This window comes from Lissotriton vulgaris, assembly GCF_964263255.1.
Source record: "Lissotriton vulgaris chromosome 2_1 unlocalized genomic scaffold, aLisVul1.2 SUPER_2_unloc_1, whole genome shotgun sequence".
NCBI classification, from domain to species: Eukaryota; Metazoa; Chordata; class Amphibia; order Caudata; family Salamandridae; genus Lissotriton; species Lissotriton vulgaris.
The window spans coordinates 2,603,324-2,675,412 of NW_028240612.1; the positions used below are offsets into that span (position 1 = coordinate 2,603,324).

At 42.1% G+C, this 72,089-nt stretch overlaps 1 protein-coding gene across 1 annotated transcript; it reads right to left on the minus strand.

Moving 5' to 3' along the window:
• Positions 1-18,523: 18,523 nt before the first annotated feature.
• LOC147672986 (nicotinamide N-methyltransferase-like) lies at positions 18,524-51,432 on the minus strand. The gene is made up of 3 exons (XM_086947837.1): positions 51,220-51,432; positions 43,462-43,648; positions 18,524-20,820 (listed from the first exon to the last, which is right to left on the minus strand). Exons 1-3 carry the CDS (start codon positions 51,365-51,367, stop codon positions 20,382-20,384), a joined length of 774 nt encoding a protein of 257 aa, XP_086803963.1. The 5' UTR covers positions 51,368-51,432; the 3' UTR covers positions 18,524-20,381.
• Positions 51,433-72,089: the final 20,657 nt, after the last annotated feature.

Consider the following 72,089-nt stretch of genomic DNA (forward strand, 5'->3'; position numbering starts at 1 on the left):
TTAGTGTGCGTCCTGGGTCTACTATGAAACATAGTGTAGCACAGTCTACTTATAAAATGTAAGAAAAATAATTAAACATGTAAAAAAAATTCAAGAGTCTGTACTACACTATATTTCTACTTACAACCCAGAACTCATAACTCATAGTAAGCGTATTCTGAAGTGTATTTTGCACTTTCATTTTTCGGAAGGATGAAATATTGTTTACTGTAGTCTTAAAAGTTTTTTTCCTTTGGGTTATAATCATACCACATACATCAATACTCCACTGTGTGCTTTATATTTTGTTTTCTTTCCGTTTCTCTCTCTCCTATTTTCTTTCCCCATATGGTGTAGTATGTAACAAGAGTGTCTCTAGGTTGGAACGCTTGCCCTTTCTGGTGGTTGTCCTTTTCTTTTTCTTGAAGGTCTGCTTATACTGCTTATACTGTAATGCAGCTCGATCGCAATTGATTTGTTACTGTATATAAGCTTACATTTGTTTGAGTGTACTATATTAAGATGTGCTATGATTTATGACAATTGTTGGAAGAAAAGCAAAAAAAACTTTTAATCAAAATAAAAAAAATAAAAAAATAACCCAAAGGGAAAAAACTTTTAAGACTACAGTCTATTCAGTATCCTGTCCCTTTGGCAGTGTAGGACCCCTCTCTTTTGTTCTGCCCTGAAATATTTTTTACACCATATGTGTTCTGCATTTTGGGTTTTAAGGGGAAATATGGTATAGTATACTATATTTAAATTTTTTTTTTAAATCTATGTAGTATACTATATTTACCATTAAAACCCGCAATGCAGACTATAGGGTCTGATTTAGATCTTGGTGGATCTGGTACCACCCTCGCTTCTCCGACAGTCTTACCACCCACCGCATTGGCCATTCGCCCACTGTATAGATGTTAGTGGGTCTATAGAGGGGAGGTCATATGAGTCCTTCCGTCTCCCCCAGGAAGTTCCTTCCTGCATGGGTGGCATTGTAGGCAAAATCAGCTGTTGGAGAGAGGCCAGCCAACATTACCTCTGTGCCAATTCTGATGTGCCTTTTCATCGAGATAGCTGTAGTGGGGAAACCTCCAGACTCGAGTTGGAGGTAATGTGGGATATAAGGAACAAACCTACCTTATTTGCTGTTTCAGTCCCCTTTTCATCACAGAGCCAATCATTCAGGTCCCCCTTTGGTGCAGCCACTTTTCCACAAAGGAAATCCACCCCGTTGTCACCAGCATCGACGTAAGCCCCTTTTCCACTTGTTCACTATTGAAATAACAGTTGTACATTGCTTTCACAAGCAAGGTTTCCAAATATATAATGAATATGTGTTTATTTCTTGACCTGTTTAGTAGAAATACACACATATTTATTGACTCTGGAGAGAAAATATAAAAAAACAGTGAAGGGCCACCGGCAACGTGATCCCTCCACTGGGTGTTTGCTGCCAGGACACCACCAGTACAACAGTGAGATCTAAATAGAGTCGGCCCAATAACATCACCCTGATGGTGACAGAGTACTGTTAATCAGTTGAGAAGAATGCAGACGAGGAGGCAAACAATCTGCTGATGCCATATCTTAATACGGTGGATGGAGCTCCATCACCTCGATGCACTCTAAGCCACTCAACTGTACAACAAACCACTCCACTCTACTGTATGACACTCCACACCTCTCCAGTCTATGACACACCACTCCACTCTGCAAGATGCCGATCCAGTCTACCACATGTCACGTCATTCTATGCCATATCACTGCATTCTCTACTACTCAACTCTGCACCACTTCATGCAGCTTCCCTGCACGCTATTCCACTCTATGCACTCAAACATATGCTATGCCACTCCACTCAATGCCACTCCACTCTATGCCATTCAACTCCACCCTGTGCCAGTCCACTGTACACCACTCCACTCCAGTGTATGATACTCCACTGTATACCATTCTAGTGTACGACATTCCACTAAACAACATGCCCCTCCCATTCACAACACTCCACTCCACTGTATGGCAGTCCACAGCACTCCACACTATGTCATGCCACTCAAATCTACAGCATGCCACTCCTGCCTAACACATGCCACTCCACTTTACAACATGCCACTCCATTCTACACCATTCCACATTGTGCCACTCCACTCTATGCTACTCTACTTTACGGTATTGCACTCTATGCCACTCCACAGTAAGCCACTACACTCTACTCCACACAGCTGAGTCTTCGCTATTTAACTCTATGCCACTCCACTCTATGCCACTCCAATGTACAACATGCCTCCCACCCTAAGACAGCCCACTCTACTGTATGACAGTCTACACCACTCCACTGTATGACATGCCACACCACTCTGCTGCTTCACTCTACACCACCCAACTCTACGCTATTCCACTCTACACATTCCACTGTATGCTATTCCAATATATGTCACTCTACTCTAAGCCCCTCCACTCCATGCCATGCTATGCCACTCCACTCTATGCGATTCCACTATATGCCACTCCACTCAGTGCCACTCCTCTCTATCTCTATGCCACGACACTGTACACCACTCCACTCTAGTCAATACCACTCCACTCTATGTGACTTCCCTCTATGCCACTCCACTCTACACTATTGCACTCTAAGCCATCCCATTGAATGCCGCTCCACTTAATCCACTCCATTGTACGATGCTCCACTCTATGCTGATCCACTCTATACCACACCACTCTATGCCATGCCACTCTACACCACTCTATTCTATTCCACTGTAGGCCACTCCACTTCACTCTATTCCACTCAATGCTACACCACTCTACTCTGTTCTATGACATATTACTCCACTCTATGTCATTTGAGTCTCCACGAATCAACTATATCCTATTTTACTGTATACCACTGTTATATGGCGCCTGGGGGAATTGTCGACATTGCTAAGTTAGCATGAGCTTCGCTGCCATTATGCTGCTTTTGCGCACGTTACTACATGACTTTGTTTTTGCAAGACTCCGTTTGTGTCTTTCACATGAGAATGGGCTGCTTTACCGTTCTCTGCCTTTCCTGGAGTTTAGTCTGAACACTATGTGCAAGGTTGAACAACAATGCCCCTTGTTATTCTGTTCTGGTCGGTCCCTAGCACCTAGACATCACCTGCTACACACAGCTGCAGTACTGAAGACTTGTACTTTGATATTACGTTGTTGCATGTTGTTTTAACACACTTGGAGAAAGCCGTTACATGTAGAAGAGCTCTGCTGTTCCTATGATGTAAACCTTACATCCAGGCTTTAAGGTATGGGGTCTGCAGTCAAAGCCCAGAGCTCTTTCTTTATATAAAATAACTTCTTCTAGTCAGGGGGAGGGTGGTTAGGCTTCAATACCTTTATTTCCACAACCTTTATAAAATGACTTCTCCCTTTGTATTCTATGGAATTGTAACAATGCTAACTGTGCTAAGTGTATGCATTTTGCGGCTAGTAGTGGCATGTATACTGTATTGTAGAGCATGATAGTTAAAAAAATTTAACTATTTCAGTGGCTCTGCCTACTCTCATTGTGGACAAGTACTAGTGAGTGAGCAAAAGAGTATGTCTTGCTCCCACGATTCCTGAGAGTCGGGAGTGTTGTGTTCTGGGTTGTCTGATCATTTATAGCTCTGTGATATTTGGATGAGAACAAATGACAGACTATAGCTAGTCAGTTTGGGATTTCGGGTACTAATGTCTTAGGTTTGTACACCCCTATACACTGAGCTCCTGCGCATAGTTCAGTGTATGTGCAGAATCCCTGCAATACCACTTCACTCCATGTCACTGTGCACCACTCCACTCTATGGCACTTCATACTACGCCACTTGACTCTACGCTATTCCACTCTTTGCTACTCCAGTCTACAACACTCCAATCTATGCCACTCCACTGTATGCCACTACTCTCTACTCCACTCTAAATGATTCTACCCAACTCTTTACTGCACTGTATAGCCCTCAACTTTACAACAGCATACTTCAATCTATGTCACTGTTCAACACTCTATGACACTCTACGAAAATACCTCAAAGTCACTCCACCCTAGTTTATGGTAGTCTGCTCCATGACACTCTATTCCAATCTTCTCCACCGTACTCCACTCAACACCACTCCTCTCTACAATAATCTATGCCACTCATCTCTATTACAGTCTCTGCCACTCCACTCTACTCATCTCTGCTATCCTCTCCTCTCCACATCACTCACTCCACACACCATGTCACTGTACAGCAATCTATGACACTCTATGAAAACACCTGTAAGCCACTCCACCCTAGTTTACGGCAGTCTGCTCCATTCTTCAATACTCTATGTAACTCTGTGTGCCAATCTACTGTACTTTACGCCACTGTACTCTATTACACAGTACAACTCTATACTACACTATTTGACTGTATGGCACTCCACTCTATGCCTCTCTATGCCTCTCCACTTTACCACACTCTACGACAGTCAACTCTACTGTACACAACTCCACTCTACAATACTCTATGACCCGCCACTTCACTCTATGACAGTTGACGCCACTCTATGTTGTTGCTACTCCACTCTACTGCATTCCACTCTACTCCAAGCAATGACTCTTTACACAACTTTACACAACTATATGATACTCCACTCAATACCACTCACCTGTACAGCACTCTACTCCACTGTATGCAACTGTACTCTCCTACACTCCCCTACTGTCTATGTTACTCTATTAAGTAAAACAAAGTATTCCTTTTGGGGGTTAGGAATAATTACCAACTGAAGCACTCACTACATGCAGTCACTTACTCACATTCAATTTTATGTTGACAACACATTTGGGAAAGGCTCTATAATGAAAACAAAAACAATTATACACAGTATACAATTTTATTAATATAAAAGAGACATATAAATTAATCAACAATTTCATTTAAAACTATTACAGACATAATAAAAACCACCTAATGTGGAAAAGGAGAAATATGAACCGAGAAAGTAAACTTTGTCTTAGTGTTTGTTAATTCGGACACTTGGTTGGCAACAATGGGAAGATATACATTTCTTATACCCAACTATTCGTTGGCAACTCCAAATTTAAACGTTTTTGTTTGCGTCGACGCATTTCGGAGACCTTTGGTGATTATGGTCTCCTTCTTCAGGGTTATACGGAGTCCCTCTGTTTGGTTTGAGACTATGTTACTCTATGACAATCTACTCCACTATGTGCCCATTCACTCAATCCCACTCTTCTATACTGTTTGACACTGTGCCACATGCCACTCCACTCCTCTCTATGAATCGTCACTCCACTATATGAAACAGCACTGTACTCTACAACACTCTCCTCCACTGTACTCTACAATACTCCAATGGATGATACTCCACTCTACAACACTCTACTCTACCCTACTCCACTCAATGCCAGTCTTCAACACACTACTCAACGACAGTGACTAAACTCCACTCAATGACACACCACTCTGCTCTACACTACTCCATTCTATGCCATCCTGCTCTTCGCTATTTCACTCTATGCCACCCCACTCTACTCCACTTCATTTTATGCCACTCCACTGTACCCCACTTCATGATACAAGTCAACAAGTCACCTACCCTAAGACTGCCCACTTTACTGTATCTCAATCCACGCCACTCCACTCTATAACCTGCCACTCCACTCTACAACATGCCACAACGGTCTAACACACGCCTATCCACTGTACGACATGCCACTACACTCTCTGTCGCTCCACTCTATACCACTCTACTCTATGACCCTCCATGCCATGCCACTCCATGCTATTCTACCCTATACCACTCACTGCCCCATTCCATTGAACACCACTCCACTCTAGTCCATGCCACTCCACTTTATGCTACCACTATCTACGACACTCCACTCTGCGCTATTGAACTCTACGCCATTCCACTGTATGCCACTCAACTCTATGGCACTCTATTGCACACCACTCCACTCTACGCTATTCCACTTTATGCCATGCCACTCTGCACCACTCCACTCTATGCTATTCCATTGTGCACCGTTCTACATTAAGCTAGTCCACTAAATGACATTCTGCTCTACTCTGCTCTACAGCATAATATTCCTCTCTTTGCCACTCGAGTCTATGCCACTCCACTCTATGATATTCCACTGTAAGTCACGTCACTCTACGCAACCCCAGTCAACGCCACCCCTCTCTACACCACTCCAGTCTATGCCACTCTAGCCTACACTATTCTGACTCCACTTTACTACACTCCACTGTACACCACTCCACTGCATTCCATTACTCTCTACTCCACTTTACACCACTCTACTTCACTCAACTCTACTCCATGCCTCTCCACTCTACCAGACTATACTCCACTGTATAGCACTCAACTGTAGAAAAGTCTGCTCCACTCCATATAACTGTACAATACTCTACGCAACTCTCTCTACACCACTAAATTCCGGCTTACTGCACTCTACTCGATGATACACTATTCCACTCTAATACACTATACTCCACTCTTTACCACTGCACTCTATGCTACTCTAGGCCACTCAATTCTATGAAACTGTTTGCCACTCGACTCTACTCTACTCTACTTCATGTCACTCCACTCTACACTGTGCACAACACTATGGCACTCAACTCTACTTCTCTCTAAGTCACATTCCGACAATCTCTGACACTTCACTCCAGTCCAGTTTACTGTATGAAACACCACTACACCCTATGGGAGTTTACTCCACTGAATATTATGCCACTCAACCGTACTCCACTCCACTCTACTCTACTCTACAACTTGACAATCCACTCAATAGCACTTTGCTGCACTCTACATTTTGCCACTCCACTCAACTTCACTCCACTCTACTCCACTGTACCTCACTCCATACCATTGTCCGACACTCCACTCTAAGCCATTCCATTCTACAGCATTCTATGCAACCCCACTCTAAAATACTCTACTACACTTTATGCCACTCTACAACAGTCTACCACACTCTATGGCACTCCACTCCAATACAAAATACACTACTCAACTCTATGCCACTGTGCGATACTCTACTGCACTCTACTAGACTCTATGCAACTCTGTGTATGCCAATCCACCCTACTTTACTCCACTCTACGACACAGTACTTCACTGTACGCCACTGTTTCATGGTATGCCACTCTATTCTATGCCACGCCATGCCAATTAACTCTATGACCTTCTATGTCACTCCACTCTACTTCACTGTATACCACTTTACATACTCTACACTTTTCAACACTGTATGACATACCACTGCACTCTTCTAAATGACACACCACTCCAATGTATGACATTTTATTCCACTCTACGCCACTCCACTCCACTGCAGTCCACACCCCTCTCCTCTATGACACACATTCCACTCTATGACATACATTCCACTCTATGACACGTTACTCCACTCTACTCCACTCAATGACACTTTACACAACTCCACACAACTATATGATACGCCACTCTATGCCACTCCACTGTACGACACTACTCCAGTGTACGCATCTCCACTATACTATACTCTCTTACAATCTATGCCTCTCTACGACACTATACTCCACTCAATGCCCATCCACTCCATGCTACTCTACTATACTGTATGACACTTTACCACATGCCACTCCACTCCACTCCTCTCTATGACACGCCACTCCACTATATGAAACAACATTGCACTCTATGACACTCTCCCTCAATGTACTCTGACACTCCACTCTAAAACACTTTACTCCACCCTACTCCACTCCAAAACACTCTAATGCAGAACACTCTACTCCACGCCAGTCTACAACACTCTTCTCAACAACACTCCACTCCACACCACGAAACGACACTCCTCTGACTGACAAACCACTGTACGACATTACACTGTGCAACACTCCAATCTACTACAGTCCATACCACTTTAAAAGACCCTACTCTACTGTGTGCACCTTCATTTTACAACACTCGTTTGCACTCCTTGCCAGTCTACGACATTCTACTCGAAAACACTACAATCAACAACACTGTACTCAACATTTAACACTCCTCTGAAAGACACACCACTGGAGGACACTACATTGTACAACACTATAAATTATGACAGTCTACTCCTTTTTATCACACTCCCCTGTACTCTACGACATGCCACTTCACTGTACACCACTCCACTCTAGAAGACTCAATTCCACTGTATGCACCTCCAGTCTTTGCCGCTATGATCAACTGTACGAAACTCTGCTCCACTCTATGACACTCTAATGTACTCTACAACAGGCCACTTCAATCTACCCCACTCTACTTTTCATAACTCTACTTCACTGTATGCCCATCCAGTAAACACCACCCTACTCAACACTACTCGACTGTACAACATGTCACTCCACTACACTCCATTCTATGACACTACACTGTACTAGACTCTACTCCTCTGTACTCTACGACACTTGACTCGACAACACTCTACTGTACTCCAATGAAATGAAATGAAAAAAGGGATTTATAAAATGCTCTTAACCCACAGGTATCAAGGCTTTGCACCTAAGGAATTCTAAAGCGCTATGCAGGATCCCCCAGAAAAAGAAAACAAACGCCTAAGGTACAAAAAAAAAACTAAAGAGAAAAGGAAGGAACAACTAACCAAATAAATGAATAAATGAATGAAGGGAATCTTTTATTGCGCAACTTAGCCCAAGGGCATCAAGGCGCCTAAACTGGTCATGTAATGTGTAGACACCAATGAGGTTCTTTACAGATCCAAAAGGTGGAATTGAAAGATTGCTTATGTGCAAGAAGATGTGCCTTCCTGCATGTAAACAATCTTTAAATGGCTTTTTTCTTACTTCTATGTGTGCATGCTTAATGCAGCACACATAGAAGTTACAAAACATAATATTTTTAAAGATTGTTTATGTGCAGGAAAAGACACCTTTCTGCACATAAACAAGCATTAGTATGTTGCTGTTTCCATGTTGCTGAACAATGCAGAATACATGGATACAGCAAAAACAAGGAGAAATAAACCATTTTGCCTTGTTTCTCTATGTTAAGACCAGGTTTTCCTTGGTCTTGATTTTGATGCTCCTTGTAAATAAGGTAGCAGGTGAAGGTGCCTACAAGGGATTTTCTAAAGCACACATAGTTTTAACATTTAATATACAAATAATGATGACAAGCTCTATGCAGTTGCTTGCAATACATTATTTAGAAATTCAATTTAACTCATTTGTAATTGAACTAATCTGTTAGAAAAAGATCTTACACAGGTGGAAATATTTTTCAAAGACTTGAATTTGTAATGCAAAACCTTTCAAAGGGTACACAACAACCTATACAAATGTCTAAGTAAAACTACACATAGCAACTGAGGTTTTCAAATCATTTGATGTTACAAACACCTTTTTGTCACTAATGTGGACACCTCTTTACAAAAAATGCAACAGGAATAAGTGACGCGCTCAACAGTCAACAGATCCTTGAAAATAACAGTTCAACGTGAAGGTAGGTGCAATTTCTAACAAATTAGTTCAAGTACAAATAAGTTAAATCCCATATACCGAGGGTCTGAAAATTAAATGCTACGAGTGGGCCTGCAGCACTGCTTATGTCACTGACCGGAGAAGTCCTTAAAGCCTGTCTCAGGCATGCCACTGCAAAGCCTGCTGACCCAGTTAACTGCCACTTTGACTTGCCATTTGAAAGGACTTGTCAAGCCTTAAACTCCCCTTTCATTACACATAGGTCACCCCTAAGGTAGGCCCTAGGTATCCCTATGGGCAGGGTGCTGTGTACGTAAAAGGTAGGACATGTGCCTTTATATTGTGTGACATGTCCTGGTAGGGTCAAAGAGCCTATTTTGTTTTTCACTGCTGAAATGCCTACTGCTCTCATTGGCTAGCATTGGCAATTTGCTTGTATACATTTAAGTGGTAATTCCTGTTCGGGAAGGAGTGGTGTTGCCATGTTGGTATGTTTCGAATGGTAGTGATAAATCCTACTTACTGGTGTAGTTGGATTTTACAGTACTATTTTAGTAATTCTATTTAAAGAAGGAGAACATTTCTCTGTGCTTATGACTCTTGCTATGCAGCCTGACTCCAATCCACATCAGACCTAGGTGACAGCTATACCTGGTGCATGCTTTCCAGACAGCCACAACACTGGAAGGGATGAGAGTGAAAGTGGAGACATCTGCATTCATCTGCATACTGATGGTCTTCCTGTGCTGCAAGAGGGAGCGGTCTTTCATACTTAACATTTGTATAGATTGTGTCCTGCCCTCACACAAAGTGCTGATTTACCCCCTACTGATTGTCTGGAGCCAGGGTTGAAAGGGATTGTTGCACACTTCTAAGGGTTCCTTTAAAGTCACCCCTTGAACAAAGACAATTTTGAGTGTAAGTACTGGGACTCTGACCTCATTTGTTTAGACATTGTGTGGACTTGTAACCAGACACTGCTTGCTCTACATTTTGCCCAATTACAAGGGGACTGCTGTGCTGCCAGGAGGAACTGCCATTTGGACTATTTTCTTGTTGTGCTGGCCTGCTGCCTGCTGGGCTGCTGCAGGGACTGCCATACTGCAAGTTGACTATATGTGCTGACGTGCCTGCATGCTGCTCCCCATGTGCTCTCAATGCTCTCAGGCAGCCCTGGATTTCTGCAATATATAATATTATAATATCATAAATATAATCTACAATGTGTTCTGCTGGGTAATGCAATTACTTAATATAAACTGGATTTGATCAAATGGAAATGCAGTATAATAATTTATTTAAAACAATCAATGTTTGCCAATTATATTGACATTAAATATGAGTAAAACACACCATATAAAATTCTTATTCAATATATGCATTCCATTTTATATTGGCACAGGTTATCTGTGGTGTGTAAGCTACTTCCCTGACTAGAGTGGTGGGGTCTTCCTGGCTTAGGTGTATACCAGAGCCAACTAGAAAGCCAATTTCTAACTTTGGTGATCAGCAGTGAGAATAGGACTCGTGTTTGCGTAATACCACAGTAACTCACTGTTGCACTACAACTCTCTACTTTAGACCATGTCCACCATTAGACGTTTTTTCTCCTGTTCTCTCATTTTTATTGTGTACTCCAGCATCATCTCTTATGCCTGGGAATCCTTTGTTTCGCCCAGTATTGCCTTAGTAAAATGGGGTTAATCCTTGATCTTAATCTCCTGGCATATTATATTAAGAGTGAGCTGAAAGAGTTCTGCAAGCAGAAGGGGCTGACTGTGTCTAGGATGTCCACAAGGCAGCATCTTCAGAAAGCCCTGTATCCTTTTGAAGAGGCGATCTGGGAAAGGCTCAAACAGAGCAAAAGGAGGATGTTAATTATTGGGGAACACCATGAGGAGGAGAAAGACCCCTTTGGTATTCTTAAGAATCCTAAGCCAAAGAACATTAGAAAAGGTTCAGAACCAGAATCCCTAAAGGGCAGTGGCCCTGAAGAGAGTGAGGGGGAGGTAGAAAATTACTAGACAGGGATGCCAGTAGACAGAGAGGGCCCAATAGAGAGAAATTCCCCTACTGGACCAAGTACCAGGAGAAGTGTCACCTGTCACACCCTGCCCCCTAAGGAGCTCAGAGATAGCCAGGCTGAGAGGAGCATGAACTTACGGATGGCTGTAAAGGATAGCAGGGCAGAGTCTAAGAGAGCCTTAGGTGAGGAGAGGATGGGAGAGGTTGAAAGGGCCTTCACCAGAGAAAAACTTGCTCTTGAGGAAAGGAAAATAGCCCATGAACATAGTTTTAGAGTTCTGGACTTATCAGCGTTGCAGGTCAAGGCCAGTGGTAGCAGCAATATTGAGTCTAGTGTTGAGAATTCCATGTGCATACCCACAGACTTGGTGCCTAGCTACAAGGAGGGGGATGGCACACATCAGTAGTTGCAGGAGTATGAGAGAGCTCTGGCAGCATGCAGGATACCTGAGGATAAGGGAAATGGCCTGGGGAGTTGTATTCCCGATTATAGGAGAGATGCCCTACTGGCCCTAGAAGGAAGTTATAGGCAGAAGTGCACCCCCATGAAGGAGACCCTGATAGGAAAGTATAGAGTCACCCCTGAAGAGTGTGGGTTGAGGTTCAGAGCCACCAAGAAGCTGTCTCACCAGTCTTGGGAGGGATTTGTGGAGGAGTTTTGCAAAGCACTGGTTGGATGGGTGAAGGGTAGCACCGAATTTTGTTTGTGAAGGGCTGTACAATCTGATAGTGAGAGAGCACATGATCCTTTGTTGTTCTCCAGGGCTACACAAACACCTGTTGGAGTGTAAGTTCTCTGATCCCAGGGACCTTGTAAAGGAGGAAGACCTCTGGGTGATTATGAGAGGGTCTAAAAAGGCATACGGGAAGGATCCTAAAGGAAGTGGCTCAGGCTACCCCCAAATAAGGGTGGGGGGTTCATATGAACCCAGACAGTTCTCAGTGTAACAGGGTGGGAAAAGGGTCCCCTGCCCCTTCTCAGAGTAGGAGGAGAGGTGGGGGTAGGCAAAGTCCCAGGGTGCCCAATGGGCTGCCCTGAAGAGAAATCCAGTCTGTACTCGGAGACCATCCCTTGAGGGGAGTCACAGTGTCAGGAGAACTTGGGAGGGTGGCTGACACAAACATCCAACAAGTTCTGGTATCTGGCAGTACCACTAGACAGAGGAGGATACAGGAGCCTAGATGGAGGAATTTGAAAGGGACGAATGACTTTCCCTAACTCCTGCTCAACCAAAGGATACAGACCCAGGTTTAGAAGACCAATTGCAGGATAGAAACGCCTGACCTGATGGGAGAATTGTGCAGGACGGCTAACAGTTCTGAATTCTGGGTGTACCATTCCCAAAAGGAGGGTACTGAAATTCATAATGAGGGGCAGGGGGAGGAAGGGCTTACCCCTGACTCCTATCCAGCCCAAGGATACAGACCCTGGGCTGCAGGACCTGTATCAGGATACTACTCCAGGACTGGTTAAAGGATGCAATGCACCTGGGGCTACCTTGCCCCAATCTGAGAAACCTCAGAGGAAAGAGACTCCTGGATATCCTGGGACCTGGCTCTGGGCACTGACAGCTGTCAGTAGCCTCTGTTAGTTGCTTTCCTTAGGGACAGAGCTGTCCTTGAGTTGGGGACAAAAGACAGACCAAAGGGGTGGAGTGGGCCACATCACGATGTTGGGCATGGTGGTACTGTCCACCTACTGGGATGCAACTATGAACAACCTAAAGTTAGGCACTTCACAGATTAAGTCTGCAGGTGAGGAGAAGGATTACCCATAGGTTATCTTAGTAGACCGTATTAGCATAGACAGAGTGATCCAACTGGGTTCAGAGAGGTGTAGAACTAGCATGTACCCCTGCAGTAGTGACCTAGGGTCCAAGTTCTATCTCCCCAAGCAGGGAAGCCCATCAAGGGATTGTAAGTTCTCTGACCCCAAGGAACTTGCAAAATAGGCAGGCCTCTGGGTGAGTACCAGAGTGTCTGGAATATCATTTGGGGGAGATCCTAAGGAGGGTGGCTCAGGTTCTCCAGATTAGAATGAGGGAGAGGTTCACAGTGACCCGGACATGTCCCAGTGTAGTGGGGGAAAGGGCCCCATGTCCATTCCAAAAGTAGGTAAAGGAGTGGGGGTTAACAGAGGCCTAGGGTACTCTATTTTCAGCCCCACTTGGATTGCTCTGTGGGGTGCACAAGCAGGGGTACCTGGTCTTTACCAGGAGACTGTTGTCCAGATATGAATTTATATTAAAACAATGAAAAGATAAGAGGTGTTTGGTAAAACAGGAACAAGTAGTTATAATTAAACGCTGGGCTTACTGAGCCTAGGCAAAATGCGTTTGCTGAAAATCTCTTGATGTACAAAGTTTTGGCCACCAATTTATACAGTTCATACATAAAACAATTTTGTACATTTCAAAGAAGCATCTCAGTTGTAAATCAACAAATGCGGCCATCTGTTAGGGACAAAGATGGCTCTCGACCTCAAGGAGAGCATGTGTGGGACAATGTGTATGTGTGTCTAGCCATCCAGCATGAAGAGTGAGTGATCACCACCTGTGGTGTGTCTGCCCTGTCCTGATTGGTTGAGTGTGCCTATCTACATGTGATATTTAGTTTTGTGGTATTCTGAGGAATTCGAGCCTTTGGCCAAATGAGTTTTATCGGGCCAATTATCTTGGACTTGCTTGTGGTGCAACTATCTATCTGTGGAATCGATCAGGGTTTTCCCCGGGTGCATGTTTGTCTTTGGTTTATGGGTGACCCCACCTGTAACCTGTTACTCAATAGGCATGGGCCACAGAACTTGCCTGACCACATAACTCTGACTTGGGGTCGATGGAGTGGTCACCTTGACTGAATCCAACAACAATGATGTGAGTTCATTGACACGTCTAAAAATAATACAAGAGCCACTGGAATCATGTCATGTCATTTTGTAAATTGACATTGTTTGTACTGGTATTAACGAGGTTATGTTTGCTCTGGTCTGAACATATGTTGACATTTTTCTTATTTTCTTATGAGCATGGATCATGGAATACATTGCTATCATTATTGCAGATATAGGCGTTGCTGTGCTTGGACAAGTTACGGTATATATTCACATTGCATTGTGCGGGTATGAGCAGTGGCATACGTTCACATTGCATTTACTGATATTGCTATTGTTAGGCCTGCACATATCATGAGATTAATTGACATCATAATCACTGATTCTTACAAGGCCATCCACTGAAGGGAGTCCCGTAGTGCTAGGAGAACTTGGGGTGGTGGCTGCAACAAGCATCCTACCAGTCTGGTTTCTAGGGGTACCACTCCACAGTGGAGGGTACAGATGCCCAGATGAAGGGACAGGGGGTAGAAACAGTCCACAATAGGATGACCAGCGAGTCAGGGGTTGCCAGCTCTGAGATCAGAGGACCCCAAGACTGACCCTGGTGAGGCCACTTCATCCTAGAGGGGTCTTAATCCACTGTCACTTGTACAGAGGGCTGTGGACCTGCACCAGGTAGAGCTTTGCATGAAAAAACCAGAGGGTGTTTCCTTGAGGGGGGTTAGGGATACTCCCCGGGAGGTTGTGGTTCACCAGGCACAGGTTCAGCCTAAGGGTACTGACCATGAGTTGAAAGACAATTCTCAGGATACCACCCCTGAACTGGTAGGAGGTGAAGTGGAATAAGAGTGCAAAAGCCTGGGGCTACTGCCCTCCACTTTGAGGAGCTACAGCAGTCAGAGAGCCCTGCATAGCCTGGGACTGGCTCGTGTCACTGACAGTTGTCAGTGGCCCTGTGGAGTGTTGTCCTTGTGGTCAGAGTTTTTAATTGGTTCAGGACAAAAGACAGACCGAAGGGGTGGAATGGGCCACACACAATGTTGGCCATCGTGGTACTGTCTGCCTGCTGGGATGCATCTGTGAACAAAGAAAGGCTAGGTGCTACACAGATGGGATCCACAGGTGAGAAGAATGGTCCCCCATGGGACAGTTCAGTGGGCCCTGAGGGTTTAGGCCGAGGGATACAACTGGGTTCAGAGAGGTGTAGAACTGACAAGTGCCCCTGCAGAGTGGGCCATTGTCCCAGTTCTATCACCTTAAGAAGGGAAGTCCATCAAGGTACTGATTAGAATATCCTAGATTTCGGCTAAATGGGGGGTTTTGTTGAACGAGGTCCTTTCTGCAGGGTTATCCCCAAACATTTTACCTTCCTGCTCCTATTTTTCTGACCCTTTTTGTACTGATATTAGGATGCTGTGCACTTTAAGACTGCCAACCAGCATATACCCTGCACTCTAAACATGATATTATTGTCATATCCACAATTGGCATATTTAATTTACTTGTAAGTGCCTAGTAAAGAGCACTATATGTACCCAGGGGCTGTACATTAAAAGCTAATAGTGAGACAGCAGCACAGATTAGCCGCCCACTCAGTAGGTGGGCGGCTAATTCGTTAAACCACTTACCAGTCGCAAACCTTTCCTTTTATTACATGTCACCCTTAAAGTAGGCCCTGGGCAGCCCCAAGTGCAGGGTGTAGTGCATTTAAAAGATAGGACATGTACTTGTGAGTTTTACATGTACTGGTAGTGAAAAACTGCTACATTTGTTTTTCACTACTGCAAGGCCTATCTCTCCCATTGATTAACATCAGGATTGCCTTAAAACATATTTTAAGTGTAACTTCCCATTGGGAGAAGATAAAAAAATTGGAGTTTGGTGTCTCTGGACTCACAATCTAAAATAAATATTTTGATAAAGTTTGTTTTTAAATTGCAGGTTTGAGAATGCCACATTTAGAAAGTTGGCATTTACTTACTTTAACATTCTGTGCCTCTGCCTGTCTCTTAATACACGTCTTGGTTAGGGGGACAGCTGGGCTTTGTGTATTCCCTATAGACTGTCAGGCAAAGGGAGCTGGTCTGTGACAATTGCATCCTGATGGGCCATCACCAGGCTGATGGGCCTTCCTCCGGTATATTACGAGGGCGAGGCTGACACCTGCACCTGAATAGGGATGTGCCTGTCCCCACACAAAGAGCTGCATACTCCCCTGTGGTTCATCTGGAGAAAGGGAAGGAAGGGCAGGGACGTTGTGAGGATCAGAGGCCTATATTGTTGACTCCCCCATTTCATAGACATACTTTTTTTATGATTACTGGACCTCTGCCACCATAAACAGGTTAACTTGGTGTCCTGAGGAGACTCTGCAACTAATAGGAGCTACACTGCTAGGAGGGACTGCCACTTTACAGCTGATTTGCTGTGTTGGCCTACTGCATGCTGTTCGCTGTGCTGCAAGGAGAGACTGCCACTTTGCATTGTGCTCTAGTGTGTTCGCCTGCTGCCTCTGCAGTGAGGCAGGAAGGATCTTGCCCTCTATATCTGCTATTGCACCCAAGAACTCCAAAGGCTTGTTGGCTTGCCCTCGATTCTCATAGAGGCCTCAGGGACATCAAAGACCTTTTACTTCAACTGATTTTAAGCTGTGCACTCAAAGTTGCATGAGCGTGTTTGGTCACTACAAGGGACTCAAGTGCGGTGCTTCAGTTGAGCCCTTAACCACCCGACAGCGAGTACTGTCTACAATCCAGTGCGGTGCTTCTAAGAGTCCTGAACCACACTAGATGTACTGAGCCACTTCTGGTCATAGCTGTTGGCCTTGGTTATCCCGGCCTATCAAACCCCAGGTGGGAGCACCGAGGACCGTCAACTCCCAGTAGAAACCTTGCTTCACCATCATGAATAGTGGAGAAGTATCAGCTAAATACACCACGTCATCCATCCCCCAGCTGAGGAACACTTCTCCCCACATGTATCAGATTGATTGCGGGCTATAACTCAAAGGCACTCCCCTACTAGCCAGATTGCCTAATTAGTTTATCTGGACAGACTGGTGTACTTTCTCTATGGCCCCATGCGGACCCAGCGTCATACACTGTGCTCCCTCTGCATTAACAACCTACATGTCCCTAAATACTAAGCATGTTTGAACTACCATAAAGATTCTAAAAGGAGCCCGATTCAAAAGTACAATTTGGGAAATATCAAAAGGTGAATAATTTGCATACCCTTACTTGAATCATTGCTTTCTTTAAATGTCGTAGTATTCCCTTGGTGAGGAGGAGTTTGAGTGCATATCGGTTCCTTTATGGAGCATGTGCTAGCGCTACCAGCCTTGACAGAATTAATCCTAATGCATGCATCTTTTCTGTGAGGAAATCTTAGTACTAATAAATATTGTATGGTTCCACCTAAAAAGTACCAATTGGATTTTTTTTGTTCGATCATGATTATGTAACATAACATTTTATCTATTTTTGTTATTGGTGTGGAGTCTTTTGTGGTCTCATTCACTGTGTTGCTGCACAAAGAGGTTGCACAAATGAGTTACACATTGCCTCTTTGATAAGCTTGCCTGCTCTGCAGCAAGCTACTAGAGGGTGAGCACAGGTTATCTCATATATGTATCTGACTTTCCCTGAGTAAAGTGGTGGGTTATGCCTGGCTTAGGTGCAAACCATAGCCAACGAGAAAGGATCAGCATTTTTGACACAATCTTTAACCAAATCTTACTTAAACCCAAAATCTAGCTGGTAAATCTATGCTAATCCTTAGTCAAAATCTAATCCTAAATCCAAAATTTAACTTACCTTAATCATTATCTGATTTTTTGCACGCACGCATTCATGGCTGCTGTTACACTTACCTATTTAGGAATGCTTTATGGATTTAAGGAAAAAAAAGTATTCAAATGTGGGCCAGCTCTTGCTGGAATGCATTTTCAAACGTTATTCATAAAGAATTTGTGCAGGGATTATGTGTAGTCAGCCAGCTGTGTTATAACCCACGCCTGGAGCAAACAGGAGATGAAAGACAAAATAGACCATAAGATATACAGAGAAATTATTACCCAGAAATGGGATACAAAAGGGTTATATCTATGCATTGAGTTAAAATCATACTGCATATGCCATGAGGCTGTTAGAAGTTTTGCTTTCCTGTTAAAAGTCATTATAATATAAAAAAAACAGTGATATTGCAGTGTTTTCTCAAAACTTTTATTGTGCACAATAGCTATAACATTGATTTTACAGTTACACTTAGGTAATAAATGTGCATTTATTTTATTATTACACTTGCTCCAAATAATGTATGTTACTGGGCAAATTTATTATCTCTTGCATGACAAAAGCATAATTACTTTAACTAGACATCAGTGAAGATGAAATAACTTCAAAAACGATATCTGGATAGATCATTCTGCATTCTTGATATTCCACAGGCGAACTTATAATACATTTAGCCATATAAGGTAGGTGATGAGTGAGGAGAAACAAAATACAGGATAACAAATACATCAAATGTAATGCTTTCTCTCTGCTGTAGTTTGCAGCTGATGGATATCATAAATATATGAAGAGCTGGAGGAGAGAGGTGTTACCTCTCTATACAGTGCTAGATGGTTTTATGTCATTGTCCAGCGCAAAATGTTATTTATGCTGAAACATAGGGTTAAAGTTACATAAATCATGCTTTGCACTAATTTGCAGTACTTTGTGCTAGTTTGTTGAGGGGATGTCCATATTTGGTACATGGGTGTTACAACGCTACCACCCATAATTGTTGAACAAGGACACGTCTAATAATAAATGTACGTAGGGTTCTGCACATAAAATAACTCCTCATCAATGTAGGAGTTAAATTGGAGAAATCTTTTAATAACTCCAAACATTTCCCACATTTCGTAGGTGCTTCATTATACAGCATACACACAATGTAGGAAAAGTTTTGAATGTAGTCTAATTATAGTATTTTGAACCAAAAGGTTACCCTTCAGATATAGAGACTATGCTAGACTTGCACACTGTGTTGCAAAGGTCTATGCATAGCACTAGGAAATCTGTTTGAGTTCCAGAGAAGGGATTGACAGAATCAGTGCTATATCTTTGTAGCTATTACTCTGTAATGTGTGTTTCCCTCATGTACAATGCAGGACAGCACCCATGATATCTGAAATGCTTTGCCACATTTACTCAAAAACCTGCCCCAAATTCTGAACCTCCTCATTGTGTGATCTAGGGAACACGTTATTCGTATAGCTCATGACATATGAACAAAGAATATTAATACATTTTCTGTTTTAAAACAAATTACAGCCATATCAATTCATATGAGCTGCCTGTTAGGGCTTGATTATGGCGGTGGCATTCCCACTGACATACAAGCCATTGGTCAGATTGCCGCATTACAATGCAGGCAGTCGGACTGCAGAGGTTGAGAGAAAGAGTGCCACCTCTAACAGGATCCATGATCCCATTGAGGCAACGGTCCAACGCGTATCTCTACAATGGGGGCAGGGCCTGCACAGGCACCACTGTAGGGATTACGATGTCCCTTTCCGACTGCCTTTTCATGGCTGTCCAACCTCCACGAAAAGGCAGCTAGAAAAGGATTTTCGGGGCTCCAAGCAGGACCCCCATTCCCCATGGAGTCACATATAGTCCCCCCCACACATCCATGCACCCTGTGGCAGGTACCACATGGTGCCTGGCACACAGGGCAGGGATATGCACTAAGTGCCCTTTTCCACTGTGGCTTGTGCTGTGGCCCTTTTCCTTGGCCACAACACAAGCCGCTAGTGTGGCGGTCAAATCCTAATTGGGTAGTGGGGCCACTGACTGAATATAGGACGGTGTCCTGCCCGCTGTGATGGCAATCCGCAGTCCGACTGACCGCCATCATAATGATGGCATTTGTCTTTACGTTAGATAAATTACAAAAATCCTTGTGGATATTAAAAGTAGATCTCTGACACAATTCACTGAACACAACTCAACAAAACCACTAAAGAATTTGCCAGCTCGCTTCAACCTGCATTTCCATTGTAGGTCCCAATGGAACTACTCTTTGTCTTTTTCTTTAAATGCAATAAGCAACAACGTGCTAGAAAAATCAGTCATTGAATATAAAGTTTTATTAGCTCTGTGAGTGACATGTAATTCTTTAATGGTGAAGCCTGAGCTTATTACAGCCTTTCTCACACATTCCTCACTCAAGCGTATGACTGGGAACTTGAGACTGCCAAGTGTGTAAAAGGTGCAATCAAGAAAAGCATGTAATATGAGACAACCACCTGGTTTTAGCAGTGATGCCATACTTTTCAGGGCCTTGCCGTAGCACTCTATATCCTTGTTCAGAAACTCCAGACAAAATTCACTCAAAATGCAGTCAGCTTGAGCAGGAAGTCCTGGGGCTACCAAGTGAGGTTCGAAAATTTCGGCTTTGATAACTCGTTCTATGGCTTTTCTTATCTTTCCTTCTTTCTCAATCCACATTTTCCTGCAAAAAAACAAATACATGCTATCAAAATAGTCATGCCATTTTGTATTCATAATTTACACCAGAGTTATTATTTTTTTCATTAAGGCCACTGAGGAGAGTCGCCATGTACGGACTACGGCCTTATCCCACTATAATGTTACCAGATGGGGCTTTTGGAGCCTGGGCCTCCATTGAAGACAATTAATTGCTCCAGGTTTCTAATAGCCGGTAAAAGCCCAGAGCTCCCAGTATTCTAATTTTTGTCATTCACAGCTGTTGCTGTGAACAACGGTCTCGTGGAGCCCAGGAGGATTTAAATCCCCTCGGGCTCAATGAGGCCTTTCTTTTATTTGTTAGAACATTCTGCCCTCTAGTGATAGAATTTTCTAACAGCCATATAGCCCGCCGTAGATGGGCTATACTGTCCAGTTAAGGCCTTCCCCCTTGCTAAAGGCCCCGCCTTTTGCTTTATAATGCTGGAGCGGGCCTTTAATGGCCGGTATAGCCTGCTACGGCAGGCTGTAAGGCTATATTCACAGGGTGTCCTTTAAAACCCTGGCTGCTTTCATGGTACAAAGCACTGGTTAACAATGTACCTTTAAAAGAAGAAATTTGTCTTTAGTAATGCACAATTCTGAAGCAAACAATGTATCCTACTAAATGCTTGCATTCATACACAAGCTTCCAAACATTGTTGTGAAAGAAGCACCATCGTCGCATCTTGGAATTGTATTTATCTTGATCATGAAGTCTCTTTGATGCAAAGTAGTCATCTGTAGGGAAATCTATCTATCTATCTATCTATCTATCTATCTATCTATCTATCTATCTATCTATCTATCTATCTATCTATCTATCTATCTATCTATCTGTCTGTCTGTCTGTCTGTCTGTCTGTCTGTCTGTCTGTCTGTCTGTCTGTCTGTCTGTCTGTCTGTCTGTCTGTCTATCTATCTATCTATCTGTCTGTCTGTCTGTCTGTCTGTCTGTCTGTCTGTCTGTCTGTCTGTCTGTCTGTCTGTCTGTCTGTCTGTCTGTCTGTCTGTCTATCTATCTATCTATCTATCTATCTATCTATCTATCTATCTATCTATCTATCTATCTATCTATCTATCTATCTATCTATCTGTCTGTCTGTCTGTCTGTCTGTCTGTCTGTCTGTCTGTCTGTCTATCTATCTATCTATCTATCTATCTATCTGTCTGTCTATCTGAATTCTTTTGGTATGAGGATACACAGGGCTGAAGACCAAGTGGTCCATTAAGGTCAACAGAAAACTAAGATGGCAATACAGGACCATAATACATAAAACTCTAAATAATTCATAAAATAGCTATAAACAAGAACCAAAAAAACGATAAATATAAACAATATATAAGCATATACCTTTAACCTGTATAATGCATTAAACTGCGATGACAATACTTGACCATAATATCTGTTAACACATATTTTTTCAAAGTACAGCTAAAAAGAGACACTGATTCGAATTAGAAACGTTATATATTGGTTATCTTTCTTTATTATTATTTTTTTATGGTTAATGGTGAAGGCTAGTGGATTTCAAAAACTATAACTCGCGACCCCACCATGCTCAATATTGTTGTTAATAATAACAGTTAAGTTGCGATCAGTAATGTTATCAATGATGTCACAAAACATGTCTTTTTTAACCATAGTTTTATTTTCTTCAAGACATGAATGGTGCATGAGAATAGCAGTAAAAAATAATATTCAGTTAATACAGTTAAGAACACTGTGCCACACAGAAAATAGCAAAAAGGAAAGTAAGGTGAACCCAAAGTCAAACTTTAATATTCATATTTGACCCCAATAAGCCAATACAGCAACCTTTCAAAAACATAAGGCCCTATCCTACTAAACTGGAGTCCACGCTTGTCACAAATATATCTTTTTTCCAGATTTCCCATAAGCAGATATAGCCCTAACGTACTAATATCAATAAACTGTTCCTAACACTTACCTGCCCATGGAGGATTTGGTGCAAGCCAGAACCGTGCTGCCTGTATCCTAGCATTGATCATCATGAAAAACACTATACCCCTAAACTCTATGGTACCTGGCCCTTAAGTGCCAAAAAAATTATCTGTGGATTAGGATATATTGACCCTTGGATTACAATGGACATTTCCCCAAATACCATTTTCCAGAAAAGAGCGATCTCACTACGTCTTGAAAAAATATGCACTGCATCGGCCATTGACTCACCCCACCGGAAGCATTCCGAGCTTGCCCAGCAGCCCTATTTAAAAAAGTCAAATTAGTGTATTGTAAATGTCTTGTAAGACCTTAAAATTGTGAACTTTTAACCTGGATATATCCGCGCACAGGTTGTTAAGTCGAATGGCTTCAAAACCGTATTGAAATCAATCCATGTGGACAAATTACTACAATATTTGATAGGGCAGCTAAATTAGCTGGCTGTGCTCGTATTTAATCAATACTGTACAAGGCTGTGTTTGGATTGAACAACATACTGTTAACATATTTATCTTGTTCATGTGAAAACACACTGGACGTGGCTAAGATGATATATGTACTGCCATTCTTATAGTCATTTATGTCTAATGAAATAGTGTTTCAATCGGCATTTTGATGACAGAAAGTGATATTACACAATTCAAATTTGTTTGGTGCTCCAGACTGGTTTTGGATGTTGTGTATGGCATTGTCTTTGGGTAATGTCCATATCTGCACTTCTTTGCAGCAGGAGTGTTGTCTAGTGTAGCACATGAGAAGTTCACTTATTGACCACAATTTTTTAGGTGGTTTAGTGCTGGCTGTTCTGTCCCACTGCTGCAGTAATAGGCATAATGCCAACCAGCAGGTGTGGTCAGGACCTATGTCCAAGCCCCAGGCAGGCAGCCACCCACCCCCCCGTGGGCAGCCTATCCCCCATCATACACGGTTTGTCCGCAGAGCTGATTAACTGCCAGGCCTTACATCCAACCACCTATGGGCAGCCAACTCCCCCCGCCAGGAATGGCCTTCAGGTGTGGACAGGTGTGGCTGTTCTGTTGTTCTCTCTGGTTTTTTTCTGCATTTCTCCCTGCTTTTATGACTGTGTTGTGTTATTTTGGTGTAGGTCTCCTTATTTAAAGCGCCGGGACACTCTTTTTGAGTAGCCGTGCGCTATACAAAAATAAATATAACATAACATAACATAACATAACAGTGTGGGGATTGGCTGCAGACACCAAATGCTTTGCTGTGCAAGGCTAAAGACCATGCAGAAACCCATTTGTTTGAGAAAATTTTTTGCAGACACTCAGATCCAGATATTCAAAGTTTTTAAACCTTAATTTCTCAAAAACATCTTAACATATTCTAATCAAATCATGCTTTCTGGACGAAGATCTAGCTTTCTGACAATTTAGGTGTAATTTCATTTAGACGCTTTCCTTGAACAGCTGTTTCCTATGGAAAAAATGAATAGGTAAATTACATTTTAGGACCCCTCTTTTTTTCAGTGCCTGCTTGATGGATGACATAAATATGTTCCAGTAAGGAGCTGATGTAGAGAGAGAATTTGAGGAAAGAGAGAGAGAGAGAGAGAGGGAGAGACTCCTAGTTGCCCCATCAGTTTTATGTTAATTATAGCCCTCCTGCACTGCCACAAACATACATTCTATAGATGATCCTACTTCTGGAGCATTTTAGTGAACCACCAGTTGTAGCTCTTCAGAAGATCAATTCATTGAAAACATTAAATTGCATGCTTCTAAATTTCTTAAATACATGCATCTTGCCTGCTGACGTACGCGGTTTAGGTGCAAGAAATTAACTTTTTATTTTAATCTGTAATACAAAATTAACCATTTAGAATTTCTCCATATTATAAGAATCCAATACAGAAATGTTTGCCTTATCTGCGATAGTAGAGAACAAGTTTGCCATTTGGACATTATATCAAAATATTTATAAAATTACTGTGCACAATCATGCTCATTGTGCAAGCCTTCTGCTTACTCGCTGATTGTACCCTCTAGTGAAGTGAAGTGAAGTAGTGTGGCTCACTGGTTAGAGGCGGCAGACCCGAGAGCAGAGGACGGCCCGGGACCAGGGTTCGATTCCCGGCGCGGCAGGTTTCTGGACCAGGGTCAGCGGACTCGATAATTCTCCCGCCTCGGTGCCCACTCTGATCAGCGATCACACTCGGCAACTCTGGGCATTAGCTTGCCTCATCTTCACTAATGGCCCCACCAGACCGCCGGGGATGCCTGGTCTCACCCTGGAGATACCCATTAAGGGACCATCCCTCAGGGAAGCCAGGAAGGGTTTCGCAGCGGTCGAAGCGCCTTGGGACCCTACGGGTAAGTAGTGCGCTATATAAATGCCAATACATTTACATACATTTACATTAGTGTATTGCTTCAGAAAATCTGCGAGCAAAGTAGTGTTCTTCCACATTTAAGTCTGATTGAGGAGGCATCAAACTTCTATCAAGGGCATGAGAGGAATTCAGGTAACAGCTGCAAAAATGTGCCAATAATCATTACCATTAACTCTGGCTGGTACATTCTTCTTCCCTAATACAGGGCATTTTGCAACTCTCCTTAAATTTCAAAATGTACCATCCACTTTGAGGACAATTCCCTAATTAAAACCCATCACCTTTTTGTAACTAATGAAGTTAAAGCCATACTTGTCGGCAAATCCTGCAACTTTGATCCTGAAGCTGACCCAATCACCTACCCCAAAGTGAGAAGTTCTTACCTTTTCAATAGCATGGTACTTTCTCCTAGCCTTTTCTTGTTTTTCAATGCAGAAACTCTCATGAACATAGTGAATAAAGCTTTGCCAGTGCATTACTTTGGGGATCATAAAGAGACAAGATAATATCTCTAAACTCACTTAGCTATTATATATAGAAATTAAATAAAGCAAGTAGCCAGTAAACCAAAAAGGAACTCTGATCAGGCACATGGCCCCTGATGTAAAACCATAGCCACTAGATGCCATCACCAACCTTCCAATCTGGATGATTAACACACAAGGTTCTAAGCATGAGTTCAGAGAAGTTCCCCATAAAAGGATGTGTACTGTAAATTATATAATGTAAGAAAATGGGGTTACCTCAAATAATAACCAACATCTTTGTCCTGGTAAACCCTTAAAGACACTACATTAATCTGGAGCTCAATCCCCAGGTAGCTATGGCACAGACCATACAGGTATAACTTAGAGGTAACGTATTTATGCAGTACTAAAAAAAATAATGTTGAAATGCAAAACAATAAAAATCTGTAAATGAATTAGAAATGTAGCATAACATTGAATTAACAAAAGACACACAAATGACAAAAATACAATAGGAGGAGCTAGCATTATGATTTTTTAAATTGTTAAGTAGGAATAGCACCAAGAAGCACAAAGTGCCAATGATAGCTGATAGTCGCTGTAGAAAAAGGTCTAGTCCAATTTGACAATGACTGTGATGCAGTGTGGGATGGATACACTAACCAGATACATCCTGCTCAAAGATTTTATCATCTGACTTTAGGCCTTTAAAACCCAATCCACAACAGAAGTAGACTTTTAAAGCCTCCCAGTACTTTAGGGATGCACTCACTCATAGGTCCTTGTCCACTTGCCAATGATCAGTTGGACAGTTGCATAAAAAGCCTTTTGTAGCTTGGTGTGTCCTTGTACCTTAAACAGTAGGTCAGCCGTATGGCCCTTTCAATTCACCTTTTTGTCCTAGGAACAAGCTAGAGAGCATGTCCAATTTCAATTATGTTCTCAGATCTCAGACAGCAGGTTCAGTCCTCTTCTGATCTTCCACTGGCCCAGGAGTCTTATAAAGTTGGTGTCTGGAGATACCACATTATGCCTGGCAAGAGCTAGTGAGTGTGTCATATGATTTCTACAAATTAAGGAGGGCTGGGTATCTGTACAACATAACTATCAGGATTTGGGGTTTGAGGCCACACATACTATCAAAGTATGTTGGCCTGATTCCTAGCTAGTTCAAAGTGCCCTATCTGAACCCCTAACCTTACCAGAGCACCAGATGGTATCTGCAACCTCACAATACGACCATTCCAATTCCCCAAGGATATCGTCGAAATAGATCTGACCTTTTGTTGTCTACTTTTGCATGCCCAAGAAACACAAGAAAGATATGAATTGGCTTTTCAAACATGTATTTGAACAATAGTATTCTTGTAGAGAAAAAGTGTTAGCTGCAATTATGAGTAGGATGAAACAGTATCATAGCCAGCATTACAAGAATGATGACCAGGATAAACAGTTCCTGTTGTGTGATTATGATTATACTAATACTCCTATCTAATACTACCTAAACTGAGTGCATAGTGGGAGTACCGTCTGCCAGATACTTTTGGACAGACCAACCCCCATACCTGTGTATGCTATGTCAAGAAGACAATCTTCTGTAGAGTAGGCTTGCAGGATGAAGGTTAGAGTCAGCAGGGCTGCATCTCCGTCACAGTGCACAACGTTCTAGGACAATCCCAGCAAACTGATCCTCTTCTGCTTTTGGCTCGTAGGCAGTTTATAGATTAAAAGCACTGTTCCAATTACACTGTGTCAAAGGTAAAGAGCTTGTATGATTGTTAGCCTGGAGCCTTAGAGCTCTCTCCAACTAGACAACCAAATGCAAGGGCATCAAGTACAATGTTCCTAGCCTTGGACTGAGCGTTCAAGCAACGTGATAATAATGCATACCTTGCAGTCCCAGTGTGTGGAGGGGACCCTAGGATGAAGCAAGTCACCCTAGGGTGAGTGAAGGTTATCATCCAAACACATGCAGTGCCCCACCTGTCCCTTTCTCCTTTTCCCTGCCGTTCTTTGTTACCCTGTATAAGGTGTGAGTATAGATATTTCATAAGTGGCACAGTACAGATTGGGTAGTGCATGCTGCCCCTGGACCCTTAGTGTGAGATATACTCCAAAGCACTGTATCATACATTCACAACACAGTAGGACATGTGGCGATTCCATCACCATTCGGCCTTGAGGTGGAACATCCATTGCGGAGTAGCAAAAATAGTACCAACATTCTTTCAATCAGGAATATTACTAGCGGTATGCCTCAGAATACATTGGAAACCAAATTATATAAAAAGGATGTAATCACTCCAAATACAGTCTACAACATGCTATCAAAGTCAAACCTAATTGCCTTAAAAAGTGTTCCACTCCTGCGGTATTTGAAGAATTAAATACTCAGCTCACAAGTTCACCAAAATTCTGCAGCAGGTTTGAGCACAGGAGTGATTGTATTTCAGAACAAGACCTTGCAACTTGTAGATCAAAAGTTTCATGGGCATATGTTAATGCTGCGTCCTTTTGAAGCAATAAGGCTTTTAGTCAGCTTAGCTTATTAAAGTTGATGTTAAAAATTGGAATTGAAGGCCAGAAGGTAATGTTCCTAGTCGTGTGTGTGTGTGTGTGGATAAAAATAACATGTTATTAAAACAGGTAATGACCCTGGAAACTGTCACCACATATGGCACTCCTGGTATAATTCCACAACTACCTCGGTCATTCAGGATCAAATAACTTCCATTTGAAAGCAATCTGTACATTGGCCGAACCAAGGCAGCTTTGACACCCTTCAGATAACATGCCAAATTGGCCATGAATGCATTGCAAGCTCGTGAAGTGTCACCTCTTTTCAGACTAATAAATGGCCAATTGAAGCTTCACATTCATTTCAGCTTCAAAAGGCTTTGGTTTCCCTACTCAGACACCTCTAATCGAAAGTCAAAAATCATCTCTTATGTGAACACTCTCCCCAAAGCTTCATATCTGCATAGTTTTTATTTTTATTTTTATTTTTAGAGTTTTATATAGTGTGAATTAGACCCAAAGATCTCAGTTATCAGAGCGCGTACATAGCACCAGTTTCGTTACACAAGGACATATTCATTTTTGTTAGGCACAGGGAGTTTAAGTGATTTGCCCAGAATCACAGGATGTTAACCGTCGTTACCAAGACTCGAACATGGTTCCCCAGCTTCGACGTCGACTGCTCTAACCGTAAGGCTACATCTTTTGAAAAGTTAAAAGTGTTTCAAACAAGATGTAAAATGAAACTTTGATATGGACAAAGAAACAAACCCATGGATCCACCATACAGCTGATGGTGTTTCTGCTACTATAAAGGGTATTTCTTCTAAATGTTCTATGTTTAACATTATGTAAATCGCATGTTTCTTTGCCATTAGTCTTTGTGTTAAATTATAATGCAAAAACAACTCAGTTGCACTTACATATCTCCATGACTCATTGTTTGATTTCAATACCTGCAATGTCCAGCTCAATTGCATATTCAATCTCAGCTGACTTTGCCCATGCTGGAAGTTGAATGCAGATGATAAATATTATTTAATGAATACATTTCTGTTAACAATGTAGTGTTATCTACAACAGCCATGATTTTCCCTAATTTGCCCTGTCATTTTCTCTCATGAGTTCAGCAGCTTCCTGCTGAGAAGATTTTCAAAGTTCCTTGTATACAGCGTATGTGAATAGTTTCGAACATGCTGCCCCAGGACCCAGCAAGAAATATTGTAAATACATGTTGTCAGAAATGAGAGACAGATTTTCCTTAACTACAGATAAAGGTGAAGGCTGTAACCATTGACAGCATTACTTTCCTATGCTGTATGTAGCAACCACTCCTGATTGTTTTGTCTGCACATGTCGGGGATCTGATCTGCTGGCTTTAAAACCCAATGAGGTGTGTAAAAAAAGTGTATGAAAGCCATTAGTGTCAACTGGCCACACTAAGCACCCGAATGACCCTGAAAGTGGAGAAATATATGTTCCATTCTGAACCATATTATTTAGCTGTTTTTCTATAAACTTTGAAAGGTATTGCCAATTTGAAAATCGTTCAAAATAGGGAACATTAGGTGTATTCATGTTTTTGATTTTAGCTAAACCCAAGCATGTAGTTTGCTTTACTGTCTTGTTCAGAAAAATCATTTGTCTAGGGATTACACAAGCTCTATATAAAGCATCATTGCACTGGACTTGCCAGTGTCTGGTTCCCCAAATTGATTTTGACTCAATGTTTTACTTCCAATATTCATTGCAGTGCATGAACATCTGGGAAATAAATTACTTTGAATAGAGTAATTTTGTTGTGTCACATATTTATTTTTCACTGGGAAAGGGGTAAGCTTATAGTAATGTGAAACTAGCTCCAAAGGTTCATTACCAGAAAAATATGCAAACTTTTTCAAGAATGTTTTTTGAACTACCCACTGGTGGCTTTGGGCAATGTTCCCACTGTGTGCAATTGAAAACTGCACATGGAGCACTACCTCTGTGTAACTAATGGTGTGCATAGAGAAAATAACAAAAAATGTCACCATATTTTGCAGAATTTAACTACAAATCTTCAGTTTTGCAATACTGTGTAAGAAAGCATGATTTTGACAGTGGTCCTATCCCAGCCATCAGAAACACTACAAGGATGGATGATGTCATCCACAGATACTTTTAGCACACAAAGAATCTGTAATGTTTCTGGGGGGCCAAAAATATAAACTCGGACCTTATCCCAAACAACTACATTAGGGACAAGAAATGCAGAAATGTTCAAAAGGGACAGGTCTCTTCACACTTTCGGGCCTATTAGGATGGCCGGCAGACTTATGTCTGTCCACCACCCTAGGGGTGCTGGGACCGGCCGCTAGTGGTGTGTCGGTCCTGTACCGGCAATTATGATGCCACCGCAACAGTGGCAGTGGCATCCCCTATCCACATCATTGTAGCTGGTGGTGCACACAGCACCACCCGCCGCATTGCTGTGGCTGCACACTGCGCATTTGCATGCACAACGTGGCAGGCACCGCGCGGTGCCTACCAGGTTGTGCATGCAAATGCAGTGGGGGTACCATAGGTCCCCCCATGTGCCACCCACCTACCCAACATCCCGGATCCCAACTGCAAAATCTGCATGCCTTTCTGTGGTGGCGTTGAGGCAGAATCCCGCATGCATAGTAATATGGATTGCGGTGTCTACAAGACACGCCACCATATTCAACCCTTTTCCACCAGGTCGACTTATCAACCGGGCAGAAAAGTGGTGGATGTTTTTCCGTCTGCCACAATACCCCCTGCCATCATAATATCGTGGGGGAAATGGGAGGCGGGTGGGGGTTATTGTAGGGTAGATCGCCACTGCGATGCAGGCAGTGGCCATCCGCCCGACATTGTAATAGACCCCATAATGTGTAGAAGAACGAGGCTTCAGTACCTCAGCTACCAGTTCAATAGCAGATTGTTCTGTAAAATATTGTCCATTTAGGAGTGAAAAAAATACTGTAACCAATCTAAATAATAGGAAAAGCAGTGAAAGATAAATCCAAATATAGGACCATGGTGAAATCAGATACGTCTGTTTCCGCCAAAAAAGAAATGCACTAATCCCGGTGAGTGAAGCATGTGACAAATCTGAAGAAAAATCATAAATGTCTGCAAAGTAGCTAGAGGCACTCTGTGCAATAAAAGAAACCTCACATGGCGACAATCTTGCCAACTTTTTTGTAAATAAAGTGGAACAAACACATTCGTCACTTTGCAAAACCCAGTTAACGGTCCCTTTTCCACTGACTTCTGTCAGAGCATTAACCTGCACGGTTGAACCGATCACTATGTTAGAATCCTGGGTGCCTCTTGATATTAATTCTTTAAAAAAGATCCTAGGCAGTATTAAAACAGGCTCCCTTTGTGATCTTCTTCCTGTTCCAATACTACAGCAGCTTGATTTACCATCAATGATATTAGTCATAAAACTACTCAATGCTTCCTTACAAGAGGCTACGGTTGCATCCGTCTGGAAGCATGCCATGGCTCTTCCCCTCTTGAGGAAGGCTAATGCCAATTCTGCCAGCCATCAAATTTTAGGCCAATTTCTTTGCTCCCTATTTACTTTAAAATTCTGGAAAAGCACATAAACCTACAACTAACTCAGTTTATTGATGCCTCCAACTATTTCCATCCCTCTCAATCCGGATTAAGAGCCAGTTTTTCGACCGAGACAACTCTCCTTGGAGTTAAAGACATGGTACAACAACGTCTGGACCCTGGGGACAGGGTGTCTCTTATATTGCTCGATTTGAGCACAGTGTTTGACACGGGAACTCACACCATGCTAATTAAATCCCTTCAGTCCCTTGGCATGTCTGGCCCGACACTTGGTTTGTTTTCACGTTTTCTCGCCAAGCAGTCATTTCATGTCTTCTCATCAAAGGCGACTTCTAAAATCTATTTCTCTCCGCACGGGGTACCCCAGGACTCCATTTTAAGCCCCCTTCTGTTTAATATATATTTATTAAACCTCTGGCAATGATCGCAGAAGAGGCTGGGCTGTCTCTTTTTTCTTACGCGGACAATACCCAAATTATCTTTTTCCTTTCATCTGAAACGTCCATCAATTCTTCAGGCCGGTTTGAGTAGCATTGCATCTTGGATGTAGGCTAATTTACTCACACCTAAGGGCAAAAAGACTGAGGTCTTTAACTTGGGTAAAAATAAACATCTCTGGGGCCCCCGCCCTGGCCTATAGAAATGGGTACCCTAGCCTAGCCCACCCATCAAGTTCACAATTTGGGTTTAATATCGATGACAAATTAGCAGCCACGTGCTGCACCATCCTGGTCTAACACCAACATTGTCCAAAACCAGTTACCAAGGCAAAAAACTTTGGGGTGATTTTTGATAATAGACTGACTTTTGACAGACAAATCAATAATCTCTCAGCTAACTTTTGGGGCTTTTTTAAAATGATTAGGAAGATTCGGTTTGTTATTCCCCCGGAACACTAGTAAGTACCCTTGCGATATCCAGATTGGATTATTGCAATGCCCTTTACGTGGAGATTCAGATCCAATATCTACAAAAACTACAACGCTTGCAGAACACAGCAGCCAGACTGATATTGGACATTCCCAAATAGGAATCAGTCTCACACCAATTAGGAGCGCTTCACTGGCTGCCAGTAAGAAAAATATTAATTTTCAAATCGCAATGTATTGCATTCAAAGCGGTCCAGGGCACAGGCTCTTTGTATTGGAAACCACCTCTGAAATACTATGTGCCTTCTAGAAACTTGAGATCCGCTCACTTAAAACTGCTTCAAATTCACCAGATACAGAAGTTTTTTGCTAGGAACTGCGAAAATCTGGTACCTCCTGCCACTGATGATCAAAAACAGCATGCCACTTAGTCTCTTTAGAAAATCATTAAAAACATGGCTTTTTTCAAACTGACCGATAAGACCTGCTAGTGAAAGCGTATCATTTTTACAGACGTCCGGCCAAGTCCTCAGTGCCAAGATGCCCTCGGGTAATCCCTGCGCTTTATGAATCTAAAATCAAATCAAATCCTGAAATGGTTAAAAAAATCATCTGGATGCTCCCCAGCCATACCCAAAAAAATGTTGTCCAGGCACTTGTGACCTCCAGACTGGATTACGGGAATGTCCTTCATCTGGGGGCTAATAAGGAAGTAATACAGAAGCTACAGATTGTTCAAAATTCAGCCGCAAGATTGCTTTGCCATATTCCTAAAACATCTTCCACCTCTAGAGCCCTGAGAGATCTGCATTGGCTTAGGGGTGAAAGCCGTACCAAGTTTAAATCTTTGATATATATGTTAAAGATCAAGGATGGCACTGCTCCTCAATATCTACAAAATCTGGTTCATCCCTATCTACCCTCCCGTTTGTTACGCACCACTACCCAAGAAAAATTCACGGTTCCCGGAGTCAAACTTACTAAAATGGGAGGTCCCTTGTTTGATACGTGGGTCCTTCCCTATGGAACTCACTCTCCTTTGAGCTTCACAGTGAAACAATATATGCACACCTTCGTAAACTTTTTAAAAATTGGTTGTTTAACAAATATTTTCCCTTTTCTGTTCCTTTCTGTCCTTTCAGGCAGGCGCTGGGAAACCCTTGTTGGGTAGCTGTGCGCCTTATAAAACCAACCTAACATAACATAACATGGTAAAGTAGCAATTGTAGACACCTCCAAAAGTGGTAAGTAATAAAAGACGTATTTGCTAGGAGTAGCAGTAAAAGACTGTAAACTCGCAGTCGGTGTGAATTCTGTGTTTCTAGTAGTAACATGAAGTGGAAAAACATCAGCATCAAACTCCTGAGCCCGGGAGTAGCAATTTTTGTACAATTTAATGCTTGCAAAGGAATTTCCTGTACTGTAGTGAGAAGAGACAGGTAACTACCCAGGAGTCCTTTTGGGCAGCTGTGTAGGACTGGCCACAGTGGTTTGATGAGATCTATGGAAACAAACAGTTTGTTTCTACAACTAGCAAGCAGTGGAAAAATCCCAGTTCTGGTTCTTGAATGCCAAGGACTGGCACTGGTGCTCTGTATGATTGGCCAAACTCCTTCTCTTCAGTAATCTTCTCTCAAACTAAATCCTCAACTTAAGGAATCCAGCCAGAAGTTGCTGGTTGTACCTTCACTTCATCAGTGGTGGAACGTTTAGTAAATCCATTTGAGTGCACATTTTGGAGGTCTTGTAGTTCTGGTAAGACAGCAAAGCATTCATTGGTGTCAAAAAGAGTATCTGCAACCTCAGTGCTAGGATTAACAAGATCAGGAATGCACATCTAAATGCAAAACAGGACATGGTAGGGGGGTACAGCCGCCCAATGATCATACAGACAGATTATATAAAGCTCTCTGGAATCCATATAAGTGATGGGCCCAACTACAACCTGTACTTAATATTCTAGCTGTAAAGGGCCACTTTAGGTCACAGTTTTCCCGTTCCACTGTAGAATTTCACTGAGGATGATAGGGGGAGGAATAATGCACAGCAATACCCAAGGTTCCTATGGTATCCCAGTAAGCATTAGTGGCAAATCCTGGGCCCTGGTCTACGTGGAATGTAGCTACTGCATATGTCTCGATAAAGACTTGCACATTTTTTATCAGTTCAAGATCAGCTGAGTGCTATGGCCACACCCATAGAAATCTAGAACATGAATCAACTGCCAATAATATTATTTAAATGAACCATCTGCATTTAAAGGTTGGCAGTGATCCAAATAGATACAATTTAGAGATTTATTTGAGACTAAGAGTGTTGTCAGCGGGACGCGAGCTGTGGCTGAACTTTAAATTTTCTGACAATTGTCACAGCTTAGGATGTATTCTTTGGTCTGCTTATAAAGGCCAGGTCACAAATTGCGTTTTGGTAGCAATAAAACTGTAGCCGCCACACCTGCATGAGCGAACACTGAACCCTCATGAACTGGTGTGATTAATTCTAGCCTGTGGTCTTGATCTGGTATCATTCAATGCCCCACTCTGGGAATGCGAGCAAAAGGTTATGTTTTGGGCACTCAGTATATAGAAGTATTTTGCTAGAAAGTTTTTAGGTAACGGCATGCCACTGACTGAAGCATTGACAGCAACCATGATGTCACCATTCACCCTCGTATGTGAATGAGTAATTGCAGCTACTACAGAAAAATGAACTGCTGCTATTGCAGCTTCATTACCCAGTGAATTCACCGCCATGTGTATTCCAATATGCTGGTGGCTCAAAGTATGATTTATATGAGCTTGTGGCGAGCAGTCTTTAAGATGTGCGACCTTTCTGCAAAGCAATTTATAGTTGATAGTGTTTCCTGTGGAGTCTTTGAATCCATTCAAATGCAAATAATGTAAATATTCATTAAAAGACTGGACTATGAATTAAGTAGGACTGTGTATCCGGACAACATAACCCTCAAAATATGGGGAGTGAGTTCACACATCTTATCATAGTATGTTGGCCCAAATCATAGCTAGCTCAGAGTGCCCCATCTGAACCCCTAACCTTACCAGGCTAGTGGTACCTGCAACCTCAGAACATGGCAACTCTAATTCCCCAGGGAAATTGTCAAAATGGATTATTAGAAATTGGGTTTCTGGTGGGCAGATGTATGCACTCTGTCCAAGCAGGAACCACAATCCTAATCAGGGTTTGTAAAATGCACACTAAAATTTAACCTGTGCTCCCCTTAGGGTAAATTGATATAGAGCAATTAGGCTAAAGTTAAGAGGCAATGTGTAAAGTATTTGTGCAGCACACAGTAACACAATTAAAACACCACACAAGACTCCTCTGTAGTAAGGTTGAAAAGTTAGATTGTGATAATATAAATAAAACAAGACCAAACCAACAAAAATCCAATAAGTTGAAACGGGGTTATGAATTTTGAAAGAATAATAGTGCTTCTAGTGCTTAGAAGCATTAGGAGCCTATGGGGGTTATATGAACATACTGGACCGGGACAAGGTCAACAGTTCAAGCCAACCACTATGGAGTGCTGGCCGGGGACAGGAGCTAGGCAGGCCCAGTGAACAGAGTACCTTGATTCTGGATAACAACCGCAAGATGCAGGGTGCAGATAAGCGATGCATCGATGTAAAGCACTCGGTTGAGATGATGCGTCAATTTTCTTCCCCCAGTGGTGGCGATGTATCAGGTCTGTTGAGTGAAGCAATGGTTCCAAGTGCGGTGGTCGAATGCAATGCACCAGGTTAATCCATGCTGAAGCATCAATGCGTTGATCTTCCCAATGCAGTGGCAGCAGATGTAATGCAGCAGTACTGAGTTCAATGGCCCGAGTGCCAATCCTTGACTCAGCACAGCAGTTCAATTGACAGAGTTCAGTTACAGGTCCAGAGGTGTCTGATTTGGTGAGGTCAGAGACCCAGTACTTATACCCAGCTCTGCCTTTGAAGTGGGGGTGACTTCAAAGAATGGCCTTTGAAGTGCAAAAAGGTCCTTTCTTCCCAGCCCTGGCTCCAGACTATCAGTAGGGAGTAATCAGCACTTTGTGTGGGGACACTGGACTGCTTAGTCAGGTGTAAGTGTTAGCCCTTTCCCCCCCTTTGCTACCCAAGAAGAGCCATCAGCATGCAGATGAGTACTCAGACACACCTAACCTTCCTGCTTGTGTGGCTGTCTAGAAGGAATACACAAAGTGTAGCTGTCACCCACCACAGATGTGTATTGGAGACAGGCTGCAGACTCACAGAGCTGTAAGAGCAGAGAAATGCTAAAAGTGGCATTTCTGAAATAGTAATTCTAAATCAAACTTTACCAGTTAAAAGGATTCATCATTAACAATCCAAAGTTATGCAACATGACACAGCTCCTTCTTTCTAATCAGGAATTACAGCTTAAAAGTTTGTTGAAGAATTCCCAATGGTAACCTACGAGGGAAGTAGGCCTCACAGTAGTGAAAAACAAATGCCAGTGTTTTTTCGCTACTAGGACATGTGCTTTTCACTTACTAAGCACCCTGTCCTATGGGCTTCTTAGTGCCTACCTTAGGGGTAACACAATGGGAGTTTGAGGCTTGGCAAATGATTTTAAATTCCAAGTCAAAGTGGCAGTAAGACTGCACACACAGGCTGTGCAGTGACAGGCCTGAGATAAGTTAAAAAGGCTACTTGTGTGGGTGGCATAATCAGTGCTGCAGTACCACTAGTAGCATTTAATTTACATATCCTGGGCATGTGGTATACCACTTGACAAAGGACTTACAAGTAAATGAAAAATTCCAATTGTACACATAGCAATGTTTCCATGTTTAGGGGAGAAACACATGCACTGGTCAGCAGCGGTAAAGTGCTCAGAGTCCTAAGGCAAATAAAAAAAATAAGCAAACATAGTAGGGCATCAGGCAAAATGTTTGAGGGAAGACCACCCTAAGGCTGACAGGTCTAACACAGATCTACTCTTTATTTATTTACTTTTGCATGCCCAAGGGAAACACAAGAAAGATATGCAAAGGCGTTTTAAACATTTTTTAAATGTGTTTATGACTATACTTATACTCCTATATAATATTACCTACACTAGTGAGAGCATAGCATGAGTACCCTCTGCCAGATCCTTTGGGACACCTCAACCCCCATACCTGTTTATGATGTGTTAGGAAGCTGATCTGGTGTAGAGTAGGCTATCATCCTTTTCAAGATGAAGGATAGAGTCAGCAGAGCTGCATTTCTGGCGCATCTCCGTCACAGTGTTCCAGGATAATGTCAGCAAAAGTGTCCTTCTGATCCATTTGGCTCAGATGCAATTTATAGAATAAAAGCACTTTTCTAATGGCACTGTGTCAATGGTGCAGAGCTGATGCGATGGTTAGTCGTGAACCTTAGAGCTGTCTCCAAACGGACACCAAATGCAAGGGTACGGATTGGACTTGGACAGAGTGTACATGTAACGTGTTAATAAAGCTTACTAAGAAATGTGCTTCTTGCTGAATTATTTCTAAGTACATTATTGTGTAATGTGCATACCGGTGCAGAGACTAAATATCGAATCACAAATATCGACTTACCCGAGTATCGTAGCTCAAGAATATCGATAGAATATTGTGGTGCAGAATATCAACTTTGGGTAAGTAATATCGATGTAAAAATATCGAAGTGTTTAATATAGATGTTAAAAATATAAATTTTGAATTAATGTTATGTAGGTTAGTATATATTTTATATGTGTGTGGTGCATATATGTTTTGTATTACAAATTATTAATTAGTAATTAAATATGGTATTTGTGTTCTTCATTTTTGGTGTGTGTTGTGAATATTATAGTGTTAAAATGCATATTTACTCGATGTTTATTAATTATCTTTATTATGAATAATTTGTCAAATGATAAATAAATATGTTAATTATGGAAATACATTATAATGAAAATGTAGACGTTTAGTTTTATTGGTGTGGTGTTATAGGCTGGGAAATGTAATAAATATATTATTGTTTAAAAAAATGTTTGTTAATATTTGCTTATTTTAAATAAATACTGTTTATACAGTTATTTATTTTAGATAATAGTTCTACCTTCTTAATATCTGTATATAATATTTTTATTGTTAATGTTTTATATATTTAATCTGTTATATTTCAAATATTGTTAGTTTATTTTTATATTATTTAAAAAAATATATATATTTAAATGTTATAATTATTTTTGTTTCTCTGCTATCCAACTATTTCCTTATGGTTGCACTCTCTGGAGTGTGAATAGTAATTTTGAGCCCTCCACTATCCTGCACTTTCCTACTGCTGCATTCACTGGAGTGGGAATAGTAATTTTTACCCCTCTGCTATCCAGCACTTTCCATGCTGTTGCACTCAATACTATTTTTATTGTTAATTTTTAATATATTTAATCTGCTATTTATTTAATATTGTTTATTTATTTTTTATATTGTTTACATTTTTAAAATATTTAAATGTAATTATAAATTTTTGTTTGTCTGCTCTCCAACAATTTTCTTACTGTAACACTCACTGGAGTGGGAATAGTAATTTTGAACCCTCCACTATCCTGCTCTTTCCCTACTATTGCATTCACTAGTGTGGGAATAGTAATTTTTACCCCTCCGCTATCCAGCACTTTCCCTACTGTTGCACTCAAAGGAGTTGGAATAATAATTTGTACCCCTCCGCTATCCAGCACTTTCCCTACTGTTGCACTCACTGGAGTGGGAATAGTAATTTTTACCCCTCCACTATCCAGCACTTTCCCTACTGTTGCATTAACTGGAGTGAGAATAGTAATTTTTACTCATCCGCTATCCGGCACTTTCCCTGCTGTTGCACTCACTGGAGTGGAAAAATTAATAATTTTGACCCCTCCACTATCCAGCACTTTCCCTACTTTTGCATTAACTGGAGTGAGAATAGTAAGTTTTTACTCATCCGCTATCTGGCACTTTCCCTCCTGTGGAACTCACTGGAATGGGAATAGTAATTTTTTGTTTTCACCCCTCAGCTATCTTGCACTTTCCCTACTGTTGTATTTATTGAATAGCAAAATGTTTGTTTAAATTCTTTTTGTTAAATGTTTGAATTAATTCTAAAATGGTTATTTTAAAATTTTTTAATTGTTGATATAAGTATTTATTTAATTTTATATATTAAAAAGTATAAAAATTAAATAAAGTTAATAGTTAATAAATTATATTTAAGTAAATATATATATATGTATACATTTTTATGTTTATGTATTTATATTTTTTAAATTAAGTTTTTATGTTATATTTAGTTAACATGTATATTACATTTAATTTATTTTGTTAAAAATATTAATAATATTTAATACATTTATTTTCTGTTATATATATTTTTTACACTATATTTTGTACATCCATATTTTTTACTTCGATATTTTTTATTCGACTTACCTGTTTAAATATAGGGAGTCAATATTTTTGTATTCTATAGCTTCACTTCGATATTTAGAACATCGATGCTTGTTACATCGATATTCTATCAGTGAACCCCCCCTGTTAAAACTTACAACAGGGGGGAATGAGCCTGTCAGACTATAACAGAAACAATTCCACTAACCTTAAGTTTCTGGCCCAGCGAGAGCGATGGATAACAATAGGCCACAAATGTCCCTAAGCACTTCTGCGAGCAGGTGAATATTGATACATTTGCTCAAAGAAAAGTATAAAGGGAAAGAGGGTAATGGGTTGAGAAAGAAAAAAGACATCTTCCGTACTGGGGGTTCTACGGGAGGACTAAGGAATCTAGATTGTTTATTCACACGTTTTTAAACTTGTTGTGTGTGTTACTTATATAATTCTCTCTAGCTTAATTACTTGCACTTACCGCAAAGTTACATGTAATTATGCATAATTGTGTGAGAAGTGTAATCCAGCATTTAGCATTATTTTCCTAGTGCAAAATGCATCCTTGTGTCCAAAATGGACCTGAGGATGCCTTTTGTGAGAAGAAAATTGCACTTAATGCTACACTACACGTACAGCAGTAGCCAGCAGCCACTCCCTCTCTTATAGTTTGTAGTGCCTCTGCTCCTGCTGTGGGATTTGTGCCCCAAATTACACTTAATTTATCAAGCTGGAGTATTAGTGTAATATTGCATCAGAAGAGTATTGCGTAATTACTGAAATTACTTCAATTACTCTGGCATATCTAATAATTCTCCCAGGTCTAAATATAACATCAAACAATGTCAAAAATATACCTTTTTGTAGGAAGCTTGTTGACTTGCAAGTGGGATTGTTTTGGGCAGTTGTTTTGGACAACCTTTGGCTTAGACTCCAGCTCAATAGCTAACACTCAGAGTCAACTTCGCCCAGTTCATATTCTCTTTAGTTCCCAAGCACTGAGCTCGTCTTTCTCTTCGAGTCACAATGCTTTTTTTGCTATGTGTCTTCAAATTAAATAACTGTGTGTCAATCACCCAAATTTGTTCTCATATGCAAAGATTTTTCTCATTTTGTCTTCTAGGTTGCCGAACATTGTGATGGATGCGTTGGGAAGAGAGTCTGATCTGTACTGAGGAGTGCTGAAGCCACAGATGAAAAACCGGAACCTGCAGCCTGATTCATGACAGACCCGTTTTGCGAGTCTGTAATAGCGATTCATAAGGAATCGCTATTACAGGCTCGCAATACGGGATTCATGTAGGAATCGCAAAATGAAATGCGATTCCTACATATTCCTTATTTGCGATTAGCAATTTGCTAATCGCAAATAAGATAGCAATTTAAAGGGTGCCAGGGGTGTCCAAAGGACACCCTGTTGCACCCCTTAAATGAAAATTCAAACAGGTGTTGCGCACACACATGTCCAAAGGACATGTGTGTGTGGAACATGCAACTTAGAAAAATGCTTTTAAAAGCATTTTTCTAAGTTTTCGCTATTTACCACGAGGTTTAACCTCGCGGTAAATAGCGGGCCGAAATTGCGAATTCGCAATTTTTTAATGGATGATGAATTGCATTTAAGGAATCTCAAATAGAGATTCCTTAAATGTAATTCCTCGCAAAATTGCGACATCGCTATTACCGATTTTTGCATTTGGGATGATGAATCCCAAATGCAAAAATAGAACTCGCAAAAGGCCAGATTCTCAGAATCTGGCCCTTTGCGAGCCGATTTCGGCTTGATGAATCAGGCTGCTGGATTCTTTGGATACTCAGAAGTAAGCATGGAAGATCTGGCTGGCAGCAGCTGAAGGAATGGAGGCTGTTGCCAAGCAAGACGCAGTCCACAGGGCATGGCCTTTATAGAGTTGGTTCCAAAAAGGCTGCTTCCTGCGTGATTTGGTTTTCTGTTTGTCTTTGGGCACTCTTTGGGCTTTCTTTATGTGGAGAATGAAGCTCTTCCTATAACAGATGTAGCACACAAAGCACTTTTCTCCAACAGATGTAGTGCCCCAAAAGTCTACACCACATTTATGCTTCTAAGTGAAAATAGCGCTATATACACAAGCTATAATGTAGGTTGTGACAGAGCTCTGGGGGTGCCCAAGGCTAACCCTATGTGACATTTAACTTGCAGTACCAAATACCTGGGATTTATAGCTAAGTCAAATATACCAATCAGGTGTATGCCAATTTCATTATGTTTAAAGGGGATGCACAGCACTTTACCACGAGTTAGCAGGGGTAAAGTGCACAGAGCTGTATGCCCAATAAAAACTATCAATGCAAAAATCAGGGGGGAAATTCACACAAAAGATGGTCTTTCCAACCCTTAACAACAATGTAAAAGAGAAAAGGGAAGCAAAGAAACAGGATAGGCCGGCTTGAAAACATACAGGAAATGGGATATGTACAGGAAGATTGGAACACCTACCCAATGGGGAAACATTAAATCACAAGTTTCATATTAAAAATATACTCACTTAAACTTTCTGCTGCATTCCCTTATCCTGACTTCATTCAAATTGTTTCTTCCTTCATTCTCTTGATGATGTTTTTTACGTTTTATTTGACTGATCGTGAAACCACCCTTAAGAATTCAGGCTTAGGAATGTTGATTTTTACGTCTTGCAGGAGATTTGCAGTGAGGTTTTAAATGACTGACTGGTTATATTAGAGCAGTAAATCAGCTGAATCTAAAACTGGAGGTATGAGGCTCCTATAAATATGTCAGCAATCATGTAACCAGGCCTAACGAGTTCGAATTTTGGAGAAAGTCTTGAGGTTCGCTACCTCCAAAGCACTCTATTTGGGTAAATTATGCAAACTAATGGGTTAAATAAGTCTACAACACAGAAATGCAGCCTTATGTGAAGACTTGTCACACTTAAGGGGTTAAGATTATTTTCATAACATTTTCCCAAAAACGTATGCTCTATTATTTACCATTATAGTTCGTGTATTTGGATGTGTGAAGTTTTCATTATGTAAACATATTCCATGTATTTCCAAATTATTGGTTTAACCATAGTTCATGGAGCTTTTCATTTTTACTAATCTCATGTGCTGTTGCAATATTCGCTTCTGTGAGCAATAGTTGGTGCTTTATGATCTCAAACTTTTTGCATGTGAGTACACAACTTCCTTATGCTTTAGTAGTGAGTAACGCAACATAATTAACACTTTCCTTAAAAATTGCTTCTGAAAGTCCTGATTTTCATGTGAAAGCCCACCTTGGGAAATAAGCTGTGTAACCTTTGTTTTTTGTATTTTCTCCATAAATACCGGAAGTTGATGAGAGAAGGTATACATAGTAAACAGCAGTAATACTTCTCAGGATTGTTACATTGGACTCATAGCAGCCCACCGTATTCTGCAACTAAGTTAAGTAAACCCAGAAGAAATTCAGAAACAAATACTTTTCACACAGTAATCATACCTGTACTTTTCAAGTTCACATGGAATGAAAGATCCAGGCTCCTGTTTCAACCATTGATCAAAAATCTTTAGATTACTGTCCACAAAATCAATTATGATGAATTTGTTGAAGGATTCACAGGCTGGTAAAAGTGAAGAAGGTACGAATGATCCACCATACTTGATCATGATATCCCCTTTCACCTTACCTGATTAAAAGTAAAACACAACAGATTGAATATGCTGCATTTTTGTCTTTAATATTTATTTTATGAGTGCTTTTAATGTGACCACGGACAGAAAAAAATATCCCTGAATGCACACATAGTAGGCACTATTGTCAATGCTTCAATCACATAAAATGGAACAAAACTAAATTCATTTTAAACTTTGGCTTTCATTCAAGGATTTTGGAAATACTCATATATGACAATATATCTGATTCATATGGTATACTCCTGACTTTTAAACAAAAATGGCTTTATTTCAGCTATCTCCTGCATAAAACGTCTTTTGTCTCAATATAGGCTAAAGGAGAAAATACAATCCATGATATGTTTTCAAAATCTCCCACTTTCTCGTTGGAAAATGTTCTCATCTCGACTGCCATCTTTATAAGTATTTAAGCTCAGCAGAACATCAATGTGCATATTTTTATACAATCATCTCAGGTAACTTGTGACTTCATGTGTATAACACTGTCATAGAGTGTTGTAATCAATGCTACATCTGAGGGTTTATATGGGCTATGTTGGTATTCTACTGCTGTAATTTTGGTGCTGATGTTTGCTTTTAAGGGTAGCTGATGAGTAAGCATTACAAGTTGTTATATATCATGCTAGTGTCTGTGCTGTAGTTATGTCTCAGACCAATGGACACATAGTATATAATCCCTGCTATTTAGCCAGAGGCCAGCTAAATATCTGAGGCTTCACTTTTTATCTGGCACATTCTAAAAAGTAGAAATCATGTACTATTTGTTAAGTGTCCAGATTATTAGAGGGAAAGAGGTCCTTATTTAGGTAGACATGGAGAGAAAAGGGACTCAATGCACATGCATCATGTCCAAAGCATTTGAAAGTTAATACGTATATAAATGTACTTAAGTACGTACAAAGGTATGTGTATGAATTAAGGTACATGTTTTACAGATGAAAGAACAGTAAAATTAATTTTAAATAAAAACATTCACGCTAATATTAAAATAAGAAATGTATAACTACAACGTCTGTTTCAATTTTTTTAGGATATTGCACACAAATACTTTGGAGTGCAGTACAAGAGTATTCAACTTTAGGAAAAGAATGATTATATTTTTAAAGCATGTTACATAAATGTTGTCTATCATAACAACTCGTAAGAGAGGGTCCGAGGGAAGTGTTTAACGACCAAACAGGCTAATACCCCCTGTGTAACTACCTAAATAACAACAAAGCCTGTTGGTCACGTGGTGCTGAGATATAACAATTAACACTGGTGAAGTTGCACAACAATTGATTCAAATAAAGACTATCAACTTGATGATTAAGTCCTATCAGCCCACCTGATGGCGGAGCCTCATCATCTAGGACTTCCAAAACCAGGTTTGTGTGCGATCGCCCAGTTAGATATTAGCAACGCATCACAAAACCGAGGTATGGTTACCAAAGTTGTAAGTCTAGATAGTGGGACTGATATGTGCAGTGCAAAAAAGGAAAAAGTGAAGTGGATTAAAATGGCTATCGAGGCAAACAAAGACCTTTAATAGTGTTCACCTGGATGTCAGATTAAAAATAGTGGACTGACAGTGTGAAATAATCACTGTCTAACTTGCTTGGTAGATATCAAGACAAAGATCTATACAGGGCCAACATGTTTCTGCCTTATTGTGAAATATCACTGGCATTTGTCAGGGCCAAGCTAAAATCTGCTACTGCAAGGGCACTATCATATGTGCTCAACTAAGAAATAAGAAAATAAACATACGAGTGATTAATTAGAAACCATCCTACCACATCTTCTCAGTATTGTTCTGATGATGCAATAGGTCTTTCCTATGTAGGAAAAAATGGAAAGAAAACATTGTAGACATTGCATGTGTATTATCCTTACAATAAAATCTACAGCGAGAGCAAAGTCAAAGTTGCTAATGCTTGTGCACGACCAGTGGTAATGTAAAATACTCTCAGACTGGACCATCATAACTCTGTGATAGTCACATATACAGTGTATTATGTTGCATCACACAATGAATAAGTATACAAAAGTTTAACACTTACCCATCAGTTTATGGGAAGTGGACCTCACCTCACCCGGCAACTGCTCGGACGAATAAGGCACCGCTCTAAACATACAAAGACAATCTCTGTGATAGATGCATGTCTTGAGGATACGTCCTCTGTGTGCTGTTGAAGAAACCCACCTATTTTCTAGTCTGTCTGCAACTAGTAACCCACCGGTGTCTTTGATGGCCCCATCGGACAGCTAAGGTATCTGGTCCCCTTTAAAGGGGTACTGAATGGTTATCCCACGATATCTACCGATGTCTGTGTAGACCACTGGGACATGATGCTGTATACAAATGTTGCAAGATGTCTGCCCTAAATTAGAGCCATTCCTCAAGCGGGAAGGACAAAATAAAGACTAGTAAGTCCCTAGGGCCTGTATTACCCAGTACCATGAGTGACTCAGGTATCTGGTCCCCTGCAGTGTGTTCATAGGGGGAGTTAAGTGCCACAGCATTATGCCAAGACAACAGCCAGTGACTGAAAAGCAGCCATTTGTTAATGCTGCTAGTGACTGGTGAACTGATGTCCCAGCTAAATTCTCTCTTGGTAAAGCGGAGTGGCAAAACTATAACTAATGCCTACAGCCCCTAGATCTAAGTAACCCGGTCCCATCTTACCTGTCCGTCGGTACCTTGCGGCGGAATCACGAGCTGAAGGGGAGGCACCGACGGACAGGACTTACGTGTATTTATAGCGCAGTTGAGTGAATGATTGCACTCGGCTGGGCCGTCCTTCTAACGCGCTGCCATTGCGCTGTGAAGGACAGTAGTCCCCCGCGCATGCGCAGACTGACCCGGACAGCGGGCGCGTAGGCGTGGAGGCAAGCACGCCCGATGAGTTGCACCGCGCATGCTCGATGGTAGTGTGCTCGTTACACATCGGGAGCGAGACACTGCCGCTTTAGCGCAATAGCCTGCCATGCTCAGCACAGCCCACCGCATCTATGCGGGGGTTGTTGAGAGAGCAGTATGTAATTGCCAACACAGGCGCCGCGGCGCAGTAGTCACAAACATTAAAGCAAAGATAGTTTCTTTCTTAATAGCATAGGACAGTGATCTTCGTCGTTGGAATTCAAGGGTGATTATCAGTCATAGGTAGCGTGGAGGACGCTATATGACCTCAACCAACAGTGAATAAATGTGAATCAGGGGAGAGATATGCTATCATGCTTTCTTGGACCCCTAAGCGCTATCATAAGCTATTAATAAAAGATGGGAGATCAAGATTAAGATCAATGATGGAGATGATCAGAATTGCTGTTTTTATTAGTGAGTCTGGAAATGGGTAGGTCAGTAGACACCCAAACTTTGAACCTGAAAAGTAATTACGAAAGGTGCTTGATAATGAGCGCCACAGGTATGTGGGACACTCAAACTACAGTAGTCAGCGCTCCTTGTTGTGATATCAAAGGGCACCCAATGGCAAGTGTTGTGTTCAGATGGACAACCATGGAATGCTGTCATTCAGTCCGTTGACATCAGATTTCAATCTGTAAATCCACCGTTGCTCCTTGACAAAAAGAAAGTGGGAGACATCAGTAATATGTTGTGGAATGTATGGATGTTCCAGTACAACCCAGAACAAATCCTCAACTTTATGATTTGCTTCCAGAAAGTGGTTGGTGAGGCCTGTAGATTGCTTCCTGCAGCGGATTGTGCTTTTATGTTCGCTGATGCGAGACTTAATCATCTGCGTTGTATGCCCCACATATTGCTTCTTGCAAGGGCAAGTGATCAGGTATATTACTTTTTCTGAGTTGCAATTTGTGTGCCTTGTCAGTCTCCACGGTCTATTCGTGCCCATGTCAATTGTAAAGGTCTTGCGTGTCTGTGGGCAAGCAGCACAATTCCCACAGGGGTAGTGACCTTGAACTGGATTGCTGTTCCAGAGGGTGTTGGTGGTTTGTTTTATTTCGTTGCGAGGTCTAGTGTGCACCAGGTTATCTCGAATAGATGGTCCCCTTTTAAATGCAAACAACGGGCGAGGTATTGTCCCTGCACCTGTATTCAGAATTTTCCAATGCTTCAGTATGGTTTTCTTCACTTGATTGGAAGATGTAGTGAAAGTTTGAACCCTAGTCATCCGATCTTTGGTAGTCTCGGGCCTCTGGTGTTGCAGGAGTGCCTCACGATTGTTGTTAAATGCTCTCGTTCGTGCCTGGCGTATTAGTTGGTTGGGGTAATGCCGATCTTTCAGGTTGAGTGCCAGTTCCTTGGCATGATGTTCGTACAAGGTGTTAGATGAACAATTTCGTCTAACCCTGAGAAATTGGCCGACAGGTAAATTCTCGCGAAGTGCTTGAGGATGAAAGCTCTGAAATGACAGAAGCGAGTTACGTGCCATCGGTTTCTTAAAAAGTTCACTCTGTAGGCCACCCTCTGCCGGGAAGATCTGGAGGTCAAGGTACGCCAATTTGTTTTTACTGCTCTCCATGGTAAACTTGAGAAACTGATTCCTAGAGTTTAACCATGTATGAAAGGACGATACCTCTGTTGCCGTCCCTCTCCAAATCACCAAGACGTCATCAATGTATCGTTTCCACAGTACCACCTGATGGATGAAGGGGTTACTGTGGTTAAATACATGGTCTTGCTCGAATTGATGCATGTAAAGGTTTGCCAAACTAGGCGCAAAGACACTCCCCATTGAGGTCCCTGACACCTGGAGGTAGAGATCGTACTGGTAATTTAGGAGAGACATCTTGCAACATTTGTAAACAGCATCATGTCCCAGTGGTCTACACAGACATCGGTAGATATCGTGGGATAACCATTCAGTACCCCGTTAAAGGGGACCAGATACCTTAGCTGTCCGATGGGGCCATCAAAGACACCGGTGGGTTACTAGTTGCAGACAGACTAGAAAATAGGTGGGTTTCTTCAACAGCACACAGAGGACGTATCCTCAAGACATGCATCTATCACAGAGATTGTCTTTGTATGTTTAGAGCGGTGCCTTATTCGTCCGAGCAGTTGCCGGGTGAGGTGAGGTCCACTTCCCATAAACTGATGGGTAAGTGTTAAACTTTTGTATACTTATTCATTGTGTGATGCAACATAATACACTGTATATGTGACTATCACAGAGTTATGATGGTCCAGTCTGAGAGTATTTTACATTACCACTGGTCGTGCACAAGCATTAGCAACTTTGACTTTGCTCTCGCTGTAGATTTTATTGTAAGGATAATACACATGCAATGTCTACAATGTTTTCTTTCCATTTTTTCCTACATAGGAAAGACCTATTGCATCATCAGAACAATACTGAGAAGATGTGGTAGGATGGTTTCTAATTAATCACTCGTATGTTTATTTTCTTATTTCTTAGTTGAGCACATATGATAGTGCCCTTGCAGTAGCAGATTTTAGCTTGGCCCTGACGAATGCCAGTGATATTTCACAATAAGGCAGAAACATGTTGGCCCTGTATAGATCTTTGTCTTGATATCTACCAAGCAAGTTAGACAGTGATTATTTCACACTGTCAGTCCACTATTTTTAATCTGACATCCAGGTGAACACTATTAAAGGTCTTTGTTTGCCTCGATAGCCATTTTAATCCACTTCACTTTTTCCTTTTTTGCACTGCACATATCAGTCCCACTATCTAGACTTACAACTTTGGTAACCATACCTCGGTTTTGTGATGCGTTGCTAATATCTAACTGGGCGATCGCACACAAACCTGGTTTTGGAAGTCCTAGATGATGAGGCTCCGCCATCAGGTGGGCTGATAGGACTTAATCATCAAGTTGATAGTCTTTATTTGAATCAATTGTTGTGCAACTTCACCAGTGTTAATTGTTATATCTCAGCACCACGTGACCAACAGGCTTTGTTGTTATTTACATAAATGTTGTCTTCACTTAAGTGAATACATTGGTTTTTTAATGGTCACAATCTTCCTTTTTATGTTTTTTGAGGGTTGGGGTAATTTTGGGATTCTTATGAAAGGTCTTGTGCAGGTTTTACGTTATTTTTTTAAGGCAGATTGTGCTTGCTTAATATTTCATACCTGGCAGCACAGCAGCAATCGACAAGCAACAGCAAACAGGAAATGCAGAGATAGGTGGTCTCTGTTCCACAGAGGGAGGGACAGTTAAAGCAAGCAACTGGTGCTTGAGGGCACATTGCTTTGAAACACTAGCAGGAGCTAAATTGAGTGAGACACAGTAATGGGGCTTCTGTGGAGCAAGGAAAGTAAAGGGAAGAGACAGAAATGCAATGCATCTGGATAATTCACTAGAGTGTGGATGCACTCAGCTACCAGTTTAGTAAACAGTTTTCTTATGCAATTCACCCTGTATAGTGGGTTTCAAACATAGATGCAGGAGGACTAGGAACAGGGATAGCATGCCATCCATAACCATGAGAACCAGGGATGGCATGCCATCCATAACCATGAGAATTGGACCAGAGCAGGACAAAACTGACCAGGCCCAGGCCAAGAGGACCTAGTAAGGTGGACCAAGATTAGTGGAAGCAGTACCAAGTGGACATTGAGGAAAAGGTTCAGGGTGAGGATGGTCATGATAAGCCTAACCAAGAGGACTGTGAATGCCAGACCTAAAACATGGAAGGACTAGAACCAGGAGTACCAGATTCAGGAAACCAGTACAAGGGTGAACAGAGCTAGTTGGACCAGAGTCAGGATAAAGGCCAAGATGTCCAAATCAACCTGGACAAGAAGGACTTGATATAGGACCATGTGGAAGACAAACACCATAATGCATGGAAGGATGAGGAGGAGAAGGTTAAAGACCAGGAGGGCATGCATATGATTCTAGGTCCCATGCATAAGAATATCACTTTTGTAAATTGTTCTTATTCGTGCATCTTATACTGACAACCCCTAGAAACCTTCCCCTTTTTCAATTTATAGAACTGGTAAGTACTCTCTGAAAAATATGTACATGCAAATGTATTAAAAAGCCGTAGCTTTTGAGTTATAGCAGATGTTGCCTGATGCTGGCACGGTAGTCTGAAAGTGGGACAGATGGCGAGGGACTGGAACTTGGTAGAGAGGTTGAAAGGTCAATGGGTGACAAGGAGTGCTGTCTGTTAAAGATGCTGAAAGGGTTTGAGAAACTCAGGACTGAAGTCAGCAAAAATTGTTAATGGCTAGCAAAGGAGGTAAAAATGCTATGGCAATCAGCAAAGGGCAGCTCACTGTCATAAGAAGGGAGGTTCACATGAGCTGAAGACAGGTTTAGTGAGACTGCAAACAGATAAAATGAGATGGCCCAAAAAAGAACTCTTCGGTAACAAATTGTTGCCTGCTGTGATAGATCTAGGAACCAAGGCCAGAGGTAAGAGACCATAAGCGTGGTCTGCAGAACACTGAGGTGTAAAAATAGAAGCACGTGTGGCTTTAATATCTGATAGTTATTGACGTTATCCATTAATGCATTTTTCAATACAGATCATTTTATTTCAAACAGTGTAGGCACTTGCTGTGCAAATCATATCATTGATCACAAGCAGTAAAAATGTGAAAAACACTGAACTTACCCGAATTGAAGAAGCTGGCTAAGCGCTCACCTCGCTCGGTGACTATATCCTGCTTTAACTCAGCTTCCGGCACGAAATAGCATGAAAGAACGGATTTTGCATCAAAATGGATCTCATATAGCTCCTTCACAGACAGCCCTGATGCCATCTTTACAGATGTAAATGGTGTGTTGTAATTATGTGACTATCTCAGAAACACTGCCTCCAAAGTGAAGATGCCAAAGCTAAGATGCTCCGGTGGGATGTTCTAGGGGTTTATATGACATGTGCACCTTCCTTGTCTTGTTGTCTCTGGCGTCTGCTGGCATAGCTCATCGGTGATTTGCATGCAAATTCATTGTGTATTTTCGTCTGCACTGTTTACTGGCATCAGTGCAGTCTCCTCATCTGGTGTTTGATTTTAGTTTATCGCTTCGGGGAAGTCTATTCGAGAAAACGTTAGGTCCCCTGAGAGGTGCAGAATATGGGAGAGCTAAAAAACGCGCCTTCTGCAAACTGTTCTAGGACAGACCTTTCATTTTCGCAAATGATGACGAGTGAAAAAACACATTTGGAGCCTAATTTTTGCAATAGGATGGGGCAGATTTATGTTGTGAATGCGCCTCGTTTGCGTCACGCAACTGCGGCGTAAACGTGGCGCATCCCTATGACCGATTTACAACGTGACGCATCTAGGCAGATGCGTCACGTTGTAAAGCCCTGCGCCGCTTGTGGGCGTTCCGGCGCAGGGTGGGCGTTCCGGGGCAGGTGCGCCTCGCAAAAGTGGCTGAGTGAAATCTATAAGATTTCACTCAGTCACTTTTAGGCCAATGCTGCGTCAAAACCCTGCGCCTGCTTGAAGCAGGCGTAAGGCTTGACGCAGCATTGGTCAGATAGGGCACCCCCGAGACTTGCTGGAGCTGCGTCGCGCTTGCGACGCAACTCCAGCAATGCGTCTCTTTTACGGCACAGATGCGTGACGCATCTGTGCCGTTTTTGCCCCATGGCGCGCCGCATTGTAAATGCGGCGCACCATGGGTGGCGGAGCTGCGGCGCACGATATCCCTGTGGATGCGCCAGTTATCATAAATCTGCCCCGATGTTTTTAGGATGGTTTATTAATAATGGTGTTTTGCAGAGCACTGCATCTCACATGTAGTTACCTCAGAGCTCTAATGATGTGCCAGAGTCCACCCACCAGGGAGGTCTGGGAAGATGTTAGAGGCCAGTTGTTAAAGACAGGGTCCCAATCTCTTTTTAGTCAATATTTAGATCAGTTATGAGCAGTGGTGCTGCTAGTTTCAATACAGGGTGCCGGCCAGTGGCGACAATTCACTAGAATGACAGGAGTTTTGATAAATGATTGCACTACTAAATGAGTGAGGTCTACAAATGGTGCTCATGTAAAGTGCTCTGATACCTTCGGGTCGAGTTCGTGCTCTATAAAAGAGAGGAACAATCCTTCTCAGGACGAGCATCCTTCCAGGCCTTTTTGTAAAAATGTGGTCCTGTGTTACATTGCGAATATAACAGTTCTCAATTTATGAGAAAAATGGGACACAAATGCAGCTTGGTAGGGTGCCTTTATTCATGTAGACAAAACTCCTAAAGAAAATTACAACTTGGAGCTAATAAAACACCAAGAATACCCATTTGACATTTGCCTTGTTTAGTTTTATGGAGGGAGACAGAAATAACGGAGACCTCATGAATGCATCCATTACTTTTGTACTTCTATATTATTGGCGCAACTGTTTGACTATGCACCTTGTACAGACACTACCTCACCTGTGACCTACCTCCTGTTTGTTTTTTGACCTACCTATGTAACTATGCACCTTGTACCTATCTACCTCAACTATGTAACTATGCACCTGTACCTTGACTATCACCCCCGTGCCCTTGTAAAGCGCTCTGATATCTGCAAAGATCTTGTTCGCGCTATATAAAACTTTCAAAATAAATAAATAAATAAATCCAATCCTTCACAGAGAGAAGGACCTGAACTTGTTGCAAATTTTCTGCAATAATATAGCATTGTACATTATAATACAGTACAACCAAGCATGCATAACATTAAATGATATGTGCTAAAAGTGTGAACGTTCAAAGATTGTATAATTGAAAGAAGCACAATACTTTGGTGTGTACATATCAGAGGTGGGTGAGTTACTGGGTGCTTGAGCTAGGCTCGAGCCAAAAGACGGGCTCTGGCTCAGCTCGAGATTCTCTCAGGGGCAGCTCCTCCGCTATGGCGTTGGAGCATCGCCCCACTGCTTTTAAGCAGTGTGAAACATAAAAGGACAATACCTTAGAGTTATTGTCATTTTATGTTTCCTGTCCTGCAGCTTTGCAGTGGGCAGGTGGGCGGGGCTGCTCTGTTATCTGAGCAGGGCAGTTGAGGAGTGGTTTGTCCACTCCTAAGTGAGCAATGACTGTTTGGTCAGCCCTCTCGTGCCGCCCAAACCACTCATGCACACTTCCCTGTTCTCTGTGCATTACAGCCTGCATGGAGAACATGCACACCCCTCAAGCCCCTAGCTAAGCGCCCTGTCATAGCGTTCAGACCAATCACAATGCTGCATTGCAGCATTGTGATTGGCTTAGGGGAGGAAGCCTGGCTACCTGCTTCCTGTTCCTGTTGGAGGCAGGAGAGAAAGAGCTGAGAAGATGCGGGACCCGACTCGAGGTACGTTTTTGTATTGTTTATATTTCCGATCCCCACTCCCTGCCCCTGCGTGACACCCGCCACCCTCACCCCTGCCACCCACGAGCCATGCCGGAAGTGACTGGATTCTCTTGGACCTTCGAGTGCAAAACCAGATAAGCTTTCATGTTACTTCTGTCTGTCAACCCATTGTCTAATCTCATGCGCTAGCCTGCAGCAAAATTTTATTTCACTGAGCCTCCGTTTCCTTCATTATCACTTATGAGAAAAACTTCAAACACAAGAGTTCAGGATCTCTCGGGTTTGTTTTAATAAAGTACAATGTCACTCCATCTGAAAAATCGAATTGTTTATTTACCAGTAAAATAATATCTCCCCTTAGGAAATCAACGATTTTCACTCATGTTCTACAAACGCTTATTCAACGCTTATTCAAGCACCATTCAGACTCACACCTCAGTGCAGCCTTTTTAAGCAAAACAAGTACCACAATATATATTTGTGGTATTGGCGGTATTGGTTTTCCTTGAAAAGGCAGGTTGTGTTGAGTAATCAGAATAGTGCTTGAATAATTGTTTGTAGAACATGAGTGTAAAACTTTGATTTCAAAAGGGGATATTTTATTTTCCTGTTTAACCCCTTGCATGCTGGTGACGGCTCCCGTCCGTCATGGCACACAGTGCTCGTGTGCTGATGACGGCTGAGAGCCGTCACAACCATGCCCGCGATCGGAATGTGACGCACAGGAGCGGAATTCCAGCCGCGGGCAAGGGTTCAATACGGTGCTGCCTCCCCTTGGCTTATGGGGCCCCTCTCTTTTGTTTCATTGGTTATTTGCCTACATAAATTCATGAAATTAAGGCCCAGATTTAGAAAGGTTTTGCGCAGGTTTGAACATTTAATTGCTTCTTAATGTGTTTGTATGTCTTGCTTTTATGAGTAATTACTCGAATAAAGCACTTTTGAATTGAATTGGTTTGCATTACTTTTTAACACAGATCCAAAGTAAAATATTTTTGGGGATTCACAAACCAACACAAACTTGTATTTGTGTTGGTTTGCAAGAAAATGTAACAAAAACCAGAGCAAAGTACTGCTTTGGGTTACCCTACATCAAGAGGCTGTCAAGAGGGCGATCCATGGGCAGTACAATGGCGTTCCCATGCGACTGATCCAGCGGCGTACCAGCAACAGATTCTCCAATACTATATACTTAAAGTTTATTAATTTTTCATTCTTCAAGATTGATTATCTTTTATTCCTAATCAACCTTTTACTGATCGAAAAGTTATTTCCTCTGGTCAATGGACCATTAGTTGATGGTGAAAATTGTAACTTAATTCTAACCTTTACAATTTAAAATAAATAACCACAGACTCGGTAAAGCTTTAAGACTTTATCCAAATTATTTCTAGTGAACCACTTCAAAGCACAATACAGTCGCCGTCACTCATAGGAGAGTCGATTCAATTAATCAAATCACTAACATTTACTTCAAATTTGCAATGACTTATGCTCAGAAAGGAGAGGACAGAGAGAAAAGAGCACATGCACATTCACGAAAATGTATATTTACCTAGGATGGTCTGAAGACCAACCCCCTGGCCAAAGGGCTGGTATGGGTTCCTCTGGGATAGATCAGATGACAAAGACTTCAGGATAAGATTCAGGACAGGACTGATGATCTCTCTAACACCGACGGTCGTGTCTCACCCCTCTCCGAAACTCTCTTCCACCTCGAGATTCTCCCGCAATCTTCTTTCTAAGCCTAATAATTAGGATATTAAGCTCTGCATTTGTTTCTTCATCAGCATCTCTCGTCAATCCGACAGCACCCTTGGCTCACAGCATCTCAGCAACGACGTCTCTCTAACTAACTAAAACTACCTCAGTTATACCTTTTCTTTTCTCATGTACCACCCAGTAATGTTTCAATATCAAAAAACACTAACTCTGAGTGGTCAGGCAAGGGGGGGAAGATCATCACACCATGCTGAAATATCATTCCTTTCAGTTAGCCCATTGTCAATAAACCCATCCCCTTAATTGTATTCATTTATATTTTCCCACCAGCATTCACATTACATTCAATACAAATGTTAACTTTAATTTGTGGTCTTTATTCATTCAGGTCTTGTACTGCTGGTTTCCCAGGCTTTAGGCAGGCTGTGGCCATGCACTCTTCTAGAACTTCACGTCATCCTTCCGGGCTAATTTTCATTTGGTTATGTGCAGAGTCCACATGATTTAGCTCACCCCAGACACACATGAGAGGTCCAAATGTGCACTAATAATAAAGTCAGAAAGACAAATGTTATTTTAAAAAACGAATGGTTTCACTGTATACCACCCATCTCTACTCTATTTCCCTTTGCTTATTATTAACTTCTCCACATTAGCATTAGAAAAATAGCTTCATTTAGTTTCAAGCAAGCAGATGCAAAGCACATGAGTCTTCAAGAAGCCATATTAGCGTTTTCTGCTCATGCGCAAGAATTTCCCTCCAATTGATCATGCGTAGATGCAGTTTGACACATGCGCAGTCAAGATTTCCCATTAGCAGCCATTTTAGAAAGCCCCTCGAGTTACTTATGTTATCAAACACATAGGCAAGATTATCTAAACCCCATTTACTTTCTGTGGTGCGCATTAAGTTACACAATAGGTAATTAATAACATATTAGAGAGTTAAATGAGAGGATTGCTTCCGAGGATTGCTTCCTAGTCTGCCAGGTCATATAAACACAATATTAAAGTCATGAAATGCACATGATGAAAGGCCCAAAAATAATTTCGTTAAACAACAATCACTTTATTGATCTGAAGAGCGCAATGCGGGACATATGATGTAGTGATGAAGAGAGGCTACAGAAGGGTTCAAAATTAATTTCCATTTAAAGCATCTTCTATTGTGTAACTTTAAATACGACTATGACTCAGATGGCCTTTTGAAAAGGGAAAACAGAGGGTAAAAATGATTCTTCCTGAAATAAAGAAAAATACCCTACAAACTTTTTTTAGAGCAGTTCTAAAACGTTTTCGGTAAAAGCACTTTCAAAGAAAGCAGTGCCATCGGTCTTGGGGCAAAAGTAGTCCCAATATAATGTTGTTCAGTTTAACACGTGCAATGTGGGCTGAGCACGTTTCCTGTGTGCACGTGACATCAAGTTTGAGGACAAAATAGAATCAATGAACTTTCATAAACAGGTGTGCAACCCATACACCCATACATCTTGTTTCACAATCAGCCCTAATACTGGGTTTGCACCTGCAAAGATTTAAGGAACAAAAGAAATGTTGGGAACTTTTCTCATTCTCCAAAGGCAAGGCGTAACATCTCATTTCTGAAAACATGTTTATTTGTTGGTGTCAGAAGAAGACTGTAATGAACTCAGAAATATTTAACGAGTTACATGTGGGCAATAATTTCCGACTAGAAAATCGTATTTTGGAATTGTTAAAAGAGTATATTTAGGTACAAAGAATTGACTGCTATCATCAGCTGTAGTGTAGGATCATGGGAATTGTAGTGTGTGATGCATGATCGGGTGGTCGGAAACATCACAGGTGAAAGTCCTTGTAAGAATAGTGGGAGGGTACCGGAAAGGAGGGGGGTGAGTTCCTGTTTAAAAAACCGAAGGGAGAAAGTTAAAGGGAAATTGGACCAGGCAACAATGGAAACAGATGTTAGCTTGTCTGGCAGGTACGTGATGAATACATTAATGTGAATGGAAGCAAGAGGGTGCAGTGAAGGAGGAGAGATCGGCAAACACGCATAGGGGTGATGAAAATGTTCTAGCATGATAATTTAAAGGGTACAGACAGGAAGGATGGGGTTGAAGGGCGCGTGATTGCCTTGTGGGGGTAAGAGAGTGGCCAGGCATTGGAATAATGAAGATTAACATGCTGAATGACAAAGCCGGTTAAAGAAAGGAAAGGATACATGTGCAGCGCAGAGTTAGAATTGTTAATAGAGGAAGCAGCGCATACGTGAATGGCAAGAAGGAGGGGTTGAACCTGTGGGCTATAGCAAAGGAGACTACAGTTTGATTAATAAGGGAGTGCAGGATTTACTGTGAATAATGTGCAGTTGGAATATCGAACGTACCTTTTTTTAAGTCACTGTTTTTGCAGAGTGTAGATTTGATCATTGTTTCATAAAAAAAGACTTAAATATGCAGCGCTATGGCAAGCATAAACATGACCGTATACACACACAGTGATTGAATTTTAATACATGTATACTTGTTAATATCAGTTATCCCTGACGAAGGGCCGACATGGGCCCGAAATGCATTGGATTTAAATAAACTGCTTGGATGAAATTGGCATTTGTCGTGTTCTTGCTAGAGGTTCGGAGGGCCCAGCTTGAACATTAGAAACCTAGGAAATAGCTTTTCCTTGCTGGCGGAGTTGAATACCTTTAAAAGGGACAGTGGATGACATATGGATCAAAAAGGAGTTAAAACGGAAAGAAAAAACAAGTATTTGGATAAACATTTGCTGTAAAAGCACTTTCAAAGAAAGCAGTGCCATCGGTCTTGGGGCAAAAGTAGTCCCAATATAATGTTGTTCAGTTAAACACGTGCAATTTGGGCAGAGCACGTTTCCTGTGTGCACGCGACATCAAATTTGAGGACAAAATAGAATCAATGAACTTTCATAAACAGGTGTGCAACCCATACACCCATACATCTTGCTCCAATTGAACAGCCAAGTCTCCAATTTTTTGTGGATGTTGAGTAGAGAGGGGTGGGTCCTGATGTGCACTGGAAGGTCATTCCAGGACTTGGCAGTGATGTAGGAGAAGTATCTGCCTCATGTTTTGCTTCTGTGAATCAGAGGGATATGAGTGAATGAGGGAGAGGCTGAGCGTAGTTGTCTGGTTGCATGGTAGAAATGAAGGAGGTGGTTGAGGTAGGCTGGTGTGGAGGGCTTTTTAGACGTGTATAAGTCACTTCAATTGGCACCATTTCTGGATGGGTCGCCAGTGTAGTTCTGTGAGGTGGGGAGTGGTGTGTGTAAAGTTGTGACCTCGGTTGTCTGGAGTCTTTGAGTGAATTGGTTGGAGATGCCGGCATAGACTGCATTGCTGTAGTCCAGCCTGCTGGTTATGAGGACCTTGGTCACCATGCGTCATGTATTGGTTGGGAGCCACTTGCAGATCTTGCAGAGCATTCTTAATATGAGAGAGCAGGAAGAGGTTACACAATTTACCTATTTGGTCAACATGATTTTGTCATCCAGAATGATTCTGAGCAGTGGATGCTGCTATGTATGTAATGAGTTTTCTCTTTTCCTTTGAGGTGCAGTAAACCAGTTCTGCTAGACCAGCAAATTGATTCAAGAAGTGGAAGTTCAAGGGAGAACAAAAATCTGCCTCCTCACCGTCATTTTCCAAGGGACTGTGAATCATTCAATCTGGGTGCCATCTTTCCATCTATCTTACAGCAGCATTCTGATTTTCATGTAGTCGATTGCATACATTATATTGGAATGCCTGGAATCTATGCCTGGGTGATCCAACCTCTAGCCAGTGGGCAGACAAAGAATCACCAATTAGTAATGTAATGTAATGTAGTGGTACTTGTATAGCGCACAAATCACCATGAGGCATCTCGGCGCTTGTATGAATACCGCTGAGGTACCCTTCCTGGCCTTTCCCTGTGAAGTGCCCACTCTTGGGCACCCCCAAGGAGAAGCCAGGCACCCTAGCATTGTTGGGTCCATTGTGGAGATTAAGCAAGCTATTGCCCAGAGTTGCAGAGTGGGACCCATGATTAGAATAGGCACCGAGGGGAGAATTATCAGGTCCAGGGAAATTGAGGCCAAGAGCAACCGAGGCGGGAATTGAACCCTGTTCCCGGGCCAGACCTCTGCTGCTCTAACCATTGAGCCATACTTCTCCACTTAGTCACATGGACCGTCTGTGTAGCTTTACCCCCCAGCCTGGGTACTTTCCAATGACTACGCCACATATGGAGCTTAGTATAACACATCTTTTTTTATTCTGTGTGTAACCGTGGACACAACATTTTAAACTGCATTCACTTTACTTAGCTCTAAATGCTTAATTCACAGTTCTATGTAGTACATCAGGATCCACAACGTGTCCTTCATTACAAACTCACACAACATTAAATCTCCCCCTCTGTTAAATAAATAATAATTTTCTTAGAAGTATATGCACAATCGCAGCTCTTCAATGAGGCTTGGTGCCACTTTGATCAAATATCCTGACTGTGTCTGCAGTAATCAGGTCTTCACTCGTCCTTTTAGACCCAGTCTCTACATTAACATCAGTGTCTAATGAGCGATGAGCCACATGCCGTAAATGCGAGACATTTAGAGGAATACACTTCCCAGGACGTTGGAAATTCACCATGCATCCTTATCTGGTCACAGCACGAAATGCCATAGCATCGAAAGGAGCATTAGGCTTTCCTATTCTCTGTTGACGAAAAATCCCTTGATCTCCTCTAGCGAACGTAATGTCTTTGGCATGTCAACACTTGTCTACATAGGACTTCATATTCCTCTTACATGTCAAATATTTCATGCTCGTCTCTTCCTCAATGTGTGATCTTCTGTTGGTTCATTGAGGTAACTTGGTCATCATCACTTTCCAGGACATTAAGGTTGCAGGGCTTTCACCAGTGGTCGAGTGAGGTGTTGAACAGTAAGCTCGAATAGTTGAATGTTAAGACGGTCTTAATGTCAAGCTTTGCTAGTACAGCACGCTTTTCTTAAGATTACTCATGAAGCGTTTGACAAGGCCATTGGCCTGTAGCGAAAGAGGTGTGCTCCTCTGATTCCTCACATTCAGAAGACTAAGAAAATCTGTAAATTCTCAACTGTTGAAAGGTGGGCCATTGTCAGACTTTAAAATTGCAGAACACCCCTGGCAGCGAAGATGCAGTGTGATTTGTCAATGACTCACTCTTGAGTGATAAGTGAGAGATCTTTTACCAGTGGAAAATGGGAGCATTCATCAACGATCACTATCAGGTGATGTCCGTTGTCAAGAGAACCAAAGAAGCCAATGGAAATTCTTTCTGATGCATGTGTTGGCAACTCTGACATGCTTAAGGTGTGTAGAGTGGTTTGAGATGACAGGCAGTTCCATAAATGACAAGACTTCAATCCTCTTTCTACTCTCTTGTCAAGATGTGGAAACCAGACTCGGTCTCGGAGACCTCGTTTGGTGGCAACAACTCCAAGATGTCCTTCATTGGCCACTTCAATTATCTGTTGTTGCAGACTATCTGTAATTACAATTTTGAAGCTCTTTGAATAATTCTTTCCTGAGTAATGAACAGTTCATCTTCAACATTTTAAAACTTTTGGTATTTACTGTTACTGGCAAGAGATTGAGGGTGCCGGTACCAAGACAATATATTCCAGTTTTATCGTGACTCATGGCAGTGACAATTGGTTCACTTGGGTTGCTTGATTTCACTTTGAAATTTATGTATGCTCCAGTCCTCTAAGAATGGATGCCAAGGCACGGTAGAGGCACTCTTGAGGAGTAGTCAGCACTGTTATGATCTTTCCCAGAATGATACACAATGGCGTAATTGTATTCTTGCAATTGCAGTCCCCATCGTTCAATATGCAAAGGCATTTTTGCCTTTCAATTGTCGTAAAGATAGTCAACCATGCTTGATGATCCGTCACAAGCATGGTTGACATTTGCATGTTTTGCATTGTTGACATTTGCATGTTTTCTTGTATCGGAAGCAAATGTTCACAAGCCCACACCACTGCTAAGTTTTCTTTCTCAGGTTGTGAATAAGCACGTTTTGTTTGGGACAAACTTCAACTTGCATATGTCACAATTTTTCTAGGAGCATTTGGGTGTCTGCTGTGCTGTGCAAAGATGGCGCCTAACCTGACAGGGCTAGTGTCAACAACAATCTCAGTGTGAAGATTTGGATCAAAGTGTGTCCTTTCAATGCCATTCTCAAAAGATACTTTGGTTTTCTGGAATTATTGCTCACATTCATGTCACCAGAGAAAAGAAACATTTTGTTCGTCAAGTCTTTAATGGCGCAATGACCATGGGAAAGTCCTGTATGTATCTAGAGCAACAGCTAGCCATGTCAAGGAATGAATGTAGCATGGAAACATCTTGTGGGGTACTGGCAGTTGACAGCGCTTGCGCCTTAACTAGACTGGGTGTCATGCCCCCATCAGAAAAGAGATGGCCAAATAATGTTGTCATATGAAACTCACATTTATCAGCATTCAAAGTTAAACCGGCATCAGCGAGCAACTGACACTCTTGTGTGAGAGCTTTCCATTGCTCCTTCTGGGTAGCTCCGAAAACAAATATGTCATCACTATAATTGAAAGCATTCATGACAGGGTGTATGATACATCGAGGGACATCTTGAAATAGCTCTGCAGCTGATAAGAGACAAAACTTTGCCCTTTGTAACGGAACAGACCAACATGTGTAGAAAAGGTTGAAATGTAATGCAATTTTCCTCGAGTTCCAAATAATGCTATTCTTTATTCAGATCAAGGTTAGAGAATACTTTTTCACCATTCAATTGTGGCACCCGGCAGGTTCTTGGCAAACAACGCATAAATGTCTTAGTGACACTTTCTCTATCCTCAAATTCATCATGCAGAACACGGGGTGCCCTTTGAGTCTACATACTCTAAACATCAATTCCTCATTTCGATGGAGGCACATGTGGCACACACACACAGTTTTCTGGACCACGGCAAACTGTCTGCGCATGCACTGAGTATATTGGGGTTACTTATTCTCTATCTCGTTGCCAGTTGTAGTGTCCTCCCCTGCCTAGGAACATGCCAATGACTTTGCCACACATGGACCTTAGTATGGCGTGTCTTTATTTTTCTGCATGTAACCACAAACTCGTCCTTCTAAACTGCATTCACTTCACTATGCTCAAAATGCTTACACAACAGTCCAACAGAGTCCACCAGGAGCCACAAGGGTTCCATGATTACAAACTCACATGACACTACAATCTGATCCAGGGACTTGTGATTCTAGGCATTTTAAGGAGTCACACATTCAAATGGAATGTCTCTTAAACCAGTGCCAGGCACATTGCCTGATACACCATATTTCCTAATTAATACTTAGTCCACTCAGAGGTAGCCTGTAAATAGGAGACAAAGTTAAAGCTTCTCAGTCCTCCTGGTGCTCTCGGGGTAGCGGGTCTAGCTTCAAGATGCAGGCTTCTTTTTTCCACCGGCACCACCTCAGGTGTTGCATTATTAGGACAGTACTGCAGGTCAGGATTTTTATTGTAAGTGTGAAAACATACAAAGGACTGTTTGGCTTCCATGGGTGGCGCTCTTAAAAATGGTGCACTCTATCTGTGCCACTTAAGTGTATGCCTGGTGCAGGTGCCCTTTTCGAAGGAGAGTTCCAGGGTCTACTCCTGGTAGAAAAATGAATCTCTAGCACCTTGGCCTCACTACTTCAGTACACTGTTTCCTAATCCTTATGGTTCTCTTTACCCTCTAAACGGTAGTCTCATTCAATGTTGGTCTCCCTTAGTGACTTGTAGCGAGGTAACCATGGTATGCTTGCAATTTCTGCTTCTCCTCGTACTTATAGTAATTCACCATTACTGCACATTTCAGGAGTCCAAGGGCAGTCAGAGGATCCGGGTTCAATTTGCGTGAATCAGAGCAAATAACCACTGGTGTCCTAGGGTTTAATTTACTATTTGACCACAAATTGATCACCAAATGCTCTCTTTAGCCCTTGACTTCCAGGATAGTGAAGTTGAGCAGTCCAATGCTTACTCAGGATGATGTGAAGTTACAGTCTCAGATCTCAATCAGATAACTGTCAGTAAACACTGTCCAGCAGTACTTGCAGTTCTGAAAAAGAAAAGTATATTAATATTACTTTGCACACAATGTATACCAACAGACACAATAAACAGAGGGCATTCATTTATGACACTATTAGGGAAACCATCCACTGTAACTTTGGGACCCTTGCTAACCAAAAAGAAGATTGACCCTTGGCCCAGAGTCTGTAGCGTAAAAGCAACTTGCAGCCAAGTATTCCCCACAGGATGGTGCTCACAATCTACCCATAGCAGGCATGTATTCCCACCATGCTTGTTCAGGGTACAATGCCACTGTACAAGACTGCTGGTGCACAGTTTGTGAAGTCCTCCCTGCAGGAAGTTCCTGTTAGTGTTGCTGGTTAGAAGCTACAGTGCCATTCTGGGTGGTATGCATCGTATATGGCCCACTGAATGTGGGATGCAGTGTCAGTGCCTTGGCCCAGCTGCTTGATCATCAGTGCCCACAACCTGAGGTAAGTCACAGAAGCACAAGCATCAGACAGAAGCAGGAGTGCCAGAAGTCGCTGTGCTCATGATCCTAGAGATCTTTTTGCTTGGGCCTTCCTCTGGCCCGATCAAAAAACCTTCCACCAAAAGGAGTCAAAAGGCAACATCCAAATACAGCAGTGCATTTGATAGAGGAGGGTCGTTCACAAGTACAATACTTAGTACAAACATATCGGCGGTGGGGGGAGGGGGGAAGGAGCATGAGGTACAAATAATAGGCAGATTTACACGCAAGGATCAGGGGGAAAGAGTAGTGTACGGCTCAACAATTACAGGTGGTGTACAAATGTTTCCTCTATATTGGTTCCAAGGTCCCCAAATACTGTTCCATTTTCGAGGGCGGCCTCGAGCCAGATAGACAGTTTTTTCACGGAACATACACCAGTCCATACTTTCTTTCCACCCGTCCCTAGTAGGTGGCCTCGCATACCCCCACAGCTGAGCAGTATTCCGCTTTGCAATCATAATCCCAAGAGTAACCCATCAGGTTTGTGCAACGTTGAGGTCTGTGGGCTCCCAAATATTTAGAAAACATCTCCTAGCTTCTGGTAAGAGCCGCACACTTGTTACCTCATGCATTACATCATGTACCCCGTTCCAATACTCCACCATATCTCGACATTCCCACAGTATATGGAAAAACTTTCCCACCCTGCCACATCCACGCTTACACAAGCCATCTTCCGAGAACCCCATTGCAATCATATGGGGACTGGTGACATAGATCCTATGCAAAATTTTTAATTGGACGAGTCTCAATCTGGCCGGGATCGCAACTTCCTTAGGGGAAGATACTGCAGACTGCCAGTCTTCATCGTCTAGTTCAATACCCTCCTGCTTCCATTTAGTTCTTAATTCTGTCAAGAGGTCAACTCTGTGGTTTATCAATTTTTTATAAATGAGTGAGATGATCCTGTCTGGTAAATACCCATCTAATATTCGATCTTCAAATGGGGATGACTCTGGTATAACCTCCCCCTTAGGGGATATTGATTTCAGTGAATGCCGCACCTGCGCATAGCGAAAATATTCCGTACCATTCAAATCATATTCGGTTTGTAGTTCCATAAATGACTTCATTTTACCCTTCGCCCAAACATCGCCCACAGTAGAGATACCTATCAAGTTCCATTTGTCAAACCCTTTCGTGTTCCACAACCGACCTAGCCTTTCCGAACAAAATAACGGAGTAGCCAGAGTCAAACGATTCCTCCATCTCAATGAACAGGTAACATCATGCCATATACATACTGCTACTCTGGTCCGGCCCGTTAAACGTTTCTCCGCTGATCTAGTATAAAGTGCTCTGTTGTAATCACCACCAGGGGGTAGCCATCTATCCGATGCATAGCCTGGATCCGTATTAGACCCATAAGTGCCTTGATTTATAGCTCCCAAATGAGACGCCCAATAGTATCTTTTAATGTCAGGGAGGGCAATTCCCCCATCGTATCATGGGAGCATCAACTTAGCCAGTGCTATACGTGATCGACCGTCCCAAAGCAAACTACGCTGCAATCCCTCCACTTCCCGAAAGTAACTAGCCGGTACCACATCCATAGTGTTTTGAAGGGCGTAGAGGAACCGTGGCAAATACATCATTTTAAATAGGGCTGCGCGTCCTAACAGCGAAAGTGTGAGTTTCTTCCAGCCCGCAACATCACTTTTCAAGCGAGCCAGCGGAGGAAGAAGGTTCTTATCATGTCGAATTTCGGGATCGAGAGAAATGTAAATTCCAAGATATTTAAATCCGTCTCTAGCTCTCTGTATAGGACAGTTACGCAGCAGATTGAGGACCTCGCCGTATAACACGTAGAGATAGGATTTCATCCAATTTATTATCAATCCAGAGTTTCTACCATAGGAGGCTAAAACATCACAGACAACGTTAAGGGATTTCCTGGGGGAAGTCAAATAAAGCAGTATGTCATTGGCATATAAAGAAATTCGATCCTCAAATTGCGGGGACCAACGGATACCCTTTATCGAGGGCTCCAAGCAGATCCAAGCTGCCTGCGGCTCTAGTGCCAAGGAGAACAGAAGGGGAGATAGCGGACATTCCTGTCTAGTGCTCCGCCCAAGACAAAATGGCGCCGAGACCCGATTGTTTACAACAACCTGGGCGAGAGGTTCAGTATACAGGAGCTTCACCCAGCTAACAAACTCAAGACCAAAGCTGAACTTAGCCAAAACAGCCCACAGATATGGCCACTCTACCGTGTCAAAAGCCATCGTAGCGTCAAGTGAAGCTAGTACAGCTGGTTCTCGTAAGGTGTGCGCCCTAGCAAGAACTCCGTGCAATCTGCGCAGATTTAATGCCGTATTCCTATGAGGAATATAGGCAGACTGATCGGGATGCACCAGTTCACTAATAACCTTGACCAACCTATTGGACAACACTTTAGCCAATATCTTAGGCTCCGAATTAAGTAACGAAATCGGCCTGTATGACGCACAACAAGATCTATGCTTCCCATCCTTGGGTATAACCACTATCGAGGCCACTCTCTGATCTCGCGCTTCCAAAAACATATCTCCCAGAAACGGGGCAATCCTGTCTGGTCGAAGCTTATATAACTCGATCAGAAGACCATTGGGACCCGTTGCTTTCCCAGAATTCAGAGAGCGCACCGCCAAAGCTATCTCATCCACTGTAAGCTTACTATCCATGAAATCGCGGTCCTCTTCAGCCAAACAGGGAAGTTGAATTTCCCTAAGCAAATGGCACGAATCTGCCTCCGATCTATCCGAGACAGAGGTATACACATTACAGAAATAATCCGCAAAGCCCTCTACTATCCCTTGTGGATCAACTATACGATCACCCCCTGCATTTTCAATCTCCGGAACCACCCGATCTGCGCCATCTCTCCTGTCTAGCCAAGCAATCAGCTTACCCGCTTTATCACTTACATTGTATAGACGTCCCTGTTGTTCTCGACTTAGGGTCTTAGCACTATCAGTGACCAACGCTCTGTACTCTAGCTGTTTAAGCTGCAGAGCATGTAGTGTAGCACGAGTAATCTCCTGTTCCAGTTCCAATTCAATATTAGCTATATCCGATTCAATCCCCACTACCTCCTCCTCCTTCTGCTTTTTAACTCCTGAAATCAGGGATAAGGCTTGTCATCGGATCACTGTTTTAAAGGCCTCCCACAACGAGACCGACGAAGAGACCGAACCTTCATTTTCTTGGAAGTAGTGTCCATCGCCTTCAAGAGTTCCTTGCGAACCTTCTGATTACGTAAATACCAGGGATTTATAGGGGCGATCCTACCACTAGTGCCCAGGGTCATTTAAAATCTGAACAAAAGCAGCAAGTGATCTGAAATTCCTCGAGCAAGATGTTTCACCTCAGCAACATACGATGCCTGAGCAGCCGGTATTAAACTATAGTCAATACGCGAAAGACTACCATGAGCGCCGGAGTGAAAAGTAAACTGTCGCTGATTAGGATGGAACAATCTCCAGCTATCTATCAAGCCCAAAGCCTCTAGAAAATCAGGGAGCCATCTATGTGTCCGTCCCGTATCACGGGGCGGGGATCTATCCATAATGCCAGAGACTACCTCATTGAAATCTCCACCCAAAATCAGTAAGCCTCTTGGGAGATCTAAAACAAGTTTCCCCAGCTCAACATAGGTAATAGTTTGTAAACTCGGGGGGACATAAATCAAAACGAGGGAGAGAGTGTATTCCTCCCAACGTCCTGATACTGCTACATATCGACCCCGATCATCTGTGGTAACGGAGTCAACCACAAATGGAAGTGATTTCCTAAGGAGGATCCCAACACCCCTAGACCCCGAAGTAAATCCGGCATGTGCCACCCAGCGGTAGCTTTTTCTATGCATAGAATTGCAAGCATTCCCCACCAAATGAGTTTCCTGAAGTAGAAATACATCCGGAGAGTGTCTCTTAAGGAATTGTAGAACCACACTACGCTTAATTTTATCCCCCAGTCCATTCACGTTCTAACTCAATACTCTCAGTCCTCTACCCCATCATAAAGCATGAAAGAGACCCAACCCTCCTCCAGTTCCAACACCATCATGTAACAATTCTGGTATAAAGTACCTTGGAAAAACACAAAAAACACAAATACAAAACCAAAAAAGAACATTGCCCCCATCCCCCTAACAAACTAACAGGTACTTCACCCCCCACCCTGCACTCCTGCTCACGACTTTCCAGCCACCCCAACTCGCAGTGTGCCTTTCGCCCCAACATCTAAACTACACTACACAAAAGCTAAATATGAGGAGGAAAATGACCCACGGACAGCCGGGTAAACCTCCCATATTATTGTGGCAAAACATAATATTGTAAAAAGTAGAACCATAGTCCGCCCCCAAGTTTCAGAGTTTTAGTGGCAACAGTACTTATTCTTGGTCCTGTGACCCTCTTCTTCATCTCCACTCTGTCTGCGAGGATCATCTTGAGAAACTAGCGTGTTCAACCAGTCTGCCGCGACTTCGGGCTTATAAAAAAAATAGACCTTCTCGCCATGTTCGATTCTCAACTTGGCAGGGTACATCATCGCGTATTTGAGGCCCTTGTCGCAAAGCTTTCTTTAGACCCCCATGAAACTCATTCTCTGCTTTTGGACTGCTTGTGTGAAGTCTGGAAAAAAGCTAATGGATGAGTTCTCATATTGCAAAGGGCCTTTTGATCTAGAGGCCTGGAGGATCGCATCTCTGTCCCCAAAATTGAAGATTCTCGCTATCAAGGGTCGAGGTGGTACACCAACACAAGGTCTACCGCCGGAATTCCTATGCGCTCTTTCAACTGTAAAAAAGTTCCCAAGACCCTTGGGCAGGAGATGTTTTAGTACCAAGTCTTCAACAAAAAGGTCTGCGGACTGCCCTTCCACTTTTTCCGGTACACCAATAATACGGACATTGTTCCTCCGAGCCCGACCTTCAAACTCCTCCAGTCTACGGAGAGCCAGGTCATTCGAAGCCGTCAGATTCCGGACTTCTGTTTGCAAGTCTGTGACATCCGTCGTAAGACTGGCAGTATTTATGTCCAAAGACTTCACCCTTTCACTAGTTTTTGTGAGGTCAGTCCGAATCAAATTCACTTCATTGGAAACAGTGTCCAATTTATGTGTAAGAGTCTCCATCTTTAATCCGAGAGTGGACTTGACTCCATCAATGGCTGCCATAACATCTTGCAACGACAGCACTGTTTCCAGGACAGAGGTGTCCTTAAATCCTTCCTGAGATTTGCCCTGTCCACTCGGCGACCCCTTCGATTGGGCATACCGGTCCATATTATTAGATTGGGTATACCTTCCCCCTCTGACGGTTTTCGATTGTCTCTTTTCTCCCTCCAGCTTGGTCGCCATTGGAAGTCAATTCAATGCTCAACGTCTAGCTCAAGGGGAATAGTGACCAAAACTCCCAATCTCCAGAACAGCAACACGTCCTTGCTATGTCAGGGCGCTGCACAGTTGTCGCCGGTAAGGGTCTTGGACAATTTGGAGCGGACTTAGAAGCGTCTCAGGCGAAATCGAAAGTGAAACTCAGACGTGAAGTGGAGCCAGGCCAGTCACTTCCGGTGCCAGAGGCCGATGTTGTTGCATTACCATTCGGGTACAGTGCCAACGAAATCACCGAACATCCGAGGGGAACAGGCCTCAAACTTTGCGATCCTGTAACTCCAGTTTCCGGGGAACGTTCGAGACGTGGTTTGCAGCTTTCGAGTCTCCTTCGGTTCCTATACAAAATACAATCCACAGTAGTCAGGATAAATAACAGGATATATCCGGGGGGCTACGGGGGTCTCAGGAGCCCTAAGCTCACGTGGCCATCTTGGATGCGCGCGAAGCTTCTCCTCCACCAGTGACAATGTTGATCTTCTCTTGGCACTTGAGGTTTCTTCTTATTCTGACTGCAGATGGCAGTTGTAGTTTTGATAGTGCTTCCGGTACCTTTTTATGCTAGATGATGTGGGAGAATTGATATCCTGTTAACCTCAGCTTTAGGTGTTGATACTGCCTCTATTGGTAAGACATGTTTGGCCTCTAGGAGGTTGCTCATAGCACAGGTCTTCAGATATTGCCCCGTGTCCCAGTAGCAGTGTCAATTCAATAAGTCTTCTTATTTAGAATACCATCTTCTTCATGCACAGATACCTCCATTGCCCCTCAAGGACCGGCAATCCACACTCTCCCTTAAAATTGCCATGTTTTATATGAGAAAAACAATTTTTCATATATCAACTGAATCAACACTTCTTAAAAAAGAAAGACCAATTCATTGTTTATTTTTTTTCAAATCTAATTCCAGATAGATGGGTTTACAAGGCCCGATTCACAGAACTAACTTAAGACAAAATCCTAAACTTACTACCATTTTGGTATTCACAGAAGGCACTTACTCATTTTGGTATTCACTCCTAAACTGAGAAAAATCCTAACCTTAAGATTTTCGGTATTCACAGAAGGCATTTAGGAGCCCTAAAGTTAAGAGTCCTAACTTTACTACTCCTAAATTGAGAAAAGTCCTAGCTTTGAGACTTTCCGTATTCACAGAAGGCATTTAGGAGTCCTAAAGTTAGGAGTCCTAACTTTACTACTCCTAAACTGAGAAAATCCTAACTTTAAGCCTTTCAGTATTCACAGAAGGCATTTAGGAGTCCTAAAGTTAGGACTCCTAACTTCTGTGAATACCAAAATGAGTAAGTGCCTTCTGTGAATACCAACATGAGTAAGTGCCTTCTGTGAATACCAAAATGGCAGTAAGTTTAGGATTTTGTCTTAAGTTAGTTCTGTGAATCGGTCCCAAGATGATTAACTTAGGATCAGGGTACCAGTATAATGTATCAACCCCCAAATGAATTCAAAGACTGAGACTTAGGAAAAGAACTACGCAAATGCCAACAATAGTTGGGAAAATAGATAATAGTGATGGGCACAGCTCAACCAGTTTAATATACACTTAAACGTCAAATACATGCTGATCTTCGACTCCAACAAAAAAAATCTAGTTTGGTCTAAATTATAGTTCAACTAGATTGAATGAATGGATCAAAGTTTTGCATACAACCTGGTGTACACAGATTGACAATTACCTGATCCATATGCTTTCTGACTGTCTTGATTTGTCTATATTATGGAAAAGAGTATAATCTTTTGCTATAAGCAAAACACGTATTGAACTCAAATCTATTGAGACAGTTTTCGTGATTGCCATAAATAGTTACATTTTCTCTTCCAAATAAAATTGCTGTACACTAGTTGGCCTCCAAACCGAATTGTCATAGACAGATCCTGGAAAGATATTCTCTAGTTACAAGACAGCGAGTGAGTGAATTTCTGGGGTGGTATACAAAAGATCACTTTGAAGGAAATATTGCCATTAGAACAGGCAGGTTTTATTTCATATGAGTTTGCCTCTGATTATCTGACATGCTGATCAACTACTTTGTACACATTTTTACATCCGCCTTCCTAAAGCCTTATGGCTGATTTAGAGTTTGGCGGACTGGGTTACTCTGTCACCAATGTGACGGATATCTTACCCATGGTATTGCAAGTTTCATAGGATGTAATGACATTTTAATACGGCAGGAAGGATATTTATCACATTTGTTACAGAGCAACTCTGCCCATCAACCTCTATCTAAATAAGTTCCTTAGCAGTGGAGCATAACTTGGTTAGGAAAGAAAAAATAATACATATAACTTCAATGAAATACATGATCTGAAAGGCAGATTGCCATAAAGGGCCTCATGTTCTTGTGATCGCATGATGGAAGCATATCAATTGTTAAATTTTTAGAACGATCATACATGTTGTGAAAGTTACTATTTATATATTTATGGGTTTTGGCTCTGGAAAATATTTTATTATATATCCCCT

Excerpts from the sequence above, each read along its gene's own strand:
- LOC147672986 (XM_086947837.1), bottom strand. The coding sequence starts at position 51,367 with ATGGCATCAGGGCTGTCTGTGAAGGAGCTATATGAGATCCATTTTGAT. Across the intron at positions 43,649-51,219 it reads AGCCAGCTTCTTCAATTCGG|GTAAGGTGAAAGGGGATATC; the intron begins GTAAGTTCAGTG and ends ACTTTTAATCAG. Across the intron at positions 20,821-43,461 it reads TGTGAACTTGAAAAGTACAG|GAAAATGTGGATTGAGAAAG; the intron begins GTATGATTACTG and ends GTTTTTTTGCAG.